Genomic DNA, 72,089 nt, shown 5'->3' on the forward strand with positions numbered 1-72,089 from the left:
CGTCCTGGACGTCCACTGCTGACTGTTCGTCGGCAGTTATGTCAGAGCGTCGGAACGACAACCTGTTTTTTTAAATTTTTTTATTCATTTAGTTCTATGTAGTAACATAGTCTAATATATATTTACAACACAATATTTACATCTATACTTATTCTAACATTATCACTATTATACACTTAATATCCTAATTTATAGGGATTTGGGAGGGCGTAAAGGAGTTGGCCGCCCATAGAGATACATAGCAGCTCTTTGGGGATACCATATGCTCCAACTAGGGAGCGGATATGGAATGATGATGATGATTGAAAACACTGTATTTTTTTTGTAATTTATATTGTAAAATCATTCCCTTTCGTATTGATACACAAATCGTATCGTATCTTGATATTTTTTTGTTACGTCAAGGTAAGATGACCACTATGACCAGTCTTACGCTTGAGGTGCCAGTCCAGGGACTATTATTTTATTTTTTATAAATAAATACACATATTTTACAAAAAAACAAGTAATAACGTAAGTATGAAATATTCTACCATAAAAACACCTTTTTAAATTAATATTTCATGTCAACCATGTCTGGAATCGAACCCAAAACCTCTTACATGGAAAGCTAATGCGCTGACCACTACACCACAGGCCGGCAATATATTGTATAGTGAAAAATATATAATATAATTCATATCAAGCGCCTTGAATCAGTTCAACATCGTTTTATAAGAAAAATTGCATGGAAGATGGGATTGGAAAGAGGAGACTATTCATATTCTGATATGGAGAGGTTTTTAAGCATATCAAGTCTTGAAAAACGCAGATGCATTGCAGATATAATCTGCATGTATAAAATTATGAACTGTCTCATTGATGCCCCTGAAATTTTGCAAAAGATTCTTTTTAACGTTCCCACCCGTAGACTAAGAAATAATGAAATGCTTTTCCTCGGTCACTACAGGACCAATTATGGTGCACAGTCGCCTTTGCCCAGAATGATCAGGCGGGTGAACGATCATCAAGATCTTGATTATTATGGTGTAAGGATGTCTTTCTTTACAAATCAGCTAAAGAATCTGTATAGTTAGCCTATGCTTTTTACTTAATCTAAAAAATCTATCATCTGTCTTTGCTGCTTATTTCTGTTCCTTATATTTTTTTATTCCTTTGTAAAAATTTCTTTTAATTGTAATGTTTATAATGGACTTTGTCCGTAAATAAATAAATAAATAAATAAACAAATAAATAAATAAATAAATAAATAAAACATTTTCTTATTAAAAACAAAACTAACTCGATATTGTAAGACGTCACTGCCTTTTATGTTCACAAGAATTGTTTTTTCTTCCACGTAATGGAAAACGTTTATAATAATATACTTGTACGTATTAAAGTAATATAAAAAAATAAATTTTCCTGTAATATAACATTATATTATATTTTTATATTTTTACTGTGGTTGTAATAAAATGATTATTTAAACTAGTTGGAAACGGGTAATAATTATTCTTAAAGTGACAAATCATAAGCCCTGTAAATGTAGACCTCCAAATTCCTTTATCTAAAATGTTCCCCATCTCTGTTATAATAAGCTAATCTTGATAACTTCCTAAAGGGTTTCGGCTACAAACATTTTAACAAACTCGAATTATTACAATTACACAAATGAAACGCCTAAACAATAAAGGAGTCAATTTTAGGACTTGGATTCACTGCTGCATTACGACGCAGATCTTTAATATAGTACGGAATTGTCTTTTAAGTTGGCGAGGGGTATAAACCTCAGCCCCTAATATTGACCCTCTTCGTCTGACTGGACTCAATAAGACGCAGTAGTTGACACTAAAGACGCCGAATCTTGTCTCAAACATTTGCACGTGCTGAAGGCTTACAGTGCAATCTAAGGCTGTGAAACTGTCTATAGACATGTGTAATAGACCCGGACCACTCGACTGAAAGCTCAGTTTTTTAATACCTCTTGACTAAAGCTTCCATTGCATTTTATTAGATTAATTTACTTGGTATTTCATTACAAAGGCTTTACATTAAATCTTTATCAATGGCGTAACAGACATCCAAGGTTATTTTTTTCGTTTTTTTTAAAGCTTTTTCAATTGGGTGCAATTTTATGAAAACTTTAATTAAATTTTAACGTGGGAACGCTTTTCTTATTCTTTTACTTTCAAATTATTAAGATTAAAATATTTATTTTTAAAACTATGAAACAAAGAATGTTTTTTTTTTTTATAACTAGCATGGATTTAATTTTCTTTTATCCAATATATTTCGTTTTTATAATCCAAGAAGAGTTATTATTTTTGTATTTAATGCTGTTCTTTTTCAAGAAAGAGGCTTATTTTACCTATCCGAGACATATGTACATTGAATTATCAATAGAATTTTTTTTTAATAGAAAACATAAAATATGGTAATTTTTCATTTTTCTTTTACAAATTGTCTAGTTATTATTTTTTAAGTGTTCGTATAATTTCTGGATTTGAATAATGAACTGTGTAATAATAATTATATTAAAATTTTTTAAAAAACATAAAATCCGAAAACCATAATTTAAATCGGGCGTTTTTTTTTACATATTAATGTCTTTGTTAAGACAATCTTAAAAGGTTAGAAATAAGTTACAATAAAAGCATACGTACCAAAAACTTCCAATAATAAATACTCAATTAAATTTAAAATGGAACTATTTTCTAAAAGAATTCCAGTTATGATTTATATCCAGAGTGATTCTAAATTCTAAGTTAACGTACGTCCTGACGATGTGGTGTGTAACCTAGAAACCGGTCGACGTAAGTAATAATTAAAGTGGTTTATACAAATGTATAAACAAATAAGTGGATAATGTTTTTGATATTAAAATGTATTTATTGTCTTTAAAATTACATTATTTTTGTTCCGTGGGACTCAACTCGTGAGAAATAAAAAAAATATCTTGGCGGTGATTAAAAACAATGTACAAAATTCTGTATTTCAACAAACGTATTTTGTTATGTTCATAAATATTTTAATTATATAACGTGCTATTGGGTTTCCGCCCACTAATTTGTTCGTTCAAAAGTAAGCAAATAATATCTTGTGAATATAATAAAATGAAATAACTTCGTATAAAATTAGAGAAATAACTTTGTTTTTTTATGAACCACTTTATTTTTTATAATTTAATAACCGACTGGTTTAGGCGAAAACACCATGCCTCTTCAGGGTTAATTACAAATATATACAATTTACAGTGGGGGTAGAATGGGTGTAGATAATATAAAAGAGGGGTGGTAGAAACTGGGGGTTTATATGTGCATTTAAGGAGAGGGGACATATTCAAAAAAGGACTCTTAAATTTATTTGATTTTTAATAATATTTCAATTGTTTTTTACAGGCATTTTAATGTCTAATATTTATATTTTATTAAGTGTACTTCAATACCATCTTCAAAGTTAAATGAGTGATTATTTAACAAATAACAACAGAGATGGATAACATTTTAGAGAAGGGAATATGAAAGTCTAGGCATTTACAGGGCATCTGACTTGTCGTCGGCTGGTTTCAGCGGCCACTTTACACACTGTGTAACATTCACAAACAAACACACTATGTCACAGTCTACAAACATTTGGACAAACTCAAAATATTGAATGATCATTTGTAAAAATATGTTATGCAAAATCTGAAAAATTTCATTTTTGCCGTGTCTTTTTGGTCATTAAAGTTCATCTAGAGATATATTTTACATGCCCCTTAATTTATTTAAAAATAAATTAAGACTCCTTATTTCTGGCTGCGATACGATCCCACTTACTATTTAATGATTCTCACACTTACACACACCTGAACACTTACTACTACACAATACACATAAACACACATCTACATTTACTCTCATACAAATACACATAAACACACCCATTTGTTGTAACACAATTTAATAATATGTATGATTCTTATTTGGAAACTTTGCTGGTCTGTCTTTAAACTGTATTTTTTACTGTTACCATATCATTGTCGACTGTTTGTTTCTTTAAAATAAATAAATAAATAAAAAATAAAGTGGTACATAAAAAAAAGTAGTTTCATTTAAACAAATGTAATAATAACGTTCCACAAAGTTAGTACTTCAAACATTAAAAATATGTTATTTCTGTTTTTATCTTAATTTTAATGATTATTAAGACAGCTTTATCCATCGCTAATTTATGAATAAATAATCATCAAGTTCTAGATTTTGTAAACATTAATTTGAGTCCTGTCTCAATTTCCGTTCCATCATAAAATACCATTTTGTTTATCACGATGTTCAAAATGTACAGACGTCATTTTGACGAAAAATGTCTGATAATTCAACCCTTATCATACACGGCTGAAGAGATACACTTTAAAACTTCATTATCGCGTCCAATACGATTCTCGTTAATGCCACAATAATCTCTATCTTCTCCCTTCTCCCCTTTCACCTCTCTACATCCTACTCCTTTCTACACATATTCTAGCATATTCCACACATTCACTTCATATCCTCTAAATTCACGAATTTAAAGCTACCTAGATTTTTTTTGTATAAGAGCGTTTGTTGAATTACATTACACAAAAAAAAACTTAATATTTTAACAATATACCTACCCTTTGCAGTAATCTATTGCTTGATTTTTACAATACAGAAAACATATTCATTTTGCAAGAGAGAACACACCCTTAGACTGTCAGGGTAAGCTGGTAACTTAAAATCCATTAAAAAAATACAACAGTTATACCAATCTCTTTGGCGTATCTATCTCTGAACTTTACATTTCATATTTTCTCGAAACGAGTAGAATTTTCCATTCGAAAATTTAAATGTAGTATATGTATATAAAATTCTATCGGCAAAACGATTGTTTTTTTCTATTTACTTTTGACTTAGACGAAAAAAAGATATTGAACGAAATAAAAGTTTACGGTTTACGGACATATTTACAAATTCACATACAAATGTAATTTTAAACTGAATGACATGAGAGAAAATTGTAACTGAAAACTATGCATATATTGCGACCCTTATTCTAAATTTGAAAAAAGTCTATCGGTAAATAAGAAGAGCACGAAAAAGCTTCCTTCTGCTGAATATTGTTAACATTTTTTTTCCTATGGATTACATATTTTGTATGTGTCCGGGCGGATGAAGAATACAGTTTTTTTTTTTGTTTTTTTTTTTTGTTTTTTTTTTTGTTTTTTTAAAAATATTTTTTTACATTTAAGAATTCAGACGAGGAAGTTTTTTTAACTTGATGGCCACTCTAAGGTAAAAATCCTGAAAAAAGAAATCGAGTATAGAAAAAGCCGCCTGATAGTATAGCGGTCTACGTACTCGCCAGTTAATGTGGTCAAAACTCAAAACGAATTTTACTTATCAAAATAATATAACCAATCTATCATTGCGCCTATATGTGAAACATTAAGCAATGATTTTAATGGTAATGATATTTTTAACACTCCATAGGTACAGATAAGAACTAACAAGCTTGATTCGGAATAACAGAGAATAGACGTTTTGTCTTTTTTAGCTCTTTATTTCTCGTCATCACATCAAATGCATTTTTCCAATCTTACTTTCCTTCATTCATCCTCCACTATTTCTCATCACTTTCCTTTTTTCGTTCTCTCTATCTCCTTGTTTTGTCCCTAATTCTTTCATTTGAATTAATATTAATAAAATTGTTGTACAATTTAAATTAAAAAAAATAACAGTCTCTAAGTATTTAACCTGTTACTGTTCTATCTATCCTGTATCTGTCTGGACTCTCATGTACCTAGGTGATATGGAGTTTGCACGAAGCGAGACATCCCCTAATATTAGAAAGGGTTAAAAAAATGCATAGTAGTTATCCGTGGCTTTATCCTACTGCATTCTTCTTGGACATGCTTAAGACCAACAGTTTGCAACTTAAAATGGATGGGTTTTCACCGACCCATCGAAAACTCAGCCATTTAAAAGAGCATCAATGTTTAAGTTTCTGGTGGTTATCTCCGACAGCTTCAGCACAGATAATTTTACCTTTCGGCTTCCAAAACCAACTTGACTATGCCTATTGAAAGAGCAGTCAAGCAGCTGAACATTATCACTTTGGAGATCGACATCTTTTACATTAGAGAGAGAGCAAATATGAAATAGATGACAAAATATGAAAAATATGACAAAATTCGAAAAAATTAAAGAGAGAGCAAAAATATATAGAGGCAAATTAATACTCTTGCTATTAAAGAGTACTATACCTTAAAAATGTCAAACCATTGCTCAGGGAATCCTTGTTTGATATGTTGTTCTAATATAACGTCTTAAGTATTTTGTTATTTGTTTTGTTATTTTATAATATAAATGAATTATTAGTTCAGTTCAATGCCGAAATAAATGCATACTTGCAATACTAAATAAAACAAAATAATTGTTTGACATGTAAAAATTGCAAGAAAATATTACTAGCAGCTTCATCTTCTCTTTCGTTCCTCAGTTCTGAGGACCGTGGTCATTAGTACTCTCTCCAGCCATTCCGTTGACAATGCGTCTCCACCCTTCACGGCTCTGCGCCCTCTCCACAGCTCCATATAGGGTCGCCCGTGACGTTGTTTTCACCTGGTCGATTCATCAAGTTGCAACTCTGCCTCTGCTTCTTCGTCCTGGCACACTACCCGAGATTATTATTCTCTCCTAATTTTCTGGGTCACGTCTAACTATGTGTCCGAAGAACTGCAGAATACATTGGCACTATATGGCCGATGTACGGAGACATTTCGGTAGTCAAATGGCAGAAGGGACCATCTGTATTTTTGTCTATGTTTAAGTTTTCAAAAGTTTAAATTAATATTTCAGTAAATACACGCAGAAAAAAAAACCAGCGTCATTTAGAATGGTAATTTATTATTGAAAAGCAACCCTAAAATATTTTAGTTTGTGGATTAAAGTCTTGAAATTGAGACGTATTTCAGCTCTCCTGAACATTTTTTTAAAATTACAGATGGTCCCTTCTGCCATCTGACTACCGATTTGTTCTTCTGGCTGTCCATAGTATCCTCAGCATTCGACGCCGACACCACATCTCAAAGGCATCTATTCTCTTGTTCGTACGTGTTTTAACTGTCCACGTTTCTGCGCCATTGAGAATATTAATATTTAAAGAAAGAATTGAAGGAATATAGATATTCAAATAAAGGCAGAATGGTGAATGTTACACGGTGGGTAAAGTGGCCATTTAAACCAGCCATTGACAGGTCATAAGCCCTGTAGATGCCTAGACTTCTATATTACCTTTTCTTAAATGTTCTTCATCTCTGTTGTAATATGTTAATATAAACAGCTCCCCAGGGAGTTGAATCCAGTCCTTGTCTACAAAAATTTGGACAAACTCAAAATATTGTTATTACATTGATGTTTTTTGAAGATATTTCTTGACAAAACTCCATAGTTAATGATTTAGATGAAATTATCTTGGACTTAATCCCAATTTTATTCAATAACTTTCCTATAAACGAACCATTTTGCGTGCAAGTTGTAATTATATTTATGTTGTCTGTCCCTTAGTAAAATACTTATGTGTAAAGTGGCCACTTAAACCAGCCAATGAAAGGTCATAAGCCCTATAAATGCCTAGACTTCCATATTCCCTTATTTAAGGTATTCTCCATCCCTGTTGTAATTTGTTAAACTTATGTGATCGTTTTTTATAAATTCAAACCTTGTATCAAATATTATAAAAGTTCAAAATGCTGTTTTTTCATTTCTTTTATTTTTTTTTGCACCACAACAGGCCAGGAGTCCCAATTAGAGTGGTGATTTACATTACAGAACAACCAGGCTTGAGAAAAAACACATTTTAATTTTTGTGTTCTCACCGGGAATCGAACCCGGAACCTTCCGTGCGTGAGTCAAGCGTCTTGACCACTACACCACGGAGGCCGCCACGTTAAAAATTTACTAGTCCTGAAGAGGCCTACTTTGGCAAAAACGCTCGTTGGTCAAATTAAATCAAAGTAAAACTATATATGTAGGTAAAAATGGTCAATGCACTATGTAGTTGCAAATCGTGTTAAAATGGTTGATTGTACAGCGCAGTGTTCAAAATTTGCGCAGTATAATTTATAAAACAAAATAATAATGAAAGTCGAACAACCACATAACCAAAATTCGTTTGAGACACCTACATACAAATTATAAAACAATTCAATTTTGCCGTTTATACTGTATTTGGTCTTTTTAATTAACAAAAAAATATGCCATTGAATAAAGTTGTTTTTTTGTTCCATTCCCTTACATTTATTTATTTTTAACTTTTACTCAAAATTTTAGCGGGTTTCTTGCTCTACAACTTTTTTCAAATTAAGTATAAACAATATAAAATTTAATGACAATTAAATTTAGATTTCAACTTAATCTATAATTAATATCATTATAATAGGGAAGGTATGTATGGAATCATGAAGCAGTAAAGAAGTTGTAAAGAGAAGCAGTTGGGTAATGAATTACGTGAAAAGTTATGTATTGGCTTGAGATATAATATATAAAGAGATGACACTCCATGCAAATCCGAGCTAAAAAGTCGTCCTCAAAGAAAAGGGTATGACATGCGGAGGGAACAAGTGCCGTCACATCATATCACTTCGACTATGGCAAGCAAAACACAATTTCGCGAGTTACTATTTATGAAAAACAACACAATCTTTTGCAATAAACAAATGCCGAAAATTTTCTTTTCATTCATCACAACTTACCATTGATAGATTTTAAGTATTAAACTAATATCTATATTATTAATATTTAAAGCATTTAACTATATGTAATTAAATATTTGTATATAACCACTCACCAATGTTTCTATGTCCACCGGTTTCGAGGCGTACCCGCGTCTTCGTCAGAACACCAATTAAACCAACATGCAAAACCCACTATACACCTTCACCATAGTCGTTGCACAAAAATATAAATCCAACACGACATGCATTTAAATAAGCGCATGCACTGATTAGGACAAACATGCACTGATTAGGTTACGAAAATATTTAATGTTGTGGGAGAAACAGTTGAAAAAAGAGAGAGAGTGAAAGAAGGAGTAAAAAGCATCGTCGTTTTTAACATTCTTTTTAATCACATTTATTATTGTTGTATCAATAATATTAACAATAAATATATTTTTCTAAATTTATTGTTGTAGGGTTGTGCCTTCTATTGGTCAAAATGTTTTTAAAAAAATAGGGTGACCGTTCCACGTCCGCGGGGGTTACCGGGCAGTACTTGAACTTAGACGTTATGTTAGCGGATGTTGTCTCAAGCGGAACAAGGGTTGTTTTGTAAAATGTTTTTGATTTTTTTTCTAAATTTGTTACAATTAACTATGCTTAAAAAGCGACGTGGCTTTCAAGAGCGCTAGAGGGCTCATACATTAAGACTAAAACTATAAAAATATGTCAAAAGAGCGCATATATGTACCCCATCAAAAGATTTTCTTATTTCTTCCAAAAAATAAGTACGCTATATTTTTTACATCTTAAACCCAGTTGCGGTTATTTTCTATTAAAATAAGCTTACATATTACACACATTATTTGAAGATTCTCCAGTTGGAAAACAGTATTTCGAACATTATTTCCTAAGGGCTATTTTTCTTTGAGATGTTACGATTGACATATTTGATCACCATTGATATCACAGGATTTATTGTGGCGCTCGACGTGGCCTTTTTCGTATCATAAATTTCTAGAACTTATCGGCAAGTCGTTATTTCAATTCAATGGTTATGGCAATATATCTAATGAATATTTAATTTTTATAAACTTTTCTATTAACGGTGTATTAAAATCAATGAAAATAAAGCCATATAGTACAACATATCGCGAAGTTAATAATGGTCGTCGTTGGAGTTTATTTCATAGGTGAGAGATATTGTTGTATCACACAGAACCACAAAAAACTCGATTGATTTATTATGTACTATGTAATAACAAATTTATGAATATTTTTTGTAGCCTAACTGTAAACTATAGTCCTTAAAATATAGCTTGATTTAAATGACAGCTGCTAAACTAATGTCACTAGTGATGGAAAATTACTGATCACTGATCATGTACCGATCAAATAGATTTAATCATTTTTTTATGCAAACATGAAACTCTGTTTCCGAAAATTGATATAAAAACGCAAAAACAAGCCTATTATAGTGTGTTTAAGATTATTATTTACTAGAAAAAGAGACATAAGGTACTTTTTTTCATGAATAACAACAAATGAATTCTTTTTTTATTCGATCGATTTACATTGATCAATTAGTTTATCTTTAATATTTTTGCAAAATAACGTAACATTGTAAAAACGTCATTAATAATTAGGTGTATTTTAGTTTTAAAGCTGATTTCCTATAATTATATTGATTTATATGTCAAGCATTGTATTAAAAAAATAGAATAACATGCCAGATACGAATGATTTTTCGTATGTTAATATAAATCACTCCTAAGACGTTACTTCAAAGTTATGTTGTCACTTTTGCTTACAACTGTAATTCTAATCAAGCTATATTTTAAGGGTTATAAAGTGCCCTTCGCCTATGCTATCCATTTTATCCAAATGGACTCCCCCTTACCTATATTAGAAGATCAGACCAAAATTTGCTACGATATTTCAGAAGATCTAGCGATCTGTGTTAATTCTTCATTGTAATTAGGCATTTTGATGCAGCAAACTTCCGTCATCATCACCAAAGTACTTTCGAAACGACCCAAATTTTTACCGGACACGGAGCTATGAGAAGTTATCTATATAGGTTTAAATTAAGGAATGATGACTATTGTCCATGCGATGATATTTCTTTACAGAGTATCTAACATCTGTTTTTTCAGTGCCCATTTTTCATTTTGCAACGCTATAATCTTGAAGCAGAATGCAGGAAAGATGGAACATCCTTAACAGATATCCACACTGTAGTTTAAAGTAGTTATCACGCGCCATTGTTCTTGAACTTTGCAACAATGGTGATTGGACTCATAAAGGTAATAAACCAAAATCAGTGATCGAACATACCATTTCCAAGACAAACAAAAACGGTTTTTTCTGAGTACCTAAGCCTTGTACATGACACATAAGGCTACCAAATACAGGGGTCCAAATATGTATTAAAAAAATATTAAAAAATTAGGCCTTTTAGACTGTTGTGTAGAAAATATATGTACGTAAACATGGTTAAAAATTAATCATCTATGTAAGAAACTGATTGACAACTGAATAAACGAGTTCCTCGTGTAACAATCAATTTCCACTAGCACTTAACCGTAAACTGTTACACTTCCTCATCTACCCTTACCTCTCCACTCCTTTCTAGCCTCCCCCTACAGATGCCTTGGGAGATTATTCCATCCCCAATTTCACGGCGATTCAGGATTGGATGGAAATAGCCTCTGCGACCACCAGACCGTAAGGCATATGAACAGGCCTAATAGCGGATTTAGTATTGTATACTGATCTGTTTATCAAGCTATTTGGTAGTATTTATTTTACGGATAATTAGTAAAAATGTACAAAAAAGATTTGTTGTAATAAAACTGTAATTCAATTTAATATTGAGCGCCATGATAGAATGACTTTTATTAACATCAAATACATAAATACAGTTTGTTATACAGTATTTTTTTTTAACGTCATCATTCAGATAAAGGAAATCTTGAAAATTCAAATTAAACATGGTATGTTTTTTAACGTTTCCCGTTACTTAAGAAGAAGAAAAAACTTATTTACAACAATCGGGAGTGACTTTTTACATGATTTCCTGTATATTTTCTATTAATAAATATTCCGAAAATAACAAATTAATAACATTATAAAATACAACGTTTCCTGTGAATGCCAAGAAAAAAACAATGATTAATATAATTTTCAACCTCTTTCTTTAATATTTAGTATTTCTAACTATTTTTTGCTCCATTTTTTATTTTATTATAGAAAAATATCCCTCTGTTATCCTGTTGCTGTTTTTATTTTAGAAATTACAATATGTATTATACTCGTATACACATATATTAAGCCAACGCAACGTGTAAAATTCCATTTGTTTTCAATTCTTCCATTTGCTGATTTTTGTGAAATTAAGAGAAACGAGGTCTGACTTTTCTTTGTACTAACCTATTCCCTTTCTTTCTCCTTGAATTATCGCACTAAAGCAGTGCTTTTTAACATACTATGGATATTTTTTTTTTTTTTTTTACCATTTTAACCATGAGCATTTCCCTGTTTTTTTTATCTATGGTTTATTATGGAACTAAAACCATTCAAAACCCTGAAAAGCAACCAGTTTGATAACTTTTAAAAACGCAAAAAGTACCCACACAGAAATTTCATTCTGAAACTGTTTCTAAAAAAAATTGTTCAGTTTGAAAGTGCAGAAAACGGGACAACGAATCATCGATTTAGTCAACTTTAGTGAAGCATCATCAATCCGACGAGCAGTTGTCTTTTCGGCACAATATCAGGGAGGCTTCTACAAGAGAGTGACCGATTGCAAATCTGGCGTCCATGCAGTAACTGACCGAAACTCAGTAAACCCTATTGTAATGGACATCAGATCAGATATCCAGAAGCTACGATGCAGACACCAGGACGTGTACATCGACTGGATTGGGGGACACTGCGGAATCTTTGGCAATGGAAAGGCAGACAAAAATGCTTGGGAGGCTATGCTCAAGTAAATAGCCCCTTCAATCAGGACCCTTCAACTCTGGAACGATCGTTATTTGAGTGAATCTAACCGACGTATCACTTAAATCTTTTACCCTACAATTTTGCATGTCCATGATTTCAGGAGAATACAGAAAGCTGGCTACGAGCTAACCCAGATTCTCACGGGTGGTGGTGGGTTCACGAGCTACCTGCATCGCTTCAAGCTCTCCAAAATCGACAGCTGCCCATGCAACGACGATGTCCCTTATCCGTTAATGCATTGTCCTTTTTTAGCTTCCATAGACAACAGCTGGAGGCAGGACGCAGAAACCTGAATAAAGATCTTTGCGACATCCCATCGGTGATAGGTAATAAAGAACTCATACGAGAGGTAGGATCATTTATGGTCAATATAGTGCAGGCAATTGGTAAAATAAACCAAAGTAGGAAACAAAATGCCGAACACTCTTTTAGTGGAACGGAAGGCCGGTTGACAACTGTCAACAGGCCAGCTTCTCTTGAAGAGGTTTAAGTGGTTTTCTCTCTACATGAGCAAATGCTGAGAAGTACCTGATTGGCCCACATTATAATATCTTTCCTGATTCCAACAGTTTGACTTAAGTAATGTAATATAATAGCAGAAAAATCATCTTTTTGAAATATGAACCTTGTATATTACATCAAAGGTAAAAAATCTCATATAAAAAAAATAAAAAAGAGAGCGACAGAAAATCTGTGTTCAAATACCTATTTCTCAAACTTCTGTTCCACCGCTTACCCTTTTAATGAGCTAAAAACCTTTATTGATACGGGTAAGACTGACTAAATTATTTCTACTACAACTCGTTAGCTACGCTTGCCTACTTTACAAGGCATCAAGTTCTCGACGCCCCGGACGTTTATTTGTTTATTTATTTTATTTAACACTATATATACATATTAGTGGACCCGTCAGACGTTGTCCTGCCCGAACGTTAGCTTCCCTGCTATTAGCTTGGAAAAATACTTTTCATTGATAAGTAGGTACCAGGGGCGTGCGGTGGGGTTTTTAATTAGGGAAGCAATTAATATATAAGTAATTGGTACATTATAATATACACTGCCCTTAAGAAATTAAAGACAAACTCATTATATATATGATTAGAAATAAAAACAATAATTTTACATATCTAGTAATAAATTGTAATGACAAACCAACCAACTTCACTTTATATACTATAATAAAAAACTGCGAAGTATTTTGTGGCATAATATTTTATCTGACTAAAATGCAGTGAAACCAAAATACACATTATCTTGTTAAAAAACATGACTTTTCAACGAAAAAGAATTGGTCTTTATTTGAACCCAAAAAATCAACGTATGTAGTAGATTATAAACTTTTTTCTTATAACAAATCAACATTATATTGATGTTATGTTTGAATTAAATTCTAGTTTTTACCTTGTATTTTTACTCTACCATAAAATAACAATTAAACTATTATGTCCAGCGCCAAAATACCAAAATTGCATCCCTGTGCTGCGCGGCGCGCTACACTACATGGAAAATAATGTATTGGTTTGATTCGAGTGCTTCCATTGCCTAGTGAGAAATGAAGTCTGCGCCTGCGCCTGGACTGCGCGTTCAGTACGGCGCTGGAACGGAATTTCGAATTTGCTTCCACCGCGATCGTTCTTCAAATCGATACCCAGCCACCCGGTAGCAAGTAGCAAGTACTCGTCGATCAGTCCGCGCATGACAGCACTGGTAAATGGATGTACGGGAGGTTACGTTGCTTTTTAACATATTTTTATAAGGCTATAGTAAAATTCCGTCACAATTTATCTCTATTATTAATCAAATTATTATTACATAATTTATTGATAGAAGTTTAAATGGTAGGTATTATAACTGATATTTAATTTATTAAATATGCTATTTTATAAACATTATTTGCTAAAATGTAGGGGAACTATTGGTTCCATGCGTTCTATGAACGGACCGCGCATGGTAGGTACCTAACTTCTTGTTTGTGATTAAATTCCAAAACTTAAAATTGATAATATGAAAATATTTTATTTACGTAGGTACCAAGGTACTTGTTTATGGTTGAATTCTTTGGAATTCATGTTTTGACATAAAATAAATGTTTTTCCAAATATGGCATTCTTTTTGCAAACGTCAAACTCCGGTCGTCTCACCAACAAAGGGGTGTACTTATGTATGAATACGGTTTATTTTAATGTATTGAATTTTATATTATTTTAGTGTAACCAAAAATCCAATAAAAAGAAACAAATGGGTAGAAACTTTAAGGAATTTAAGGAAATCTGATTGAGATCCACAAAAAACAAATGCTGTTTGTAAACATTCAAAAACAAACTTTTTTTATACACAAAACAACAACATCTTTCCATTTTTTGTTAATGCGTTCTCCTCGAATGCAACCCTGGTAGATCAATGAATAAAACATTTATGATCCTATATTCTTTTTTACATATTCGATTAAAAATTTTAATATCTGCGAACACGCACAGTGCAAAGATCTATGTTTTTCTGAAAACCGCACGTAAATCGGTTAAGCCGTTTAGGAGGAGTACGGTGACATCACACGTACAGAGGAATTATATATATATAAAGATAAGAGCGAGCATATTGCCTTATAGCAATTTCTTCCTATTGGCATATTGAATCTTATGATTTTATACAAAATTAAAAACTAAGACTATTTAAAAAAAAAAAAAAATTAACACTATTCTATAAAGAGAGGGAAGAAAATAGGAAAGAAAGAAGATGGATAAAGCAACAACTTAAATATTTAGAAAGCGACATTTCAATCTTGACTTAAATGTAAATGAAGAGCGGGCGTCTCTTACAATAGTGGGTAGATTATTCAACGGTTGAGCAGCTACTACTGTGAAAGAGGCAAGAAAATTAGAGCGATGAAAGGGTATTAAAAGGGTCCACTGCTGACTGTTTATCGGCAGTTCGTGTCAGAACTACGGGACGTGAACCTGACTTAGGAGGACGCACAGGAGCTGGCAGCCGACCGAGTTGCTTGGAGAATCTTCGTGGACACCTATGCTCCAACTATGGAGCGGATATGGAATGATGATGATGATGATAATTTTTCCTGCATACTAGGCAATCCATGAAAATAATTTAAGACTTTTATTATTCTTCTTAAACCAGCTTGTTTAATCAACGATGTTTTGAGTTCGTCCAAATGCTTGCAAACAGGGAATTGATTTCACCTCCTTAGGAGTTATCAAGTTTAACGTATTACATCAGAGATGGAAACCGTTTCAGAGAACGGAATATGATGTCTAGGCGTTTACGAGGCTGATGACCTATCAATGTTTGCTTTAAACAAGGCACTTATGCGTACATCCACCGCATCGCACCAATTTTTATGACACCAAATTGCGTTATTAGGTGCAAGGTGCTAGTGATGGACTATTGTATTTTTTGGCTAGAAAAAAATGACTTTTCTCCGAGAGATCCTTCAATAAAAACGGTTTTTGTTTGCGTCATTAGTGACCATACGGCACAGTAACAGATTGGGTACATGGGCATGTCAATAAATGAAATCGAATCGATTCATTTAAGGAGAATAGGGACAGGTTAGATAAACACAGTACGGGAGGATAAAACATTACGGAGCAATGTTGCCGTTTAAACTTTGTGACCACTCGTGACGTCACTGTCTGCGTTCCCGCAGGACCACGGTGACCACAATATATAAACTATTGGGACAAGTAAGAAATATTTTGTTTCCCATTAATAAAAAGGAATATTTTTATGTTTTATTAATATTTTTTATTTCCTTTTTTAATCACTACAACATAAAAATACCATATAATCTTTTACAGAATATTTTATTTTCTCTTTTTTATGAAACACAAAAATATTATAACTGTCTATTTATTATAGGAGCAAAAACTCATCAACATTTTCTTGTATACCCAATAACAGGCTGTGGGATTTTTTTGTGTACTAGTTTTACTTTTAATATGTATTTCATTGCTTTGTAATTATCCTTTATTTTTTTTTAATATTCTGTTTTACCTCTTAAGTATATTGTATAAAAATTTAAATAAAAATAAATAAATTAAAAAGTGTAATGTAAAAAACAAATTATACATGTTTAATGTGTATGGTTTATTTTGTATGCTATATTTAAGTTACTTTAAAACGTCCTAGAAATTGTATTTTATTATTTTAATTTGATTATTTTTCAAGTATTTTTTTAATTTGAAAATTTATTAACTTACCCTTATGGATTATTACGTGAATTTTACAAATATATGTTAATTTTTTTACACAAATTCTGTCGAGTCTTTTATTTAGTTTTATATTGTAGTTAATTGTATAATTTCAGTCTCAGATTTATTAGTCTCGGTTGTACTTGTCTCGTTTTGGAATGTTGTATGTGATATTGTTCTGATTTAATGTAACTACTTTTTTGATACTATATTTATTTTTTGTAACTTTATTTTGCACCGCCTAAAAAGCCATAATTAGTTAGTGAATGTAAAAACAAATCTTATTCGAAATATATATAAACATTTGATCACAGTCCGTTTAGCATAAATATTTTTCAAGAACATATTTTTTAATTGATCTATGAACTAATGTAAAGTAAAATAAAGTTAACCATCATCTGTTTGGTGTGATGCAGTATGAGCTCGATTAGTTCTGATATTTTGGCAACCGTTGCAGAGCCATCTTTAGAGTAAACTATGTTTTGTGTAGAAAGAAATATGTGTTTATGGGCTGGAATTTTGCGTGTCACAGTCGGAAGTAGGTACATCCGCCGTGAGTTTATTATAGGTGGCAAGTAGTGCCGGAAACCACTGAAAGTTATTATTTCAGAATTTAAAAAATCAGAAGGAAAACCTTAAGGTACAGAGCTAATTTAATAATTGTAAGAACCTAAACGTATTTAGTTTCAACACTATACAATTATAAAACTTATATTTAAAGCGCTAACTTTATCGTTATTTATTTTATTTAGCTCTGATCCGTGAGTGGCTAGTATCCACTTATCCGGTATCATTTTCTAATAGTGAGTTATTTAAAACTCTTTAAAAATGGCAACCAAAATTGAAATTTATTGGTAAATTATAAAAACGCTAATATTTCTTTTAAATAATAAAAAAATTGTCTGTTCTTTAAAATTTCAATATTATTTGTCAATTATAAAAAGGTTTTTTTTTCAGTACAAGTGTTGATAAATTGTCCCTCTAAATTGAAAAGCGTGCGTTCTCCAGCGGGGCGTATCTCCTCTAAATAGTTTTAAAACGTCTATTCAGGAATGCCAACCGAACCGTTCTATCCGTAGTCCTGATGCTGGGCAGGTATTTGGTCTGAGGGTACGTTTTAATTCAGGTCGCATAGTTGCCAACCCTGGCCACTGCAATACAGAGTGGAGGTGGGGGGGAATACACTGATACCAACTTCACATACTGCTCGACTCATTGACATATTAATACATAGACATACCCTAAGCCCTCAAAAATGATGGGAAACTCATGGCCAAACGCTCAGTCATGCCCAACGCTTAGTTATTCGTTCTTCGATCACCAGCTAGGCGTGACGTTTTAAATCAAAACAAAAATGCCTGCTTGTGTTATTAAAACGTGTAAAAATCTTTCGGATAAACATTTATTTATTTATTTAGGCTTTTACATATTTTTCCATACATATATACAAATAAAGACAGACATTTTTTTTTACAAAAAAGTAGCAAAAATATATAAATGATTTTTAGAAGAAAAAGAAAAATATCAAAAATATCATCTTTACATATTAGTATAAAAGTGGAAAGAACAGAAGTGCATTTTTAAATATGAAGACAGAAATGCATTTTACACAAAGAAAGGAGCAAAAAATAAAAATGAATTAAGAAGAGAAAGAAAAATAAAACTAAAATTAAAAAATCATTACATATTCGTAGAAAATAAATAAGGATACAGAATAATACATACATATATTGCAGTGGCAAACAGGAGTACATTTTTTCATGTAGGTTGTATTAAAATAATCTTAAAATTAGAAGAAGTTAGAAAAACACTTACTTAGAAAACATATATGAGTCAATAAACGGTAAACAATTGAAAGCAACATAGTATTATTTAGGTATTACAATTTGAAGATAGTAAATTGATATACTGCCTTTAAAAAATCAAAAGTGTTAAAATAAATATATCTAACAATGTTTGATTATGTCCAAATGCTTGCAGACTGGCTGGATTTCCCCCCTAGGGAGTTGTTCGTATTTAAATTTATTTCAACAGAGAGGGAAAAAGTTTTTGAGAAGGGAACATGGAAGTCTAGGCATTTACAGGGCTTATGACCTGTCATTTGTTTGAGAAATTAACGCATTGCTTTTTTTACCTTAAATTTGTGTTATAATTATATTTTTTCCCATCGTGCAACATTACGCAGCGGCATCACGAATGCGCGCGGCGAAAGTCGAGCATGGTGGGGGAATAATTGGACACAGTCCGATGTTTTCAAATATGATTCTACGTTTCTTCTGGATTTTTCTTATTCTATGAAGAAAGCATAGTATATAGAGTAGATAATTAAAAGGTCATTTACCAAGAGTAATTGAATGAATGATCTTTGAACTTTAAATTTATTTATTTATTTGATCATTCAAAATTACATTGGTTTAAATATTTATGAACTTATTAAGGCTTGTTAGGCTATGCCCGTGTCAAGCCACCGTAAATATCAATAAAAATACAAAGGTAAATTATTTAGATCAAAGTATAATGACATAGAATAACAATCCAGAAAAAAATGTAAATGTAATAAATAATCAAATTAAAAAGAATACAATGCAAAAAAATATACTCAGAAATATTTTTTTTAATATAAATGATACAAATTAAGAATCACACATAATCAAATATACAAAATAGTGGTATCATTAAAATCAACAAAATAATAGTAAAATATAGTAGTATAAAAAAAAAACAAAATAAGAGTATAATTTAAATCAACGGAAAAAGAATATATATATAAAAGCATCATTGAAATGATAATTGAGATATGTTTTCTAGAAACTCACTCAATGCTATAGTAAGAAATAGGAGCAATACATCATATGCTAAATAATAGTTGGTACTAAATTAAATTATACAAAAATATATAATGAAAAAAACATAAAAATTATCAATGTATATAAAAAGCAAATAAAAGTAAAAGTATGGAAGTATAAAAAATTATATTGCGTTCGCATAATGAGGATAAATATTGTTTCATAATAATAATTATAACTTTTACAATAGATACTAGTGCTAAAAGGTTATCAAGTGAGTAAGTGATTTTCATTTGATTCTACATTTTGGAGGTATCAATAATTGCCGAAATAGCTCAGTTGGGAGAGCGTTAGACTGAAGATCTAAAGGTCCCTGGTTCGATCCCTGGTTTCGGCAAACATTTTTTTTACATTTTGGACTTAAACTAAATAAAATGTACAGTTTTTAATATACACTTATAGATTTTAAGTTTCTGATTAACAATATAGTATATGTTCTTTATTTTCCTTTTCTTTTCCGATTTCCTACTGTTTTTTGTAGTATTTTCAGCTAACTGTGTAAGTTTAATAAATGGTGTTATTCAATGTATTAGAAAAAAAATTCATACTGAAATGGTTCTTGCAACATTTACATGTCAATCAAATAGTTTTGATACAAGTCTTTAAGAGGAAAGGAAGAAAGGATGTCGGCCTCGTGGTGTAATAGTTAGCGCGTTAACCTGCCATGCAAGAGGTCTCGGGTTCGATTCCCGACATGGTTGATGTAATATATTAATTAAAATAAGTGTTTTCACACTAGAATATTTCATAGTCCCTGGACTGGTACCTGAAGCGTAAGATTGATCATCGTATCTTCATGTAAAAAAAATATCAAATACGCTGCAATTGAAGTACTAATTCAGTGGCCTATGCACCATTAGGTGCGGAAAGGAAACGATGATGATGATGACGAAGAAAAGATGCAAAATGTAATAAAACTAAAACACAGTGAATTGAACAAAATTGCTGTAGAAACATCAAATCAAGGCATTCATTTATTTTTAACAACAAAATGTTATTTTTATTTGTTTTTAAATAAAAAAAACCTCAATTAAAAATGGGAAATATTTTTTTTTTAAATAATCATGAAAATCCAAATACTGTTTTTTGTTGGAATTAATATTTTCACTTCTTATGAGCCTTCTACTAATAACATTATGTAACGTAAAAATACGAATTGCTGCGTAATCTTGACAAATTTGGCGGTTGTGGATAACCGCAAATAATCGTTGAATTTATCATAAAATCGTTTGCTGTTATTTTTAAGCATTGAACTACTATATGATTTGGTAAGTTTGACGTTCGTGGTTATTTTTAAACATGGATTTACTTTAAAATATTAATAAATTTGACGTTTGCAGTTATATTTAAAATTGGATATACTATTTATAATATTAATAAAGTTGACATTTACAGTTATATTCGAACATGGACCTTGAAATTTTGAAGCAATTAGGCAGGGCTGAAAGTGAGTGAGGTGGTTTCTCGGCAATCCGGCGTATATCGGACCAGAGTACTGTCAGATTGCTGAAAATGAGGGATTACTGGAAATCACTAATAACGACGCATTTAAGCAGCAAGAGTGATGTTTTGTTAACACGTATGTATGTAATACTATATAATTCACTACAATAATACTTACACGCAACTTAAGAGTTAACTTAAACAGTTAAAATAAACGCCAAGTAGCTGCTTGTATAAAAACGCCTGATTACTGGCAGGGCCAGAGAAGTGAAGTAACGGATTATATAGAGAGTACTGTAATTTTTTGGATATTTGTAGCACTCACTTTGTGGTTAATGCAGATGCAGTTCTGTTAGCAAGCAGCAAGGCTAATTTGCAGCAAATAGTCTCTAGAATGTATGATGTATGCCTGGAGAGCGAATTAGCGATGAACGAAAGTAAGTCAAAAGTGATGGTATTTGAAAGGGATAGTGAAGTTACTGACTGCAATGTAAACAACAAATGTTTCGAGCTAGTAGAAGAATTTTTGTATCTGGGAACCATGTTTCTAAGAGATGGAATAGTAGAAAAAGATGTTGAAAGAAGAGTGAATGCGGGCAACAAAATGAACGGAGCACTAAGCACAGTAATTTCTAATAAAAATATGTCAATCGAAGCCCGGAATTAACTAGTGATATCAGCTTGAAAGTACCTCTTCGAAATACTCGGCAGCTAACGTTATTTTTTGAATCTCCTGGCAGTCACAATTATTATTACAATTCACCAATACCTAGACTACACCGGCTAGGTAACGAGTATGGTGAAGTTGATATATTTTGTCTGTCTTTATATAAATATAGGTTAAGTATTCAAAAGGTTATAAATTAATTTATGTAAAATTTCTTAATATTTTTCTTTATTTACTATTTCTTTTTCTCATGTATCTCTTTAATAATGTATAAACTTATATGTATGTATATGTATGCGTGTATGTTTTCATATGTAAATTTTTAAAATATTTTTCTATGTACCATATACCTATGTTGGTACATTTCCTGATTTTTACTTATTATTGTATCTTTTAGCTTTTCTTATGTTATCTTTAATTTTAACCAAATTTACATACTCATGTTTCACTGCTGCACTTAAATAAAATTTCTAAAATATGTAAGAGCCCATTAGGCGTGTAAATCAATAAATAAATAAACTGGCAGTGCACAACGGAGTTTTAGTCCCAACACTTATGTATGGAAACATGGAACTGGCAGAGGAAGGATGAAAGCCGAGTGAACGCGGTTGAAATGCGATCTCTCAAACGAATGTGTGGGAAATCAATGTATGACAGGGTTACGAATGATGAAATCAGGCGAGAGTGTAAATCTGAGTCAAGTATAATTGATAAGATTAAGAAAGGGTCTCTGAGATGGTTTGGTCACGTAGAACGAATGGACGACGAAAGAATGGTGAAACGAGTATTTATGGCGAAAATGAACGGCAACGTGAGACGAGGACGACCGAGGAAGACGTGGCATGATTAGATAAACCAAAATCTTAAGTCTGGGCATGTCAAAAGCAGACAGAACCGAAGGGCATGTATGACAAGATGTATGAATGTGGAAGAAGCTAGGATTGTATGCCAGGATAGACGTGTGTGGTGGTCCATTCTCTCTGCCTATATATGGCGTGATGGTAGTAGTAGTAGTAGTAGTAACTTTGTGGTTCATTTTTTTTTTTTTTCTTTTATTCAGGAAACAAAGAGTACGGTTATATAGTATTACATTTTACACAGTTAGGCTTAACTTTAATGGAGCAATGAAGTTTCCATATTATATTACAATTGTATCTAAGGTTATCAATGATCTATTTTTAATACAATAATAATAAATACAAAAAAGAGAAGGAAAAAAAACATATATGGAAGTTGTTTAAAAATTAAAATCAAAGTAATTTTTTTTTAAAGTTTGCAGTCAGTATTTACAAATGGAAATAATATTAAAAATGAAGAAACAAATTTAGTAAAAGTAATTAAAAGGTAGAAATTGAAATAAAGAATGAAAAACATGCTCAGATGTAAAAAAAAAACATTTTCAAAAAGGAAAAACATATAAATATTTTAAAGGACTCAAAAAAACGATAAAAAGAATCTTTAAATGAAATATAAGACAATAATTTTAAGTTAATTTAAAAAAACATCTTCAAAAGTAATGACACATTACAGTGAGAGCAGAAATATATTGATTTTATATACATATGCAATATAAGTTATTAATAGAAGTTTAAAAGTATAAAAACATGTAAATGCAGCAGAGAAAAAAAAAGGATAACAGGTTTAGAAATAAATCTTTATAATTTGAAAAATCAATATAAGGAGAAAATTTTAAACCAAAGGTAGTTGATAAAATTTCATTAAAGCGTTATATTTTAGAGGTGCGCTCAGCCACCGTACCGGCTGGGCGTGAATTATAGTTCCTTTCTCCAATCGTAGCTTTAAACTGGAAAATAAGTTGTTAACTGTTAAAAAAAACATTGTTTTAGTGTTTATAAGTGGTTGATGTGTAGACAAAAAGTAGAAAAAGAAGATTATTCGTTTTAAAGCATCATTTTGCACTTAATTCTTACTAAAATATGTGACAAGTAATGAATAACAGAAACTTTTAAACAACAGTGAGCCTGTTACTTTAAAACCATATACATCAGAATAGGTGAAATAATTCAATAATATGAATCTCAACCGCAACAGCAAAGGTTTCAGACTTCACAAACGTCAATAGATGGAAGAATCGAAGGAATAAAGATGTCCAAATATAGGCAGAATGGTAAATGTTACACAGTGTGTAATGTGGCCACTCAAACCAGCCAATGTCAGTCATTAAACCCTGTGGATGCTTAGACTTCTATATTCCCTTCTCTAAAAAGTTATTCATCTCTTTTGTAATATGTTAATATTAACAGCTCCCTAGACGGTTGAATCCAATTCTTGTCTTTAAAAATTCGAACAAACTCAAAACATTTTTGAACCATAGATAAAGCTAGAAATTTAAAAAAATAATTTTTCAAAAATACAAAATTTTCGTGTTAAAAAGTCAGTTATTTATTTAACTACGCATCTCTTCGACAATCCTTCTGAAAAAAATTAAGTCCACGTTTCGCTTCGTTGAGACGTGAAGGACACACAAACAAACAAACACACTTTCTTATTAACGATATTAGTACAGATATGTTAATTTTAGTTTCGGAAGTCTTAGACGGAAATAAACAATTATTCTGCGGAACAAAGGGGTAATTATTAAATCGGGGTGGCAAGGAAACTTTTCATGTCTACTTCTCCTTCTAGAATAGTTGACCCCGTCATACTTTTGAAATAAATTAATATTCAAATTAGATTATGGCGACTAGGTTGCATCCTGCATTTTCCTACCGAGTCTATTTTCCCCCCTCCATCAAAAGTAAATTAGTTTGCGAAAGTCGGATGGTAATAATACAATTTATAAGTTGAACAGACCCACAAACATAGGGCATGCACTTATTTTGTACGATCCATAGGAAGAAAAAACTGTTATGCTATAAACAAATAAACAAATAAAAGTGCTGGTAAACATTTTTATAAGGAACTAGTGGACCCGAGAGACATTGTCCTGTTAAAACGTTAGCTTGCCTGCTCGAAAAAATACGTTTCATTGATAAGTAGTTACCTAGGTGATTAAATTTCAAAACTAAAAATTATCAATATTCAAATATTGAATTTAAGTAGGTACCCGGGTACTTGTTTATGGATGAATTCCAAAACATACAATAAATATTTTTTTAAATATGACACTCTTTTTGCAAATGTCAAACTCCAGTCTTCATTCCAACAGAGGGGTGTACTTATGTAGGAATTCGATTTTTTTAATGTATTTTATTATTTTAATATTACCAAAAATCAAGTTAAATGAATGGGTAGAAATTATAAGGAATTTAAGAAAATAATCTCATTGAGATCCACAAAAAACAAATGCTGTTTGTAAACATTCAAAAACATTTTTTTTTATTCACAAAAAACAACATCTTTCCATTTTTTTGTAAATGCATGTAACCCTGGTAGATTGATAATAAAAACATTTACGCTCCTTACTTCTTTTTTACATATAAGATTGAACACGCGAACACGCACAGCGCAAAGATCTATATTTCTCTAAAAACCGCACTTAAATCGTTGTTTAGGAGGAGTTCAGTGACATCACACGTACAGAGGAATTATATATAAAGATGTGGAAGTCTAGGTATTAACAGAGCGTAAGACCTACATACTAACAGCTTCGTTCGTATTCCACCCTTAATATTATGGCATCGTGTCAAAAAGTTTCTAAAAAATTATGAAAAACTTGAGATTACTCGCAATTTTAAGTAAGTTTTTTACCAACAAATTTCCAATTACAGAGTTGGAGTACATTTTATTTGATTAATTGTTGCGCGGTATGGTCGATAATCCTGATTATGATGAACATTGGTCTTTATCTTCCATAAATGAATTATTAAACTCAATAAATGAAAACGAAAAACGGTTGGAGTATTTTTAGATCTTAGTAAGGGTTTCGATAATATTGACCACATGCAACTATTAAACGAACTAGAATGTAAAGGCAAACGTGGTATTGTGTAACAATAGTTCAAATCGTATTTACATAATAGAAAACAGAAAGTAATTATGGAAAAAATAAATTTCATGTCATGTATTCAAGAAACATTTGAATTTTATTGGAAAAGGGTGTACCACAAGGAAGTATTTTAGGGCCTCTACTGTTTATAGTTTATATAAATGAGCTACCCAATTTTTTTAAAATACGCTGTACTATTTTTGTGGATGAAACAATATTATTTTTTGACTTCACGGGGGGATTCAAACAATATTTTTATAGATATAAGTAAAGAATGTCAATGCCAATCAGTAGCAAATTGGTTTCCATGTATAAACTTATCTTTAAGTAAAGAGAAAACAAAAATTATTCACTTACGGCCAAACCAAACATCCCCATAAAATTTCAATATAACAATAATTTCTAAAACAATAAAAACCTTCTCACTTTTCTCTTTTAGGTATTAAATTAGACGGCCACTTAAATTGGAAAGATCACGTAAAGACTGTTGTCGTGAAAATAAGCAGTTATGTATGTGTATTAGACAAACTGAATAAAATAGCAAACAATGAATGTGTTATGTCCACTTATTATGCATAAACATGTATATTCAATTTTGAAATATGGTATTATTTTTTGAAGAAATTCTACTAATGTACAGGATATTTTTGAAATTCAATAAATACTCGTATGTGTTAGGAAAATTGTAAATGTTGATAACCTGGCTACAACTAGGTCAAATTTTATTAGATTAAATTTATTAACAGTGATTGGTATTTATATAATGAAAATATGTCTTTTTGTTAAATCAAGACCTGAATATTTTAGTACACAGGAAAAAATACACTTTCACAACACCAGGAATAAAAGAAGATTAAAAATTCCACTAACAAAACAATCACTTATACAAAGAGGGCCCGTATGCATGACAGTAAAAATATATAATAAACTAAAAATTAAGGAAATAAATTTTGTTAAAAAATTTACAGGTGTGTTAAAAGTGTTTCTAATCAATAAATGTTTCTATAAAACGAATTATCGTAATATTTTGAAGATGTAATAGAATAATGTAAAATGTATTGAATATAATTAATGAAAGCAATATACACAATAATCTTGTTTTTACTGTTTGTGTTTTTCTGAACTTTTTTTTTTTTTTTTCAAATTGATTTTAATTTAGTTTTGGTAAGACTGTAAGAAATTGTAAGCGGCAATAAGTCCGCCATCTAACTGTGTATACCTTTGTAATTATTTTAGTTTGTATGACATTATATATTACGGTTAATAAAGATTTATTATTATTATCATATTATTACGTTCCTGATAATTATCTAAGACAGCGTCAGCATAGATCGATTCATATTCCGATCGACAAGACCAACCTCCCAATGATTATGTCTGTTGGAGGGGCTACAGCTATGCTGAACAGCATCGCTCTGGATGTTGATCTGTTCCATGTATGCATGGGGTTTTCCGAAGCAGGGTTCTCCTACTACTTTGACAAGAGCCACTTTCCTGTATTTTTTTATTTTTATAACATATACGTCTTGATTTTTAGTTTGTTATGCATGTGTTATTTAAAATAAATTAATTGAATTTGGAAAAAGAAATATAAAAATGTTTTTTTTTCTTTTCTTTTCTTTTTTCCTTTTCCTATGCACCATTAGGTGCGGAAAGGGAATAAAGGTGATGATATCTGTACTTTAAAGAATAAACCACTAGAGTCACATTAAATATTAAATCACTTGTACAGTTTAAAGTAGGTTTGAGGTCTTATATTAGCATGGAAGGAGCAGATAGACACATTCTTTTTTAAAAAAAAAGTTGAAATTAATAATAAAAATAAATACACACTGCAAATATATCATATTTTCCTAATCTCAGAATATGTTATTTTGTTTTTTCTTTTATAATTCTTTTCTTTTATTTTTCTTTTCTTTTCTTTACATGGTCATGTCATGTCATATATGTATATATGTGCTTTAAATTATTTAATAATTAAAAAAAGGAATGGCCCACGCTCAGACGCTGTAGTCTTTGTGAGCATTTTTTCCAATTCATGTTATAGCTTGATTTTAAGATGTACTTTTTTAAAGTGTATTTTTGTAATTATATTTCTATGTAAATAATATATGTATGGAAAAATGAACAAATAAAAAAATAAAAAAAATAAATAAAAAAAATTGTTAAGATGTATTATTTATTCGCTTTATAGTTTATCAGGCAGACGCAAAGTGTACATTACTGCAAATATTTTAGATTTTTTTATTTTTCAAATCATACGAAAGTTTGAGGATCCCCGAAACAGTACACCGCTGAAGGGACGCTAATGGTAAAATTGAAAAAGTTCTACATACGCCCTAGTCCATTTAGCGTTCCTCTTTGCAAGAGCGATTTTCGTTTGGAAAAGAGTAACAGAAAACCACTTCTTAAACTTCTAAAACTTTTTACTTCATGAATCTTCGACCAATCAAAAAATTGTGTTGATCGTTTAGTCTACCTAGTTTAAATCGGGTTGTGGTCCTGTGGCTAGTGTCACATGGACCAAAGGTCTATGGTTCGAATCCCACTCTACCCCAACTTGATTCCATTTTCTAGTAGTGAGTTATTTACAACTCGTTGAAAATGGCCCTCAAAATTAAATATTTGGGTAAATCATAAGAACCCAAATATTTCTTGTCAAAAAAAAATAAATTAATGTTATGTACAAAAACATAATTTTTAACCTTTTTTTGTTTATTCAGAAAAACATATAAATACGTAGTATTACAACTAAATGGTGTTTTAATGTAAATTTAACACATTGCTGTTCAACATGTATTGATAACTGTATAAAAGAACTAAAAGGTTTAATGATGGGAGCAAAACTGGGTGATTTAACTGTCAATTGTCTTTTGTATGCTGATGATGCCTTGCTTCTAACTAACAACAAAGAGGAACTGCAATTTTGGTAAAAAAAGGTTTACGATGTATGAAAGGGGAGCGATTTGCTGATGAATGTCGATAAATCGAATGTGATGGATTTTGAAAGAAATGGAAGTATGACTTAATGTGAAATCAATGTGAATGGATTATTCCAAAACAAATAGAGGATTTTTTTGTATCTAGGCAGTATGTTTACTAGGGATGGAATGACTGAGAAATGTATTGAAAGGAATGTTAGTGCCGGGAACAGATTGAACGGTGCACTTAAATCAACCTTGACTAATAAATGTTTGTTACAAGAGGCAAAATTAGCTGTTCACAATGAAGTCCTGGTCCCGGCCCTGATTTATAAAAGGATGGACTTAGAAAACCAGGGATAAAAGTAGGCTGAGTGCTGTTGAAATGCGATCTCTTAGGTAAATGTGTGGTAAAACTATGTACGATAGATGCAGTAATGTTGAGATCCGTACATTATGTAAGTCTGAGAAAAGCATTATCGACAAAATCAAGAAATGAGCATTACGTGGTTTGGACATGTAAAGCGAATGTACAGCAAAAGAACGGCTAAAAAAAATTACAGTGCGAATGCTGGTGGATGCAGAAACAGAAGAAGACCAAGAAAAATATGGCTGGACCAAATCCAACAAATACTTGAAGATGGATATGTTAAAAGTCAGAATAATCGGCACGCGTGCATAAAAAGATGTATGAATGTAGAGAAAGCGAAATCTGAATGCAAAGATAGAGTGATGTGGCTTTTAATCATATCTGCTTACCCTTACGGAGAAACGGCTTAATGGTTCATTGTTGTTATTGTTTTATATTTACACTAACGTTTCCCATTACGTAAAAGAAAAAACAATTCTTGTGTACATAATGGGGAGTGGCGTCTTATAATAATGTGTTCATTTTATTTTTATTGGGTTGAGGAATAAGTTCGTGGCGTTTATGTCAAAAAGTTTTAATTGAACAAAAAAAAATATTATATCAATTATTAATTTTATCAATAATACATTCGCCGTTGCTGTTTATGACATGCTCCCACCTCTCGACCAATTGGTTGATGCCGTTCCGCCAAAAATCGCCTGACCTGGTGTCGAAGAAGTTGATGAGCCAGTTTTTGATGTTTTTCTTTCCCTCATTTGGCTCGACTTTGAACGGAACAGGTGGTAATCGCTTGGCGCCAGATCCGGAGAGTATGGCGGATGCTGAAGAATACTAGAGCTCTTGGAGTGCGGCTTTGACGACTTATGCAACATGGGGCCTGGCGTAGTCGTGAAGGAGAATGGTTTAACCTTTTTGATCGGGTCTCTACAGCTGAATAGGGAAATATCACATACTACGAATACTGATATGAATAAATGAAATGTACTTAGAATAATTTATTGTATTTTCAAAATGAATATGGATTTAATTTTTTAATATGGTAGTTGCAATTTTTTTCCTTGCTTATAATTGTATATACATATATTATAAGGTTAATTTTTAAAATATTTTTCTGCAATTAAATTACTTTAAACTTTAGCTAAGTTTTTGGGATCAGGAGGTATATTCTAGAATAGGCCAATCAGGAACTTCTCAGCATTTGCTCGCGTGGAAAGGAAACCACTTAAAACTCTTTAGGAGAAACTGGCCTGTTGACAAAAGTCAACAGGCCTTCCGTTCCACTAGAAGAGTGTTCGACATTTTGGTCCCTACTTTGGTTTTTTTTACCAATTGCCTGCCCAATTTTGGCTATGTATAATACTACCTCTCATGAGAGTTCTTTATTACCTATCACCGATGGGATGTCGTGTAGATTTTCACCCAGGCTTCTGAATCGCGCATCTAGTTGTTGTCTCTGAGAGCTGAAAAAGGGGCAATGCATCATTAGGTGAGAGACATCTTGAGGAGTTTCACCGTCGTATGAGCAGGTGTTGATCTCGGAGAGCTTGAAGCGATGCAGGTAGCTCATGAACCCACCTGTAAGCATTTGGGTGAGTTCGTAGCCAGCATTCTGCATTCTCTTGAAATCATAGGCATGGAAAATGGTAGAAAAAAACATTTTAGTTATACTTCCGGTAGTCTCACTGAAATAACGATCGTTCTAGAGTTAAAGTGTCCTACTTCTTAGTTTCCTTTTGGCAAAGCTGAACGGAAAATTAGTGAAATCAGGGGCTGTCTTCTTGAGCGTAGTCTCCCAAGCCTTTTCGTCAGCCTTATTTATTAAATATATATTGATATTATGGAGAAATGTTTTCATGTATAATTTTTTTTTAAACATTTTTTTTAAACATTTTTTTCAAAACGTCACTAGAAAATCGCGACATGTTTGGCCTTGATAGTTTGACGTCAAGATTTGTGACAATGTTTTTAACAAATTTTAATGATCAGGAAGAAATAAACATGAACCGTGACATATTAGGAGCGTGGCATGACCGTTTTCACAGGAATTCAAATTTAAAAAGTTTGTTACACATTTTTGAGACATAAGTCCCAACTCCCTCGGACTAAAAGTCCTGTGTTGAGTTAGGACGAGTAATTAGTTAACACAGACAAACGAGTATATCACCACAAATATTATATGGGATCAGAAATATGATAATAATTTTTAAACATAAATGTATCATCATCATCATTCCATGTCCGCTTCCTAGCTGGAGCATATGGTATCCACAAAGAGCCTCCATGAATCTGTGTCAGCCACCAACTCCTTTGCGTCTTCCCAAGTCAGGTTTTTGTTCCAAAGTTCTGACATAAACTGCCGGTGAACTGTCAGCAGTGAACGTCCAGGACGTCAAGAACCTGATGTGAAGACAAAGTGGGCAAGGCTCTCAGGAGGCATCCGCAGTATATGGCCTAGCCAACCGTATCGCCTCCGCTTGACGACAGTTGTCACCGGAGTTTTCTGCGTCCGTTCTCTTATTACATCATTCCTCACAAATCAGCGCACACCCAAGATTCTTCTGAGACACCTATTCTCCAAACTCAGAATTTTGCTATTTTGGGCCCTAGTGAGGTGTCACGATTCGCATCCGTAGAGGAAAATAGATGTTATGCAGACATTATAAAGACGGCATTTGGTTTTCGCTTAGTTAAAATTCGATATCCAGACAGCCTTTATATTGTTAAATGTGACGCCTGCGACCCTTTCGATGATTTAGTTTGACAGAGTCAGAGAATTTTGAGTATCAAGGCACGAAGTATTACCTTACTTATTAGATTTCCTTATACCAGGTTTATATTAAGAAATAACTATACCCGGTTTAACTATTTATAACCGATAAAAAAAAACTTACTCATAAAAATACTTATTAACACTGATAGTTGCGCGTGCGCAGTTACTTTTTTGACAACGCAAACAAACGTTAAAGTCAAATCGAAAATTTTGTCAGTGGAATCGAGAACATTGAAAAAACAACTGAATAGATTGTGACAAAACGGTTAGAAAAAAAAATCAAAATAAGGAAGAAGAGGAGTAGTTAAAAACGAATTCTATAGTTTATTCGTGTTTCTTTTTTTAATACAATTAATTAAAACACATACAAACATACATATAACATTTTGGATATTATTTAAACAAATAACTAAAAATCACTTGAATCGCATTGAGAAGGTCGCAGGACTTCGCAGGAAAACCGATAAACCATCCATTTTGATTACCGAAAAATATGTATTTTGACAGATCGCGTGCTTATTCCAGCGTTATACCACATAATGTGCAGGTATAAATTTATTTGGTCGCTATCCCAGATTTAAACCGAGTTTAACTCTATGCGAGGTTTATAAATAATACTTTTTGCTAAACCATCATTATTCTACCACTATTCTCAAGCTTAACTTTATACTCGATTTATAAGTAAGGCCCAAAACATAAGTGTTTGCAATATTAATACATAAATGTATGGCATATTAATATTGTTAACAGCACACTCAAACATTCGAAAAATCATCAAGGAGTTTCTTACTCAAATCCCTCTCATTTTGAGGGCATGGAATTATAATCTCATTTGGAGAATCCAATCCTTAACTCCTATCTTGAAAATATTTTTATTATTGTTATTAAAAATGTCTTTCCTTGTCAGACTCAAAATCTTTGATTTATCAATATTCATTTCCTTTTCTTAATTATTTTTCGGGTAGTAATTTAGTTTTATACGCTAAATTTGATAATATTTCCAAATAATAGTGGTCGCGGAAAAATAATATATCTACTGGAAAATAATTGCGCTTTGTGTTTTATCACTGTCATACAAAACACATTATATCAATACAAGGCAAAGTACACCATTTTAAAGGCGTAATTGAAACTACCGTAAGCAGTTTTTAAATGTTACTTTTTGAAGGACATTTTTTTATTATTATGCCAAATCAACCATGTCGGGAATCAAACCCCAGACCTCTTGCATAGCAGGCAAACGCGCTGACCACTACACCACTAAGCCTAATTTAATCATAAGAAACTAAAGTAAAGAGAGTTAACGGACTTAGATGAGCATAAATTGACAATAAAAGATTGTAAAATATCTGTGATTTGTTTTTTTTGCGGTTTAATTGTTTTTATTTATTTCAATTATTTTTTTAATAATTTCATAAATGATACATGTTTTTTTTTACTCTATACAAATCTACTTTTATACATCTATTAAATATTATAGCTGTAACTCTCCAATAAAAGAGAATAACTCTTGTTCTTAGAGAGTGACTTTACACTGTTATAGTTATTTATTTATTATAGTTTATATAAATTTAGTAATATATACGAGTACATGAGAAAAAAAAACATAGGATATATAAAGAAAAACAGAAAATAATACTTTATTCGTACTTATTCAAATTTAATGCTGTTTTTACACGTGTTCAAAAAAAATTGGTTAGATTTACTTTGAACGGATGTACTAATTGAATAGTTTTTAGTTCGTTGAGGAGATTATTGTAACTTTTGACACTTTTGAAGACGAAGCTATTTTGACCATGACTTCTGTGGAATTTGGGGATTTTTATATTATTTTGGTATCTAAGTGACTTATTCATCTCAAATTCTTATATTGTTTCTTGTTTATAAATTTGTACAATGGAATTTATTTTATAAATAGTGTCTACTGTATGAACTTTAAATAATTTATGTAGTCTTTCCACATTGAATGTTGAGAGTTTCTTTAAAATTACTTTAATAATTAATCTTTGTTCTATTTTAAGAGGATTTAATATATTATCATATGCATCCCCATCCAACAATACCATATTGTAACAAAGATTGTATGATTATGTAAAAAGTTATTTTTAAATTATTGATTTTTTAAATATTCCTTAATCTAATAAATATGTAAATACATTTGCTAATTCATTTAACTAGTTCACTAATATGGTATTTCTTTTTTAAGTTTTGGTCTATATATACAGCAAGATATTTAATTTTATCTGTTGTATCAAGTGCTGAACATATTAGATCGCAGTTAGGTTTGTTGCAATTGTTTTGGTGAATAATTATTTTTACTACTGAATCCAAATTTGTTATGTTAATAAAAAATGGAATTCTTTTTTTACGTATATAAAGATAGGAGTTATATGTTAACTTATGTTTGTTAAACCAAAATGTCAATTTATTTATAACGTCATTGGCTCCTAAATTTACCGAGTTCCAGTTAACTCCCTTAACTAAAACAACCTTGATTGTTATTTTTTCAATTTTTTTTTTTACATATTTATTACAGCAATTTACAAGTAATTATTTATACAACAAACTAATTAAGTAGTAAATGTAAACAAATGTATTTTTTTTATTTTTGCTGTTGGTTCATCTAAACTTCTTAACTAGGGATAGCTTTCCCGTTCTATCGCAGTAAATTTTGTATTTTATAATAATATTAAAAAGTAATTACAGTTTTATAATTATGTGTGCTTTTTCAGTCTTAAAAGTAAACAATAAATTTGGTAATGTATCCAAAATAAAACAAGTTTATTGGATTGTAATTCTACTTTATTTTTTATAAAATATACAAAGGGTATATTGTGACGCGTTTTGTCTTGTTAGGACATTTTCAAACCTTTTTTTTTGTTTGAAAATGTCCTCACAAGACGAAACGCGTCACAATATACCCTTTGTATATTTTATAAAAAATAAAGTAGAATTACAATCCAATAAACTTGTTTTATTTTGGATACATTACCAAATTAAATATGGAATTCTACCAATTATCTGCATACACAATAAATATCCAGAGAAAACATAAATAATACCAAAATCTCTATATCCTAAGTTCTAAGTAATTACTAGTAAAACAAGAAATCAGCTTACGTCCTTCTACATCGGACAACAATTTCTATTTATCAAACTATCGCAAAATTCGTTGTTAAAATTGATAGTGAATATGCAAATCGGGTTGTGATCCCGTGATCTTCCCTTACGTGATTCCCGTTTTCTAAGAATGAGTCATTTACAACTCGTTGAAAATTGCCCCAAAATTGAAAAATTCGAACCATATAAAAACGCAAATGTTTATTTAGGAAAGGCTCAAGTCTTTATAAGCAGTTTCGGGAAATGGTGGGCGCCTTCACTGTAGTCTTCCTACAAAATAAAATAACAAATAAATATGTTTTTCTGGCTACGTCGTTCTGGCGCTGGTTCGTATTTGCCAAACGCCCGGCGCCCGCATATATTATCATAAAAGTGCACCATATGCTTTGGTGGTTTTGCAGAATCGTTAGTTTTTGCGGATCACGTGTCGTGTGCAGTAACACAAATTGCAATCAAATTATGATTAACGATACTGTACTGTGAATTTGGTGACTACCTACCTGCATACTAACAGTTTCGTGCGTAATTCACCTTTGATATTATGGCAGCAAAACAGTTTTAAACACTTAAGAATATTCGCAATTAAAATTTACTTTTTACTGACAAATTAAAAGAGAGATAGATAATATTTTAGAAAAGAAAATACGGAAGTCTAGGCATTACAAGACTTATGACCTACGTTTGGCTTGTTTAAGTGGACACTTATCACACGTGACACGTGCAGAGAAACGCGCGTGGAAAACTGAAATGTAGCTTAAGCATGCTTTAAAAGCTAGAAATAAATAATTAAAACTAGCAACCTTTATGAAATCATTATCATTATTTTTATCCCTTATTTTTTTATTATTATTTATTTTATTTAGTTCTATGATTAACATAGTCTAATATATATTTACAACACAATATTTACATCTATACTTATTCTAACATTATTTATCACTATTATACACTCAATATCCTAATTTATAATATTCACTGTTTCATATGTACATTTTCATAAATCATATTCACTATTTACACTATATATTACCTAATATTTTTCACATATATACTTTTTACATTTAATTTTAAATATATTTACATTTATTTCATTTTTTATGCTTTCTAGCATTTCCTCAAATAATTGTATTCCCTTGTACATAAGGCAGTTCTGGGACATTGCTTTTGATTTTTTTTCCAGTCGAATATTTTAGTATCCTCTTGTTGCATGAATCTCTAATCGCATCGCACTCACTATGCAATAAATGTAATCATTTCAAGTATTACGCAGTCATATAATCACCGTTTTAATAACAAAGACTTGATGAATTTAAAAAAAAAAAAGTATATTTTGAGTTTGTCAAAATGTTAGTAGACAAAATACTGGATTTCACCTCGTAGGGAGTCATTAAGATCAACAAATTACAACAGAGATGGAGACCATTTGAGCGAAAAAAAATACTGTAATAAAACCAACTGGTCCAAGAAGAAGTTTAAAAATTGGAAAATTGTTTTCAGACATTGCCTAGTATGTGAATTATTCAGTCAGATGAATCTCTTTACACCAATAAAGGTTTCAGCTCTTTAACTTCACTTAAATTAACAAATGGAAGAATTGAAGAAATATGGATGTTCAAACATATGCAAAATAGTTAATGTTACACAGTGTGTAAAGTAGCCACTTAAACCAGCCAATGACAAGTCATAATTCCTGTAATGTCTAGACTTCCATATTCCCTTTCTAAGGTATTCTCCATCCCTGTTGTAATTTGTTAATCTTAATGACTCCCGAGGGGGTGAAATCCAGTCTTTTGTCTACAAACATTTGGACAAACTTAAATATTGTAATGAAACCAACTGGTGCAAGAACCGGTTTAAAAATTGGAAAATTGTTTTCAGGCGCTGCCTAGTATGCGAAATTATTCAGTCAGATGAATCTTTTCACAACAATAAAGGTTTCAGGTCTTTGACTTCACTAAAATAAACAAATGGAAGAAATGAAGAAATGTAGATGTTCAAACATAGGCAAAATGGTGAATGTTACACAGTGTGTAAAGTGGCCACTTAAACCAGCCATGATCATGATTGTCTACAATTGGTGTACCCATGCAGTGCCCAATGCACCATTAGGTGCGGAAAGGGAATAAAGGTGATGATATCTGTACTGGAATAAACGAAGAATAAACCACTGGGGTCACATTAAACATTAAATCACTGGTACAGTTTAAAGTAGGTGTGAGGTCTTGGATTAGCATGGAAGGAGCAGATAGACACATTCTTAAAAAAAATAAAAAAAAGTTAATATTAAAAATAAAAATAAATACACACTGCAAATAAATCATATTATCCTTATCTCAGAATATGTTAATTTGGTTTTTCTTTTATAATTCTTTTCTTTTATTTTTCTTTTCTTTTTTTTTCATGGTCATGCCATATATGTGCTATAAACTATTTTATAATTAAAAAAGGAATGGCCCACGCTCAGACGCTGTAGTCTTTGTGGGCATTTTTTCCAATTCGTGTTATAGCTTAATTTTAAGATGTATTTTTCTCAAGTGTATTTTTGTAATTATAATTCTATGTAAATAATATATGTTTGGAAAAATAAACAAATAAAAAAAAATAAAAAAAACGAAATGCCAAGAAAACAAGATTTTGAGTTTTTGCATTTCCAAAACATGATAACTTTTGAACCGAATACGATAACTTCAATATAAATAACTTTCAATACTGATTATTTTAGCGTATCTTGGACTGTTAATTTTTTTTGGCATTAAAACAAAATGTCAGACTCTATTTTCAACTTAAAAAAATATTTTTATAACGAATTTTCAATTTTTTGATCTTTTGATGTTTGTGAAGTCAAAGAAGGAATATAGATGTTCGAATGTGGGCAGAATGGTGAATGTTACACAGTGTGTAAAGTGGCAACTTAAACCAGCCATTGACAGGTCATAAACCCTGTAGATGCCTAGACTTCTATATTACCTTTTCTTAAATGTTCTTCATCTCTGTTGTAAAATGTTAATATAAACATCTCCCCAAGGAGTTAAATCCAGTCCTTGTCTTTAAAAATTTTGACAAACTCGAAATATTGCATTTAAAATAGCTTTTTGCGATAATTTCTACACTTTTAACTTCAAAACGGCTAACAGTGGACTCCCGTGTTTTATCCTTTAAGTTCACATAGAATATAACGAAATTCAGAGTAGTAACTGAATATTTGGTCAGTTTACAACAGAGAAATTCATCGCCTACATATTTGAGAAACACCTTTAAATTCTTCTCTCTACGTTCCAGGTAGGTGTGTTCTGAGTCGGTACTACCTTTGAAGGTTCCCGCCAAAAATATGTCCACTTCCTGTTAACACTGCCGTCTCCTGGAATACTTCCGGTAATCAAATGAAAGACCCGTTTCAAAGTCACTTTTGGAGATAGTAAAGCGTGAAGATATTTGACTTTCACGACCGTTCTCTAATGTTGTTAGTTTGTCATACTTGGGACTTGGAGCTTCAATCATTTGTACTTAGCGAAGTTGTTCTGTTCGGACAGTTTATGGACATCTGAATATTTAAAAAACAACCCTTAAGGCCAAGGTTGAATATTTATTTCAATAATGATTTATTGGAATATAAATCAAATACGTATTTAAAACGTTCATTTCCATACCTTTATTTGCATTGGGCACTGCATTTGGTGAAATGATGATGACTTAAAATATTTTAATTTATTTTATTTTTATTTTATTAACATAAACGGCAAATCTGCTTTTTACAAAAATTTATAAAACTAACATATTTGTGAACAATATTTTGAGTTTTCCCAAATTTTTGTAAACAAGGACTGGATTCAGCTCCCTGGGGAGCTGTTTATATTAACATATTACAACAGAGATGAAGAACTCTTTAACTTCACAAACATCAACAAATGAAAGAATTGAAGGAATATAGATGTTCAAATATGGGCAGAATGGTGAATGTAATACAGTGTGTAAAGTGGCCACTTAAACCAGCCATTGACATGTCATAAGCTCTATGTTCTTCATCTGTGTTGTAATATGTTAACTAACATATTTTGCTTAATATATATTTTTTTTAAACTATAAATTTCCTTATACCCAAGATTTATAAAATTATACAGGATTTATATTTAAAAAAATTAACCTAAAAATTATACAGCATATTCAGTAGAAAGTTTAAACAATTCAAGAATAAATGTATAAAAACAAAATTAAATAATAAAACATTCTAAAGTAATACAACAACAAAATCATAAGTACGGTTTCATAAAGCTGGGCAAAATGAACAAAAAACTGTATATATTATGAAATGCATGAATAAATAAATATAATTACCTGTCACCATCTTTGAAAAAGTTCAAAAGGTTTGTCATATAGGAACAATTTCCTACACTAAATATATCAGATACGTGGGAATAACTATTGCCGATTTCGTGAAGTCTGTTTAATACGGAATTACAAGTATACACTGTCCGTGAATTGTTGCTACAAAGCGGTGGCACCTGTCTAGTCATTCTTCCAGGCACCCTGAAGTTTATGAGAGATAATAGTTCAGGGCAGTCCCATTTTGAATTTACAATTTTGAAAAAATTTAAAAGGTCTATAATTTTTCTTTTATCGTTAAGTTTTAACAAATTTAATGTTTTTAGTAAAAAATCGTAATTTAAAAATTCATGACTGATTCTAAGTTTAAAATTTATAAACCGTTAGAATTTTTTTTGGACTCTTTCAAGAGAATGTTGCTAAAAAATCAAATCTCTATGGTATTGACAGTTTTTTATGTCAATTTTAAACTTTTCAGTACATTAGTGTTCATTAGGTGTCAACATAGGATGCGTCCAATTTTTTTAAATTTAAAAATGAGCAACTAAAGTAAAACACAGTGCTAAAGGTTATATATCATTCAAAAAAAAAATTCTGCGCTACTAGGTTTTGTATTTGCTTTTACGTTGCATATTCATTTATTAACGGACATTGTCCATTTATACAATTTTTAGTGTTTAAATATTACAATAAAAGAATAGTTTAAAACATTTTTTTTTAAAAAGAAAAGAAGCATTGACAAATATTAGAGACATCAAGACAAGATCTAGACTATTTATTTAGGGCTAGTTTAAATTGCTGTAAACTTAAACCAAAAAAGTCCAGATCTTGTCTTGAGTCAACCGTACGACAAAGACGGATCATTGGAGAATTAGGGCAATAGTTTTTTCTATGCTGATCGATAAACAGTACTTTATTGTTTCTCAACCTTCGAGTCGGAATATGAAATTTTATTTGTCCCAGTACAGATGGAACATCGATTATACCATTTAGTATGCCGAACCATTATTAGTTCTACGTTTTTGTAGACTAGAAATATTGAACATAGACTCTATTTCAGCATAAAAATAATAACCTCTCTCTAGTCCAAGCATCCACGCTACTTTTCGAAGCAAGCGATGTTGGACTGATTCAATGTGATTTCTGCGATTCACATAGAATGGAGACCAGACCACGGAAGCATATTCTAAAAGAAGGCGAACAATTGAGCAATAAAGAGTTTTGATTGTACGGACATTAGTAAAATCAGAGGATATTCTGTTAATGAAGCCAAGTAATTTCAGTGGTTTATTTATTGGATTCTCCATATCTTTTCTCGTTGTAGGTCAGTTTATAGTCCAAAACAACTCCTTAATCTAAATCAATTTTAGAGTTTTCTATTAGGTACTCGAAAGAAAACGGTTATTTTCTTCTATGAAATGATATAATTTTGCTTTTTTAATATGTATTTCTAATTTATTGACTTTACACTATTGGTTAAAAGAGTGTATGTCTGATTGAAGAAGAAAACAGTTTTGTAAGGTTTGAATTATTTTGAGGATTTTGTTGTCATCCGCCAAGATTATATTCACATATTATTTTATTTAATAAGAAGCATTCAAAATGATATGTCAAGTAGATAAAAGAGAGCATTTTTGATACCTTCTTCTGCTCGCGTTCAATCGAGGGAATAAAACTGCCAAAGCTGCTCGCGGTATTTGCGCAGTGTACGGTGAAGATCTTATGAATTATTGACTACTTTGTTATAAATATTTTATTTCATTTTATTATGTAAACAAACATTGTCATTTTTTTGTATTATTACTGCAGGACACACATATTTACACATTTCATTTCACAAAATTCAAATGTTTTTCTTATTATTATGAATACTATACATGCCATCTTAATAAAATTTGTTCGTTTTTTAGAATTAAAATAGCTATTTTTTATTTTTTATTTTTTTATTTTCTTTTATTCAGGCAACATACAGTACAGTTACAAAGTTTAATATTTTACACAATTAGACTTAATTCTAATGGACCAGTGAAGTTTCCATATTATAAAGCAATTATATGTAAGGTTAATTATAAAAGTATATAAAAGAGAAGGAAAAAGAAAAACATAAATGAAAGTTGTTTAAAAATTAAAATTTAAATGAAAAAAAGATATTTTAAAGTTTGTAGTTTGTAGTGAGTATTTACAAATGGAAATAATATTAAAGATGAAGAAAATTTGTAAGAGTAATTAAAAATTAAGAATTGAAATAAAGAATGAAAAACATGCTCAGATGTAAAAAATAAAATAAAATAGTAATAACATTTTTTTAAAAAAAGGAAAAACATAAATATGTATAAGGACCTTCAATCAATTTAATCTTCACATTCGTTTAAAAATGCCCTAACGAGGCGAAACAATTGTCTCATAAATGTTTACTACTACTATTACTACCATTACGCTATTTCCACGTAGGGGTAGGCAGAGAGAATGGACCGCCACACACGTCTATTCTGGCATACATTCCTAGCTTCTTCCACATTCAAACATCTTGTCATACATGCCCTTCGGTTCTGTCTGCTTTTGACATGACCAGACTTAAGATTGTGGTTTATCTAATCACGCCACGTCTTCCTTAGTCGTCCTCGTCTCACGTTACCGTTCATTTTCGCCATATATACTTGTTTTACCATTCTTTCGTCATCCATTCGTTCTTCGTGACCAAACCATCTCAGAGACCCTTTCTTAATCTTATCAATTATACTTGACTCAGTTCCATGTTTTACTTCCATACATAAGTGTTGGGACTAAAACTCCGTTGTGCACTGCCAGTTTAGCTTCGATCGACATATTCTTATCAGCAATTACCGCGCTTAGTGCTTCGTTCATTAATGTTTGTTTTTATATGGTCAAAATAAAATTAAGAGTTCACTAGACTCAAATCAAAACTTAAACCTGAGGATGTAAGGGAGCTCACACTCACCTAATAGCCTGAAACTTTACGGATTTGGGCTTGGAGGGGGAGATTTAACAAAACGTAAACTCTCGCCTTCCACACGGTAGCCAGGTTCTTCATAGACCTGGGCTTGGAGGGTGAGAACTCTTCACGGGGACCCGTCACAATAGATCTTCACAGGTCGCAGTGACGTCAAGAGCTTGCACACCACTGACCCCCACCACTAAGAATAAGACTCAAATCAGTGATTGATTTTTTTTATATTATAATAATTAATTAAATATGTGCTTCTCTCAATATTTCTATGACTTTTTCCATTTTATTTTATAAATTTACGTTCAATGTAATGAAAAATATCAATCTCGGTAAATTTATAGTTTTAATTCTAGCGTATTGTAGATTATTTTTAAAAATAAAAAGACGCGTTATCTGTGTAAAACTGAATTAAGGAGAATACATATTATTATTGACTAATTTGCCGTATTTTTTTTTGTTGTCTTTTCTTGTTCCCTTCATTTGGAATAAAACGGACACTGTGTGTTAACACTCAACATATTGGGCCTTACTTGTACACCCGATACAAAGTTACACCTAGGCCTTATTCTTTCACTATAATAATAATGTTATTCCTATCCGTATTTTGCCACTGTGCCAAGGCGTAACTTTATCCTAATTTTATGAGTAAGGCCCAGTGTGTTCTTAGCCATTACGTCTGGCTTTCATTTTGATTTCAAAATTCATAAGAAATTATCTGCATTTGAATTTGTAAGTACGTTAAAATATCGTATTTAGTTTCCTTTACAATTATGAAAGAGAAATATGTTCCCTTGGTCTCATACTCGGGTATTGCTGCAATCAGCTTTCTGCTCGGTGTAAATTTTCTCGAATAATTTCCATATTTTAGTCGGGGAAAATGACGAATGAACAACGTTGTTTCTGCTAATTCCTGCACCCATTCATAACTTCTCATGTGTACATATATATATTACTTATGTGAGCATATATTATTTTATAATATTTTCAAATTCTCAAAATTTTCAATTCAGTGTAAAACTCGTAACAAAACTTCTGTACTTAATTAGTATTTATTTATCTCTCCCATCTCTTCATTTATTTCTTATGCTCTTTCTTTTTTAATCCGAGAGTACATTCCTCCACATACCTGAAATGTTTTCAAGACCGTGAGTCTTTCTATTTATTTCATTTATACAAAAAGACAATGTTTTAAAATAATGGCAACAATGTTTTTTTGTCGACAAACGAGCTCTTTGAAAATGTTGAATTTCACATATCGTAAGTTTAATTGAATTCAACTATACTACTTTCACTGTCCCTTTCACAGGGAGTTTGGCAAATTATATGGACGCCTTTTCCGGATATTGTTATTCATCTTCATGACCATATTGCAAAAACTGTATTTACTTATATTACAATAGCCTATGTACATTTTTGTAATTTTATAAATTATAAAACATTTCACATATTAAAACAGATATGAAGAACGTTTAAGAGAAGGTAATATAGAAGTCTAAGCATCTACAGGGCTTATGACCTGTCAATGGCTGGTTTAAGTGGCCACTTTACACACTGTGTAACATTCACTTGCTAGCTGACAGGCGTCTCACGCTTAGATCAGCTACGTCTACGGCGAGAGGAAAAGTTATTATACCTCTACGCAAACAGCGCACTAAATTTAGTGAACGCGCATTTGCGGTCGCAGGCCCTATGGCATGGAATGCTCTCCCAGCAATGGTGCGAGGCTGTGAAAGTGAAGTGTTGTTTCGGAAAAAACTTAAAACACACTTAATCTCTAAATCATTTGAATAAATCTGTAGCACGTGACAACAAAATAAATTGTTTTAATTAAATTACAAATATAAAAGCTTCAATTAAATTAATTTAACAATAGAATCACCATGCAAAGCGCCCTTGAGGTATTTTATTACGAAAATGGCGCTATATAAGTTATCCATAATAATAAAAATAATAATAATTCACCATTCTGCCCATATTCGAACATTTATATTCCTTCAATTCTTTCATCTGTTGATGTTTGTGAAGTTAAAGAGCTGAAACCTTTTTTTATGCATGTATGAAACCTTTATTCATATCTGTTGTAATATGTAAATATAAACAGCTCCCCAGGGAGTTGAATCCAGTCCATGTCTACAAAAATTTAGACAAACTCAAAACATTGTTAATAATGAGTTACATACTTAGATAAGGTTGAAAGACGGACCAGCGAAGTTTCAAATTATAATCATGAATGTTCATCATGATACATGATTAATTGCTTAAACGTAAGTGAGTGCTGTGCTTAATCCAAAATTGGGAGTGATTCAAAACGAGTAATAATAAAAATAATAATAATAATCATAGTTCATTAACAAAAATAACAATTACTTTAACTACTACATAAACACTTAGGTAATAGGTAATACGAGATCTGGGTGTTATTCTTGATAGCAAACTTACAATTTGGACAAACTCAAAATATTGTTTATAAAACATTGCTTTACACCGACGCACTTCGCACAAGTCACCAAAAAATAAATCCCACAATAATGCACGCAGTGCTGTTTATTTAATCAAATCACAGTGAAAGAATTGGTAGTAGGTAGGTACTACGTTTGACGATTTCAACACCTAGAGTTAGCAACCACTGGCGGCTCCTAACCGAAAACATTGGCAGTGCATTTCTTTACATTTTTTCAACATATATATTAAGTTTTATATAATATGAAAGGTCTGACGCGATAAACGAGCAAAAGTATGGTAGCCCGCGCATCGGAACCCAAAATGCGAAATGCGCCCAACATAATACGCACGTTATAGGTAACTAAATTCGTACTAATATTATGTCACTACGCATGTTCAAAGTGACATTACAAACGAACTTCAAAATTCAAAACTGCGCGTGCGTTGGCAATGCCCGGGATATGTATATTATCTTCTCCCTTTAACGCACAATTCATCGGTATGAAGCGTTGTCTGTCTCGCTCAAATGACGATTTTGGGAGATTTGGTATATATCTTATAAATTCAGGGTAAAGCTAGGGTTTCCTAGGAAAGCGGCACCCGTATCTTAACGGCCGTAGTGAAAGAAGATGAGGTAGACAGCCGTCGTAACGGTGACTAGAGAGTGGTTTCCTATAAAAATGGTGTTGATAACACCGTTAAAAAATAAAACCACTCTCTAGTCACCACTACGACGGCTGTCCACCGCATTACCGTTCACTGCGGCCGTTAAGATACGGGCACCGCTGTCCTAGGAAACCCTAGCTTAAAGGATTGTGCAAAACAGAATATGCACGGGGACGATTGCGCATGCGTAGACAAGATGAGAAAATCGTCCGCTAGAGTCGATTTCGCTAGATCTTTTGGCGCTAGTATAGAATATTATGATGTTTACGAGTAAAATATTGCAACGAATCCCGGTTTCTTTATAACTTTAACATAGTTTAAATTTTTAATTTTATTTATTGGGGATATCAACAGTAATACATGTAACAAAAATACAACAAATAAAATATACAGAGAATAAAACCAATGACAGATATCCACAGAAATACATTAAATACACGTACAATACATACTAGTGTGTTTGTGTGAGTGTAAGTGAGTGAGAGGGTGGGTGTTATATTGGAATGAGGGTGGACATGTGTGTAAATATTGCACAAGTGTCAAGTGTCGAAAATACAAATATATTTAAAATATTCAGAATCAGAGATAAAATATAATAAAATGAAATAAAATAAGATAAGATAAAATAAGACTTTATTATTGAAACTAAGTGTAAGACAAAAAAGTATGTTTTAAGACGCGCATTTTAAATGTTATTTTTTTACAATCAAATGGATCAATAAGGGGAAAGTTCAAATTATATTCACTAACAAAACGTATAAGTGGAGAGTTCTGGGCATAGTTCGTACGAACTGCTGGCAGATGAAATAGAGAGCTCGACGTGTGACGGGTGCGGTATCCGGGGACATTTAATGATAACTCCGACACAAGAGCCGGACTATCAAGGCGTCCACTAAGTATGTCACGAAGCACCCCCATGTCCAACAGTAGACGGCGATCTTCTAAAGTAAGCAAGTGGTGTTTTTTGCAGGAAGACATATAATTGAGATCGGTATACCTGCATCTCCAGTTAAGATGTCTAAGAAATGTCCATTGAATTTTCTCGAACTTTTCTTTATGTGTGACATATTGTGGAGACCAAACAGAAGAGGCATACTCGAGCAAACTGCGAACATGAGCAAAGTAGACCATTTTTATACACGCGATATCTTTAAATACCTGACATGTACGAAGTACAAAATCAAGGTTTCTATGTGCACGGGTCAGTATGTCATCGAAGTGATTCTCAAATGTAAGTTTGCTATCAAGAATAACACCCAGATCGCGTACGGTATCAACTCTCTGAACAGGTTGGTTTTCTAATATATGGGATGGGATGGGATGTCGACCTCGCGAAAAAGAAATAAGCAAACACTTTGATACATTGACGAATACTATCAAAAAAATTACTAATTTACTTACACAAAATTTTGCTTGGCAGTGCACTGCACTTATACACATACTAAGATGCAGCCTCTGCTTTCCTTTGATAGGAAAGGATGGAACAAACTTTAAGTTCAGTTCATACTCAGAGACATTGGATAATAGATAAAACTTAATTTTAATTTACCAACTATTCTGCACATTCTTTCAAATACGAAAATTTCACAAATATTTGTCACTATATTCATGAAGCACCCCTAAGAAACTTGCTAAGTGTTTTGTAAAATAATGTTGAATTTATCATTAAGGAATTCATATGATTTTATTATTTAAAAACGCAGTTCTTTTTATATTTTACCATCAAAAATTAAAGGAAATAAACACTACATAAATGAAAAAATTTCGACAATGTTTGAGTATGTCCAAATGCTTGCCAATGACAGGTCATAATAAGCCTTGTAAATGCCTAGACTTCCATATTCCCTTCTCAAAAATGTTTTTCCTCTCTGTTGATATAAATTCAAATATGAATAACTCTCTGGGGAGGAAATCAGGCCAGTTTGCAAGCATTTGGACATACTCAAACATTGTTGAATTACTACCAGGTAAAAGAAGAAGTATCCAAATTGGAAAACTGTTTTCAGGCGTTGCCTAGTAGGTGATTTGGATCAGCCGGATGAATCTTACCCACGCGATAAAGGTTTTAGCTCTTTTACTTCACAAAAGCCAACAGATGGATGAGTTGAGGAAATGAGGATGTTCAAATATGGGCGCAATGGTGAATGTTACACAGTGTGTAAAGTGACCACTTAAACCAGCCAATGACAGGTTATAAGCCCTTTAAATGCCTAGACTTCCATATTCCCTTCTCAAAAATGTTTTCCTTCTCTGTTGAAATTAATTTAAATAAGAAAAATCTCGAGTCCACAAAATCGTAAAAATAACATTAACTCATTGTTCATGTTTAATTTACTTAATGGCTTAACTGATGTACCATCGTTACTGGAACAAGTGGCATTCAATGTTCCCATCCACCAGTTGCGAAATAATAATGTTCTGTTCGTTGATCAGCACAGCGAACTATGGCTTGCGCGCACCAACGTCCCGATTGTGTCGCATTGTAAACTCAAGGCAGGATCTGGACTTTGTAGATGTAAGTCTTTCTAGAATTAAGCAATCACTAAAATAGACCAGGTATTGTCTTGAGGTAGTTATTACTATTTTTTATAAATGATTCAATTTTCTTTAGCTGTATTTTATTTCAATGGTACCGTTATATAAAAAAAACGTGTATTAACCGCTGTTAAATGGACTGATTTAGTTCGTAAATAACTTTTTTTAAAACAGTTATTTTTTATGTGTTTTTGAGGAAAAATTAAAAACTTATTGAACTAAAATATTTTAACTTTTTGACCAGTACAGTAGATTACGCCTCAAATTTAAAATAACATTCTGCTGTTACTTATATAAATAGCAAGTAATTTAGTAAAATGGATTCAAATAATTTAGAGAAAATGAATTGAACGGAAAGTTATTTTTTTAAAAGGGGATTTTTACAATAAAATACAAGCATTTTAAATCACACAAATTTCTTGAAATATTTTTTACGTTCTAGGTTAAATTATTATGCTTCAATAATCGTTTAAAAAAACATTTAAAAGATTTTATTTCAAATCCCTTTTAATGAAATTATTTTTTTTGCTTTATTTAAGTATGATCTTTTAGTTGTAAATATTTCATTTCCACAGCATGTTTTTTAGATTTTTTTATTTTATGCCGTCGAGTGACAGATATGAATATATATATATATATATAGCTGTTTCGTTGAGTTCCATATTACAAAATGATCCTGATACGCTGCTTATTATTTGTTTTAAAAATTGTATCTGTTTATGAAACGATTATTTGAATTTAGTAACAAATAAAAAATGATAATTCAATTTCGGTCGGCGCGGAACCTCCTCATTGCAAATAATCCATCCACCCCAACGACCTTCATTCCAATTTACTAAGACTTTTTAAGGGCTAGTCGTTAGTCAGCATAGTCACACATGGTGCTTGCTTCCACCACCTTCCAGAAGGCTGTATCAGCCGCCAGTAACAGGTGGGGAAGGCTTCGCTTCCTGGCATTTCCGCCTCGAGATGTTTCGACTCCCACGCGCTTCCGGTCCCTAGCGGAAACGGCCCCAACTAACAGACGTCAAACTTGATTGATGGATCACTTCTCCCTTAGTGGTTTTCAGCTAAATTCTACGTAATACTACACAATGTAAATGCTGAAAGTATGTTTTTGATATTTTTAATCATGTTATCTGTTGAAATAAGTGACTACCCAGCTGTTAATGTATTCAATGAGCAAGGAAAAAAGATTTTTTTGCATCCTAACTACATCCATCAAAATTTTCTTATGAAAATATTCTTACAAAAAATGATTTATGTGTAGATTCTCCTACATTATTTTATAAAATTACTAGCGGACCCGACAGACGTTGTCCTACCCGAGCATTGGCTTGCCTGCTATTTATTACCTTGGAAAAAGACTTTTCATTGATAAGTACGTACCAAGGTACTTGTTTATGATTTAATTCCAAAACTAAAAATTGTTGATATTCTAATATTGAATTTAAGTAGGTACCTAGGTACTTGTTATGGTCGAATTCCAAAGCATGTCATTAATATTTTTACAAATATGGCATTCTTTTTCAAACATCAAACTCCGGTCTTCTCACCAACAGAGGGTTGTACTTATATAGAAATACGATAACATTTTTATGAATGTATTGAATTTAATATTATTTAAGTGTTACCAAAAACCCAGTCAAAAGAAATAAATATGTAGAAATTAGAAGGAATTTAAGGAAAGAATCTGATTGAGATCCACAAAAAACAAATGTTCTTTGTAAACATTCAAAAACAAAAAACAACATTTTTAATTTTTTTTGTACGTGCATTCTCCTCGAATGCAACTCTGTTAGATCGATGAATAAAACATATAAGCTACCCTATTTTTTTTTGCGTATTAGATTTAAAATTTTAATATCTACGAACACGAACAGCGCAAAGATTTATATTTCTTTGAAAACCGTATGTAAATCGGTTAAGCCATTTAGAAGAAGTTCAGTGACATCAAACGTACAGAGGAATTATATGTATATTTAAAGATGAGCAGAAAAACGTTATTTATTCAACCATATTTTGAGTTTGCCAAATTTTTCGTAAACCATAACTGGATTAAACCCCTTGGGAGTATTTAATATAAATATATTTATTTATTTTATTATTATTAGTCGGCCTCGTGGTGTAATTGCTAGCCCATTTGCATACCATGCTTGACCTTGAGTTCGATTCCCGACATGGTTGATATGAAATATTATTTAAAAAGGTGTTTTTACACTAGAATATTTCATTGTCCCTAGAATTGTACCTGAAGCGTGAGACTGATCATCTTACCTTTATTTGATAGAAATGATCAAAATACGCTGCTATTGGTGTACCAGTGCCTTATGCACCATTATATGTGGAAAGGGGATGATGATGATGATTATTACTATTTTATGAATTAACTTTATAGTAAAACGTTTTCCAAAATGTTATTAAATATTTGTGTACAACCAAATTCCGACTTTTCTATGTCTACCGGTTTCGAGACGTCCCGTCTCTTCATCGGGACACCAATTAAATCAACATGCATAACCCACTATACCCTTTCCCAATAGTTGCACAAAAATATAAAACCGACACGATATGCATCATGATAACCAATCTTTAAATTCACTGATAAGGTTATGAAAATATTTTATTTGGCGAGAGAAATAATTGAAAAAAGGAAAAGGATGAAGAGAGGGGCGTGAGTTTAATAGGTACTGGTTGACCATCACAATGAAACATCGTATAATAAGCTATATTGAAAGATTTTTTGGTCAAGAAATGTTGATATTTGTTTCATGTTTCTTGTCGTATTTAAAATTTTTAACTCACTCTTTTAAGTACCTGAACTACTGAGCTCAGTAAAATTAAAAATCCCAACTAGAAACCTCACACAAAACTTACTCTTTCCTACCGATAACCATAGAACTAACTATGGTTTTCATTCCCCTATGCCCAGAATTCTTAGGTCTGCCAACAAACATACCAGTCTTGATTTTTCGATAACAAGTTGTCTTCTTTCATACGATCACTGAATCAAATTCAATTATAAACACCTCTCTCCCGCTTCCACTCCCATCAAGTCTACTAGATACCATTTTGTCTTTCTACTTAATAATTTTCTATATATAAATATGTCCCTAAAAATGCCCCTTGAGCATATAACTAACTAACTAACTAACCATCATGCCATTTCCCCAGAGGGGTAGGCAGAGAGGATAGAACGCCACACCACTCCGTCCTGGCACACTTCCTTTGCTTCCTTCACATTCATACATCTTCTCATGCACGCACGTCGATTATTCCGACTTTTCACATGACCACTTTCAAGAATTTGTTGTACTTGATCATGCCATGTCTTTCTCGGCCTTCCTCGACTTCTACAACCAGACACATTCGCATCATAAATCTTTCTAGCCGTTCTTTCATCATTCATTCGCTCCACATGACCGAACTATCGCAAAAGACCTTTCTTAATTTTGTCGATAATGCTTAACTCAGCCTTGCATTCTGCTCTAATTTCGACATTAGGGCACCTATCATACATTGTTTTTCCGCACATTCGCCTGAGGGATCGCATTTCAACAGCATTCAGTCTGCTTTCGTCCCTTTTTTTCCAACTCCATGCTTCGCTTCCATACATTAGGGGTAAATAAATAAAGAACATATTTATGAGGCGCCTTCACAATAACAATTTTTCTGAACTCAAATCACCTAATCAATTTTAATCATGATTTTAATCAAGATACAAAACTTAAAATCTTATATACAATTAAATGAAGGGTTTATAGTTAATAATATGGAAATATCTCACATAAGGAAAATTTAAAAAAATAATGTTCCTTTGATCAATAATCAAACCACTCTTCAATATAGCCCGTTAAACGATGTTCTATTGTAATGGTCACCCTATACCTATAAAACCTACGTCCCTCCCTTAATTTTTTTTTTTTTGTAAATTTATTGCAAATAAATTGTATACATACTTAATAACAGGGAATGTATATAAAACTAATTAATGTAAAATGAAAACGTAGTATTCTTTGTTTACGATAAACTCCATCTAACATGGCTCAGCCTGTTCTAAGATGGAGTTTTTTTGTCTTTAGAGCATAAGTAGTCTTATACTCATAAAACAATAACATAAAAAAACTAAAATTACTTCATTATAAATGCCTAGCTAATCAAATGTAAGAAATTAAAAATGTTTTTTATACAAATATAAAGTATATATATGTGCTAAGAATACATGTTACTTACACATAAATAATATAATAAAATATATAATAATTAACAATATAAAGCAATGAAATACTTAAAAAATAATATGTGTACCAATTATATAAAGTACTACGTGTTTTGATTTACATATATTTTTCAAAAAAATCTCTCGCTACACTATTTATAAGTGCAGATATTTTTATTTTAAAATTTGTTATACATTTTGAGTCTTTTATAATTGGCAATAAATCATTTAATATTTTTGAGCAATTACATTATATTGCTTTTTACCAAAGGCGGTTGATACAAATGGGACAATACAGTTAATTTGTGTTGCTGAACGAGTGTTTATATTCTGTTGGGTTCTTTTGACCTCACTTAATTTATCATAAAATTTAAGTAATTCATCTCCTCCCTCTTCTGCCAACTTTTTAACCACAACGTAAAATATTTTCATAACAATGTTTACAATGTTCATATTTTAAAGTTAGAAAGAGTACAACGTAAATTCCTTAGATTCATCAATTACAAACTTAATTTACCCACTGAAAATATTGATTACGATAATTTATTGTGTACACTAAATGTGTCAACTCTTTGTAAAAGAAGAATTATAAATGATTTATTAAATTTATACAAAATAGCAAATGGCGTATTGGATGTCCCGGAATTAACTTGTGTTATCAGCTTAAAAGTACCTACCTGTTCGAAACACTCGGCAGCTAACGTTATTTTTTTAATCTCCTGGCAGTCACAATTATTATTACAACTCACCAATACCTAGACTACACCGGCTAGGTAACGAGTACGGTGAAGTTGATATATTTCGTCTGTCTTTATATAAATATAGGTTATGTATTCAAAAGGTTATAAATTAATTTGTAAAAAATTTCTTAATATTGTTCTTTATTTACTATTTTGTTTCTCATGTATCTCTATAATAATGTTTAAACTTATATGTAAATTTATTAAATATTTTTCTATGTACCCTATACCTACGTTGGTACATTTCCTGATTTTTGCTTATTATTGTATCTTTTTGCTTTTCTTATGTTATCTTTAATTTTAACTTAATTTTACATACTTATGTTTCACTGCTGCACTTGAATGTAATATATGTAAAAGCCCGTAGGGCGTGTATATTAATAAATAAATAAATGAATAACCTAATCAGTGCATGTAAGGGTTACTTATTGAAATGCTATCGTGTTGGTTTTATCTATTTGTGCAACAACTATGGTGAAGGTGTATAGTGGGTTTTGCATGTTAGTTTAATTGGTGTCTTGACGATGTGACGGATACATTTTAAACCCGGTATACAGAGAAAAGTCGGTAAGTGGTTATATACCAATATTTAATAACATTAAGTGCCTCTTTAATAATTAAAGTTGTTATCATACAGGTAACTTTCAATATTATATCAAAATATCAGACTTCACAATACCTAACCTGAATTTTTAAAATACACGTTTATTTACTTGTTTTATGTTTTATTTTTGCTACAAACCCTACATCTGTAAAAAAAAAACAATAACACGAAGTTCTCGACGTTTGGTGAGCGCTTGGAACATTTTCAACAATACAAACATAGAAAAACATTTAAAAGCATCTGCATCCTTTACTCTCAGTACTTAGAGAGCCGTCAGAGAGTATATTTTCATGAAAAGTTTCGACGTTGAATTTATCGACGCTGCTTCCTGCGCCGTTCGGCGTCGGGGCGCCTCGCCGCCCGTAGCACCATGGACTTAATCTCTCTTCTACAATATCTGACATTAGGCACTAGTAAACCAAAGCCTTTCATGTGTTTTCTATTCGAGCTGTTTATTTTTTAATATTAATTTATTTAAACAAATTACAACATAAATGGAGAACATTTTTTAAAAATTTATTTATTGGGGATATCAACAGTAATACATGTAACAAAAATAAAACAAATAAAATATACAGAGAATAAAACCAAAAACAGATATCCACAGAAATACATTAAATACACGTACAATACATACTAGTGTGTTTGTGTGAGTGTAAGTGAGTGAGAGGGTGGGTCAGTGGGTGTTTTATTGAAATGAGGGTGGACATGTGCGTAAATATTGCACAAGTGTCAAGTGTCGAAAATATAAATATAAATAAAATATTAAGAATTAGAGATAAAATATAATTAAATAAAATAAAATAACAGAAAATAAGACTTTATTTTAGAAAAGGGAATATGGAAGTCTTGACATTTACATGGCTTATGACCTGTATTTTTATTGGCTGGATAGCCAGATAGCTAAGGGGTAAAATCCAGTATTTTGTCTACAAACATTTGGACAAACTCAAAATATTGTAATCAATGAATCTGTTTGCATTTTACAAATAAAAATAAAGCAAATACAAAAACGGATACTTTATAAATGAAATACAACCGTAATACCAAAAATTATAATATTTATATTACCATAGAAATAAAATCATTAAAAAAACCGTCGTTTTGAAGTTTACAAAAATCTGGGACCAGGAAAACTATTAACATTCATGGTCAATATTGTATTGAAAATGTCTTTTAGTTGAAAAAGTATTTGTTTTTTGCTTTTATTTAAATGAATTATTTGATTTTATGCATCTGTTTCAGGTTTAAACTTAGATCTAATATTGATGTAATAATAAATTAATTACTAACTTTAATTTAACTTAAGATCTAATATTGATGTAATAATAAATTTACTATTGAAGGTGTTAATAAAACAATGAATTATGAAACCTACGTGCGATTTTTAGTTTAACACATTTTTAACGACATTATTATTGTCCTTTTTCTGCACCCAGCGGTACATAAGGCACTGCATTAGTCAACCGAATGTAGCGTATTTTAATCATCTGTTACGTGAAGGTAAGATGACTAGTCTTAAGCTTCAGGTGCTAGTCCAGGAACAATGAAGTCATGTTGATCAAAAAATCTTAAAAATAATCGTTTCACGTTCACCCTGCCAGGAAACCAACCCAGAACGTCAAGAATGGTTGACGAACGCGCCGACTATTTCATGATCCGAGCGGTGAATTTAGACGTAGTGCTTTAAAGCCATTTCTGTTTCATAAAAACAAAATATTGGGTTGATGCAAAAGTTATGACCGTTTTTTATGATCCTAGATCCTAGTAAAAACAATTTTTTTTCTTTTCAGAAATGATAAATAGTATCTTCTTTTAAACGATTCCATTGTATAAAGGATGCTTTCTCTCGACTTTCAATTCAGATTTGCCCTGGCCAGAGTACAGTAAGGAGCCCTTGTATTTTTTCAAAATGTCGGTCGATGAAGAGTATTTATGTCATTGTTTACTTTATGGATTCCGTAAAGACAAAACCACGAGTGTGGCAACAAAAAAAAATTGCGAAGTGTATGGAGCAGATGACGTCAACGTTCGAGAGGTACGAAGATGGTTTACAAAATTCCGATCTGGGGAGTTTTCACTAATTGATTAACCACGTACCGGGCGGCCATTGAAGTCTGATGACGACAAATTAAAAGTCATAATTGACACCAATCCACGTCAAACCACCAGGGAGATCACGCCGATGATGGGAGTCAATCAAACAACCGTATTAAGTCACTTGAAGCGTGTGGGGATGGTTTCGCGGTACGACGTTTGGATACCTCATCAATTGTCGACTGCCAATTTATTGGATCGTGTTTCAATGTGCGTTGCTTTAAGTGCGAGACAAAAACATGAACCTTTTTGGCATCGTTTGGTCACGAGAAATGAGAAGTGGGTTGTATACAACAACGTGACAAGAAAAAGACATTGGGCTTTACCTGGACAAGCCCCATTAACAACTTCGAAGGCCAATATCCATAAAAAAAAGTTATGCTTTGTGTTTGGTGAGATTTTGAGGGTATTGTGTATTTTGAACTCTTGGAACGCAATCAGGCAATTACAGCAAAACAATATTGTCAGCAATTATCCAAATTGAACCTCTCCCTTCAAAAGGACAGACCAGAATTGGTAAACAGAAAAGAGGTAGTGTTTCATCACGAAAACGCGCGACCACATGTGGCTATGATACCCAACACAAGCTAAATGAGTTGAATTGGGATGTTATCAAGCATCTACCGTATTTTTCAGATCTTGTTCCTTCCGATTTTCATTCATTCCGATCACTGCGAAAAATTTTAAATGATAAAAAATTTGACACAATAGAGCAGGTGAAAACATCCCTTACTACATTTTTCGCATCAAAATCCACGGAATTTTACACTAATGGTATTAATAAGTTGATAGAAAAAACTTAATTGATTAAAAAAATAATACAAATCATCAAAAAAAAATATTTGCATATGTAAAAAACGGTGATAACTTTTGCATCAACCTAATATATGCGTTTTTGTAGGCTTAACTTTAAAAGGTAATCAGTACCCTTGGGGGTAAGGAAGATATGTGTATTCAAGTCTGGCTCGGTACAATGAACTATCATCCGCATTAGGAAGCACCTTGTTCGGTACAAATCTCCAAAGTTTTCAAGCCTTAATGGAACCTATTTCAAACGACCAGGGGAATATAAATAGACGCGCGGTTTACCATGAAAAGCCAGAAGAGATGCCCATTTGTTTCTGTAAAGGTCCTTACTATACAGAGGCTGAAAACATTTGCACCAAACACAGCTAATAATCTACCCCTGATGATTATTTCCATTGCTATTACTTTTTATTTAAATCATTAAATGATAATAAATAAATATATTAGTTTTTATATAATTCAAATACATTTAATTTAAATTTTAATACATATTAAATGATAATATATATATTTTTTGTTTTTAATTCTGTTCCTTTCTAAAAAAAGACAAGTTTGTGTGCTTGGTGAGAGAATTACACTGAATTATTATTAATATGAGTTTCATTGGATTTTTTTTTTTTTTTTTTGTCATCAGAATAATTGTTTTTTTCTTTTTACATTTTCTGCGCTAGGAATTTGTTTTTTTTTTTTTGTTTTTATAGAGTCTTTATTCAATAAAATATTCATATTATTACAATATTAATACATTATAAAGAAAACAAAGTATTAAGATATATTTTGTCCCGATAAACTATTCAATAATAGTTTGTCATCGGGTGCTCAGACATTAGTTTTAATTAATAATCAAATAAGAAGAGTACAGACATAAAACTGTATACGTATAAAATAATAAACATAAAAATAGTTTAAAGATATTTTTTTTAAGTAAGAAAATAGAGTAAAATAATACAATTAAAATTAAAGAATAGTAATTTACTTAAATATAATTTAAATATAAGAAAATAAAAATAATAGACACATATATAAATAGTGTGTGCTCATAAATGTTATCAAAACAAGATAAAAAAATAAATAAAACAAAGTAAAGTAAATCGAGAATTTCAATTCATATCTACAGAAAAAAAAATTAGTAAGAAAATTAAAAGTACATATTAAAATTAAGATCTAAAAAATGTAAATGAAATATGAAAGTAAGAAAGTAATAAAAGAAAAGAAAAGGTTAACCCAAGAAAATAACAAAAATGTATTCAATGAGGGATAAAAAAATAAAAAAATAAATATTTTTTTTTAAATATATAAATGTAAAAAAATAATAATAAATAAAAAATATAAGAAATGTATTACATAAATATTACAGAAATAATAAATTAATAAAGGAATGTAATGAGTATAGTTTTTTCAGTGAGTAGTTTATATATTTTATAAAGTTTTACTTTAAGAATTGTTTTCTTGAACGTACGAGTAATATTAAGGAAATATTTTGAGTTTGTCCAAATTTTTGTAGACAAGGCCTAGATTTAACTCCCTGGGGAGATGTTAATATTAACATATTACAACAGAGACGAAGAACATTGAAGAAAAGGTAATATAGACGCCTAGGCATCTACAGGGCTTATGACGTGTCATTGGCTGCTTTAAGTGGCCACTTTACACACTGTGTTACATTCACCATTCTGCCCATATTTGAACATCCATATTCCTTAAATTCTTTCATCTGTTGATGTTTGTGAAGTTAAAGAGCTGAAACCTTTATTTATGCGGGTGAGATTCATCTAATTGAATTATTTCAAGTTTTCAAGTTGGCTTGGTAATAAAATAAATAAAACAACTGTTTTTAATCACTATTTTTTTATTATTACTTTTTTTCCACCGACCTGTTTCAAAGCAAACAAGCTTCTTCATCAAGGTTTACGTAACTAATGAATTGATTCCTTTTTCATGTTTATCATGTTCACTAAATACTACGCGATTTATTTTATTATAACGAATAACCACAAAGTTAGTGCTTCAAAGATAAACTTTATATGGCTTAGTAATGTTTAGTATAAAAAAAGTTATTTCGTTACAAACTTTGAACTTCAATTATCTGAGAATTAGTAATTTTGACTTAGTGCATTTTCGCAGAATACTCACGACCTATCAACCAATATATTACTCACGGTATAAAAACACATTCCCTACATACGAGGACAGTATCCTTAATAACACACCACGGCGGCGAAGGAGCAGCCCAGCCCGACCCCCGGCCGATACACGCCTACCAGACCTACTCGTTAGTGTATTAGTAGATAAACCCCCTTCCCTTTTACCGCAATAGATAATACATTTATTTATTTACAAACATGTAGTTTATTACACATTACTTGAGTTCGGTCTTGTATTGCCGCCTTGAATATAATCCGATCACTTTGCATGCTCTAACATTTACTATTCAGCCTAATATTTGCGATTTACACAGTTTTCAAAGCTTATGAAGTGTGTCAAGTGATCACTTGAACCAGCCAATCAATGGTCAGAAGTCCTGTTAATGCCAAACCTTCCACGTTTCTCAATAATTCCGTCGTAAACGATTCAAATTCGTTTATTAATCTTAAAACATTTGGGCAGCCTTAAAATGTTCTATTTAATCGACTTTATATTCTTTATTACTATAATTTAAAAAAAGTTATATTATGATTGTATGATTTTAACCACTCCTACATAAATGAGATAAAAAAGATCTGTGAAATTGAAATTAAAGTTTAAACTGTTTGCCCAGATGCTCAGCGAGTTCAAGGTATTTTGTAATTAATTTTGCTATTCAAACCTATATTCCGAACGTTTTAATTACTTTTTTGACAGACTGAACGTAATACTAAAGAAACGTGGTTTTCTCGAGTTTATATTTACATTTGTTAAAATGTCTATTCATTGTTATTTTTCATTTCGTTTAAGATTTAAATACATACATACATACCATGCGCGATCCGTCCATATATTGGATGGAACAATTGCTTCCTTAAAAAAATGAGCTGTAAACAATCAATATGAATTATTTTTGTCCATGTCGGTTGCACCAACGCATGGCATCAACTTTTAGCTAATAGTCTTTACAAACTGTTGAATTCATCGTTTTTCTCTTCATCTTATTGTTGATAATGTACCTTTTATGAAGGAATGTCTCATTCAAATATAAAAAAAAGACTTTAAATGCTCTTCTTAATGCTTGGCAATCGCGATGGGAATCTTCCCCTTCGGAGAGGGTCACCTTTCTTTTTTTTCCTTCAATCCGTCAGCGCTTAGAATCTTCTTAAGTTATCTCCGATCACCGGACTACGCAGTTTTTATCGGGTCATGGTAAATTTAATCAAAAATTATTTGTTTTTAATATTGTTGACTCCCCTTCGTGCTGCTGCGGATATCCTAACCAATCTTCTGAACACATCCTGTGGTCTTGTCCCTTTCCCCTACTCTATGATTACCGAATGGAGCTTCTCGTTACTATCCGTGGCCCTGTTATAGGTCCTGTCGGATATACAGATCTGGTGGCTTCTAAAAAAAAAATTCAAGGCTTTTAAAAAGTTTTGTAATCATTTCGGCGAATTGATCATGTCTAATCAATTTAATCCCAGTCAGTGAATAATTCACTTCCCTCTCTTTTAGATCCAATGAAGTACATATTATGAACTTCTGGATTACTTTCTTTTATCACAAACATGCTAAGACTACCAGATTTCAAAGAGCTCCTTCGGGCAGCTTTTCTCGTTCGACAACGAGCAAATTTTCCGTGTATGTGGGCACCGCCAAGGAGACTTATGTCCTCAGATGCGGTGTGCGGTATGTGGTGGGCAAGCTTTGTACCTTTTATTTTTTAACATGCTGCTTAGAAATAAAGAAATCAGGCTAAAGAAAAGGCGGTTTTTAAATCCCGCTTTGTATAAGCCAGAAAAGGAATTAAAAACACATGACAACATTTGAATCTGCAGTTCAGCGGTTCCGGTAAATGTTAAAATGTCGCTTTTGTCTCTCTCTCTCTCTTTAATGTCTGCATCTTATTCATTTGTTTCTTCTGAATAACTTTTGTAGCGCCATTTTCGTAAAAATCACTTCAAGGGCTGTACAATAAACATCCCAACACGTCTGGCAGCTACAGAGCGCCTAGGCGGTCGGGATTCAGTTCTCCGTTTCCAATTATATACAACTTTAGTTACATAAATAAGCTAGATTGCAACACGCCTTGAAGCTACAGTGCGACTGTTAAAAATCTAGCTCCTATTTAGATTTTACAAATAACGTAACTGATTTATTTTAAACAAAATTACAGATAGATTCTAGATTACGACATATTCTGCAACCACAGAGCGCATGGACAGTTAGAAATCTAGACCCTTTTTTATAAATTATTTTATTTATTTATTTACGGTTCCATGAACCTTTTACATAATAACAATAAAACCACTGAAAACAAATTCAACAAAAAATAGCATAATCTTAAAAAGGATCCAAAACATCGAGAAAAATATGCAAAAATAAAAGTAAACAGTATATAAATGTGGTGGTGCAAAAGAAAAAATATGCGTTGTCACAAAAGGTAAACAGTAGAAAAAACTAAACAATAAAAGCATTCCTTAACATAATTTATGGCCAGAAATACAACAAAAGCAATGATCAATAACAGTGACTGTTGTATTTATTTATTTATGCTTTATTCAGTTAGTTCATAACATCTTAAGAACTAATATAAACCTTAAATAATATTACTTTTTTTTTTGTCAAAATTTCTCAAAACTATTTTTTCAAATTAATTTTAAATATTTCGATTTTTTCTATTTCCTTTATTTCTTCAGGTAACTCATTGTACAGCTTCAATCTCTTGTACAATAGGTTTTGAGATTCTGTTTTTCTCCTAATTGGTTGTCTTATATTTTTTTTACCCCTTGATGGTCAAACTTTATTATTGTTTTTATTTTATTCATATATTGTCTTTATTTATTTGTATGTTTCAAGTATCACCAAGGAATATCTGGTCTCAATTTGGCGACCAAATGATGGAGCTAAATTCCAATCGACTTCTTACATAGGAATTATACAATCTTACTATTTTTCGTCATATAAAACATCCGAAACGTTAAATTTCTATCACGACCGTTTATTTTCCGACTGTTTTCCTTAATTAAAATTCCAGTATCCACAATCTCGGTGTTAGCGATAATAATTACTTGCGTTTTATTTATTTTAGAGATGTATTTGAGATTCCTCTGAATTCTGGAATGTACAATAATACCATGTTTAGAGAACTATTTCTTCCGTTCCTTCTGCATCTCAGGTTACGCTCAACTTGCTGCACAATTCTTACATTTGAGCGGTGGAGCAAAACTCATAAACATTACGCCATTTTGCGCAGACACCGCGTTGGAGACAAAAACAATTGGCAAAAGCAATTGGCAAACAAAAACAATTGGCCGCTCGTCAATTAATAAATGCGTCTGTAGTGTCTAGAGTCGATTATTGTAATGGTATCTACGCAGGTCTACCAATGAATAAAATGACTCGCCTACAGGCTGTATTAAATGTCACAGCGAGACTTATTTTTGGAATCGCTAAATTCAGTCATATCACTCCACGACTTCGGGAATTCCACTGGCTACGTTTTCCACAGAGGGTGGAATACAAACTCTGTTGGCTTATGTATAAGTCACTGCACAACTCTGCTCCAGAATATCTAAGGGAACTCTGCATTCCAGATGAACTAGCTGACAGACGTCTAACGCTTAGATCAGCTACATCTACGTCGAAAGGAAAAATTATTATACCTCTACGCAAACAGCGCACTAAATTCGGCGAACGTGCATTTGCGGTCGCAGGCCCTACGGCATGGAATGCTCTCCCAGCAGAAATCCGAAACTGTGAGAGTGAAGTGATGTTTCGGAACAAACTTCAAACCCACTTGTTCTCTAAATAATTTGAATAAATTCTTAGCATGTGGTGGAAAAGTAATATGAAAAAGTATATTATTTTTCTTAAATTAAAAAGTTAAAATTAATTTTATATCTTTATATAATCACTTTGTAAAGCGCCCTTGAGGTATTATATTACGAAAATGGCGCAATATAAGTTATCCATAATTATTATTATTATAACTACATCATCATCAAATCCTTAGCCGCACCTGATAAGAAAGTAAGGTAATCCATCCACCGTGAAATGTTTAACTGAAAAATCACCTCATGAACAAACATTTCGGGTTAACGCTCCCAGAAATCAAACACAAGCGAACACGGCAACAATCTCATTTTTCAACCATGTTTTTCACATGTCGAAATGTTGGTAAAAAGGCTGAATTTCCTCCCTTGGGAGTTATTTAGATGTTCATTTTTTGCAACAGAGAAGGAAAACATTTTTGATAAGGAAATATGGAAGTCTAGGCATTCACAGGGATTATGATCTGTAATTGCCAGGTTTGTGAAAACCCTCAAATGACCATCATTCATACGGTTCAGCCGGGTGAACCTCACCCACACGACAAGGTAGTTAGAGTGTCATCGGAAAGCGTCTGGATTTTATATCAATGTTTTTTTTAAAAATTATTTTTGTACATATATTGTTTATTAGTTAAGGTATAACTATATTTTCAAATTTATTTAGACAACTATCTAAAATACATTACATTTGAAAATACCTTTTACTGCATCCAAAAAATCGTTTTTTGGTACCTGTTATCTCTTTAATTCAAATGTTTATTCCATTCATTATATTTTTCTAATTTGTTATGTATTTTTCGTAACCATTTTTATACTTTTTCATTGCTATTTTTTATCTAAAACATTTAATTTGTCGTTTTTTGAAAGCATTTTACTAGCAACATTAAAAAATATTGAAATATGAGCTTGTGTAAAATCACTGAAATAAATCTAATGTGCCTACTGGTTTAAAACACAAATGTTTCAAAGTTTATTTTTCATTCTACTATTCTACTATAAATTCTATATAAATTATTTAAAATTCATGTAGTAGACACTATTTATAAAATAAATTCCACTTTACAAATTTATAAAGAAGAAAAAATAAAAGAATTTTAGATGAATAAGTCACTCAGATACCAAAATAATATTTGAATCCCTAAATTCCACCCAAGTCATGGTCAAAATAGCTTCGTCTTCAAGGGTGTCAAAAATTACAATAATCTCCCCAATGAACTAAAAACTATTAAAACTAATGTAGAAGACCAATGACCCGCCTTTGTCGTATTGTTAACTCAAGACAGGATCTGGACTTTTTTGGTTTAAGTTTACAACGATTTAAACGAGCACTAAATAAATAGTCCAGATCTTGTCTCGATGTCCCTTGTCAATGCTTCTTTCTTTTTTCTTTAAATGTTTTAAACTACTCTTTTATTGTAATATTTAAACCTTATAAATTGTATACATGGACAATGTCCGTTAATAAATAAATAAATAAGACAAGTGCCCCTGGCGCAGTTGGTTAGATGGACAACTGTGAAACTGGCGTCGCGGGTTCGATTCCCGCCAGTTGCAAGAAAAAAATCCAAGAAAGACTTTTTCTCAATTGGTTTGGGTGTTTTGGTGAATTTTTCATAACCTTATTCTCTGTCCCTTCTTTTCCACCTACTAACAAGCCTCGAAATAGAGAGTTTAGCGAGTTATTCCTTTTTTAAAAAAAGTTCATAAATAATTTTTTCAAACAAGTGTTAAAACTGCATTCATTTTTAAAAAGGGTGAATGTATTTTTAGTTTCTGTTATTCTTTTATATCCTTTAAGTTTTTTTTTGCATGTACTTGTATATTCAAGATTATACAAATTCTAATAAATAAAGAACTATAACAGTGTAAATCTCTCTCCAAGCACAAGAGTAAGTCTCTTTTTTGGAGAGTTACAGTTACAACATTTACTAGATGCATAAAAGTAGATTTGTATAGAATAAAAAAACAAGTACCATTTCTGAAATATATTCATAAAAAAATAATAATTAAAAAAAGCCTTGGCAAAAGAACAGTCGTGTACGAAAAACTGTTAAGCAGGTTCAATTTATTTTTGTGAGTTAAAACTGATAACATATTTTTATTATTTAAAATACATGCGTGTTTTTTATAGACATCCCATCATTTTGGTAGTATCTTATATCTAACTGTAGCAATTGCATTAGAGCTCTCTAGTAAGGATGTTACTAAAGCTGTAATATTACCCCGTTGCTGTATTCATCGACCTGCTAATGAGACAATGTACCGTGTGAAATATGATATAGTATTATGCTATGTGGTTCATTTCTATGATATAAATCTTACATTTATACCACTGACCTTAAATAAATTGCCGGGTACGTACTTGTTGCATAGCAGATTCGGAAAATCGCTAAATTCAGAAAACAAGTTTAAAATGCAGTTATGTCCTATTATCCTCTAAATCAAGTGTTCTCAAGCTTATTTGGTCCACTGTCCCCGAGTCGCCCAAAATTTTAAGCTTATCACAAAGCAAATTGAGTATTATTGCCGGGAGAGGGTACCTTTACAAATACCTTTTAATAGCCTTTTTTCAATCAGTCATTGCCCCCCTAGACTGCCTCGACAGCCCTTAATTTTCTCTGGGCCTTCTAATGCCCCCCTGAAGGCCTTCAGCGCCCACAAGGGAGAGTTATCGCCCACTTTAAGGAAGACTGCTCTAAATCCTTCAAAGTTAAGCTTCGAAGTTAGCATGTATAAAAACCCACTGAAAGTACTATTTTTTATGTTTTCTGGTGAAAACCAATAATCCTGTTTACCAGATATATATTTTTTTAAGTCACATACATTTAAATAATTTTATGGAACTAAGATCGATTCGTGAGTATGTATCATGGCAAACATTTGAATTGATTTTTCTTAATGTAGACTACTAGCTTTTACCCGCGGCTTCACTCAATAATATTAGGGAGAAATTAGTTACGCATTTTATTAGTTCTGTCGTTCAGCAATAAAAAAAACCCCGACGGAAAAATACGTGTCATCGAGACAGAAAGTAGCTTGTATCAATTGCCGGTCTTTGCTATGAAAAAAATACTACGATCCGTTTGTCTATGGCGACGTCGGCGTCGCATCGTTAGTCTGTTCACAAAACAAAAATGAAAAGCGAACCAAACTAGCCATAGATGAAGCAAACCAATTACAGAAACTTAAATAATTAATTTCAAATTGTTTACTTTTGACATCCCACCTTACCGCCTACTCATTTTCAAATAATTTTACTCATTGTTGAAATATATATTTTTCATAGTACTTTTTTTTCGGGTGAAAAATAAGTATCCTGTTTTACTTCGTACCTCTACGGCTATCCTTATGCAAAAAATATGTCAATTGGTTGCTCCGTTCAAACGTGAAGAAAACACAAACACACTTTCACATTTATAATAATTTTAGTATCAATGATGCATTTAGAGAGGTTTATCATTATACCGACAAAATACAAAAAACATATTATGTTAGATCTACTTATTTAGACGTGCTTACTGCTTCTTTTTTTCCAATACTTCTGTTTCTCTCCTATTTTCTTTCCACAACAAAGTTTTAGGAATTACAGTTCTGTGTCTATGCTGATGAAGAATACTGTTATTTATTTATTTATACGACCAATGGGCATTTTTAAGGACATATTTATACATAGAAAATTATTATAAAGGAAAGTAAAAAGACACAATGGTATTCAGTAGACTTGGTGGAAGTGGAAGCGGGAGAGAGGTGTTTATAATTGAATTCGATTTATTGATCGTTTGACAGAAGACAACTTGTTATCAAAGAAATCAAGAATGGTATGTTTGTTTGCAGAGCTGAGAATTCTGGGCATAGGGGAATAAAAACCATAGTTTGTTCTATGGCTATCGGTATGAAAAAGTAAGTTTTGTCTGAGGTTTGTTGGTATGTTTAATTTTATTGAGCTTAGTAGTTCAGTCGCATCAAAGAGTGAGTTGAGAATTTTAAATAGGACTAGAAGGTCGGATTTATTTCGACGGTCTTTAAGAGAATAAATGTTTTGTTTATGTTTGTGAAATTGAACAAGAACCCTAGACAGTGTTTTCGCCAAGATGGCTGATTCCAGGTAACAATCCTGAATCAAGTAATCGACTAGAGATAGTGGTGTATTGGTTGACAAGTATCATTTTTGAGGTCCTGGGTTCGATTTCTAACAGAGTGGATATGAAATATTGTTTTCAAAGATAGTTGTAATTATAATATTGGATTTTTCCTGGTCTGACACCTAAAGTGTGATACTGATCACCTTACATTTATGTAACAGATGATCTCAATACTTTGTATTTGGTTTAATAATGCAGTGCCCTATTCCCCTCTGAGTGCGAAAAGGAAAGGATGACGATTCCAGGTAGTCACAATTTTGTTTTGATTATATTATTGTTTACGTACAGGAAATGCATGATTCTCTTTTTACGCCTTGTTTCAGTAGGTCAGGTGCTCTGAACATTGGTTTCCGAGTGAGTCCCATAGACGAAATAACTTTTTAAAATCTAAATGACATGATGTACCAGCGCTGTACTAATCTACCGAATTCGATTAAAATTCCACCGATTATTACATCTCATATATTATTGAAATGCTTTTATCTATGAAGTTTTGAGCAATTGTTAATTTATGAGTGGACAATAAATTTGGTTGGCAAATAGAGGTTGGCAACTCTAACCACCCCCCCCCCCCCCCCGTACTTAGGGGCTTTTAGGGGGGATAATGAATCTAACGATTATTGCTTGATAGAGGTTGGCATCGATGTGGCTAACTAATATTTATATAAAGAAAAAAAATGATCCAAATAAAATACAGTAATTACTTATTTACCTGATCAAAGCCTTATACCTCGTAAATCTACCTTGACCATTGCAGGGTTGAAATTCCCAATTAAGTATGAAAAAACATATACTGAATCATTAAATAATACTATAATCGCTTGAGTACATTGGACCCTGTTTAACCCTCCACGACATTGCTTAATTCTATCGGCCATAGCATTTAATGCCCGCGGTTTTAGTATGGGTACAATAGTACTTTAGAGTACGGGGAGTATGTACCCCACATACGCTGTTAGGGCGTACAATGCCTTTTATTATAATGGCGAAGCTTTTCTAATACGCCATTACGCTGAATACCGTCTCGTTGCTTGAATACTGCGAAATGGATAAGTGGTGGGAATTTTTTTACCCCTCATTGTCGTTTATGGGTTAGACAACACCACAATGCTTCTAAATATTCTTTAAGTTTTCATTTGTTTCAATGATATCTAGTGTCGCAGAGTTTTATTTATTTATTTTAATAAAAAATATTCGAACCAATTAGAGATTATTCATTCGAATTAAAATAATCGAATGCATTCGATTACTCGAATAAATTTCCGAATTAATTAATAATTGGATTGTAGGATTAGGTTGTGAGGGTTGGGGCTCCTACCCCAGTTTTTTTTTTTTTATTGCAAATTATTTGTACCTTGCTTTTGTTATTTATTTATTTATTTCATTTATTTAAACGCCTTGAAGGCTTTTACATGTTTTTACATACATATTTACAAATAAAGACAGACATGTATTTTACAAAGAAGTAGCAAAAAATATATAAATGATTTTTAGAAGAAAAAGAAAAATATCCTAAATATCATCTTTACATATTAGTATAAAAGTGGAAAGAACTGAAGTGCATTTTTTAATTTGAAAACAGGAATGCATTTTACACAAAGAAAGGAGCAAAAAATAAAAACGAATTAATAAGAGAAAGAAGAATAAAAAAATAAAATAATAAAAAATAAAAAATAAAAATCATTTCATATTAGTAGAAAATATATGAGGATACATAATAATACATACATTTATTGCAGTGGAGAACAGGAGTACATATTTTCGTATAGGGTTTTATATGTGCAAGGTTTTATATCATATATTTATTTTAGAGTTATATTCAATTGACTTTAACTTTTTTCACCGTAGATAACAATAATAAAAATAAAAACAGAATCAGAATATGTAAAATAACAATTGAAATATCAAATTAACAAATAACAACTGAAATATCAAATTAAAATCGGATTGTGGACCAAAGGTCCGTGGTTCGAATCCTACTCTACCCCAACTTGATTCCCATTTTCTAATAGTGAGTTATTTACAACTCGTTGAAAATGGCCCTCAAAACAAAATATTTGGGTAAATCATAAGAACGCAATATTTTTTTTTTAATAAAATCATTAAAATAATACCTATAGTCATAAAAGTATGACAAAAAAAACAAAATGAGCTTAATACCACAATTAAAAAGCTTAGCCTTCTCGATCGTCCCTGTAATGAATCAAACAGTCTCTCTTCGTGTATCATTACAGTTCAAAAGCTCAGCTATGTTATTTGTCGCAGCAATCCGAGTGTTTTATTTGCATTCAAGCTCCCATCTCGGCCTATCGAACACTGGGCAGTATATTAAAATATGTTTTTCAGTCTGCTCAGTGATGCCATCATATGGGCAGCAACTATCGTCTCGCAGCCCAAAGCGATCAATAATTCCCTCATGCATCCATGCCCCGAGAGAGTTTGAGTTAGTTCATATTTAGGCGTTTCATGCTTCCATAATGTTTTGGCTTCATCTGTGCTTCTCAAAAGTCGCTTGATCCACTTACTGGCAGTTTTTTATTCATATATTTTCCTCCACTCATTGGATTTATCGTTTGAAAGGGACTAACATGGCTTATTGGGACATCATCAAAGTTCGGCCTCACTTTTTTGACCGTAGTAGCCTTGGCTAGCCTATCTGCCCTCTCATTTCCAATTTCCCCAACATTATTTTAACCCAACAGAATCGAACATATATGCCTCGTGTACTTAGAGCACAGTGAAGTTTTTGAATGTTGCTGTTGATGGCATTTGTGGAGTAAAAAGATTTGAGTGCAAGGAGTCCAGATATGCTATCGCTGTGAATTGTGACTATTGCGAGACTTGTTATTTTTCTATGTGTCCATAAAATTGCATTCTAACTAGTTCTGCCTGGAAGACTAAACACTCACCTACTCCAGTTAGAGATTGACAGAAGACGAGGTTGCTGTTTAATGCGTATTTATTACATGGCGAATAAATATTGTATTGTGTTCCGCGAGAGTTACGGCGATGAGGAGTTGAACTAGCTCCACTTGAACTACATGCTGTTCGGCTACTTGTTTGAGCTAACTGGTTAGGTTGGCTGGGCTGACCGGGCGTTACTGCGCCCTGTGACCTATTTATAGGATACGTTCCTTTGTTCATGGCTCTATGGCGTGAATGTAGTGTACGACATCGCTCATATTTTTATATATAAATATATTTTATTTTTATTTATTTATTGAAATCTACAGCCTACTGAAATCTACTAGACTGAAAACTATCTCAAACTTATAATTATCAATGTACGAAAAATGAAAAAAATATATATATAACACAAGAATAGAATTTGGAAAACTATAAATAAAATGTTTGTTCCTACATATTTAAAATTGTAAATTTAAGATAAAATGATAAAATAACATTTTATTTTCTCATCACTACTCATCCACGGTGACAATGCCTGCACGCTGTCGCTGATTTCCCTTTTGAATTTATTATTATTCAAATTGAATATATCACTCGCATTGGCTCCAATAATATTATTCTATAAGTTGCATATTCTATAAATGCACGAATTTTTTCTGCATTAGTGTTTATACCGGTGCAGTAAAATAACTTGGTGGGACGGGTGCGTTTTACTTAGTAAATTAGAGCAGTCAGTAATGCCATTTAAAAGCTTAAATAGAAACATCAAGTCAGCAATTATCCAAATAGTTTATTTTGAAATGTACTCTCGGTTCATTATAATTATTAAATTGGTAATTATTTCTTTCAGAATACAATGTATTGTATTCAATATAAAACGATTACTTGCTTCATCGGTCGTCGCTCTATTTCAGATGAAATGATTTAGCGCATGTGTGTGTGTGTCAACAATCATGGACTATCAACCCCACAGAATAAACGATTTGATATAATTTATTACGCTACCTCCCGCTAATGTAATGTCATCATGGTTGTTTAATCTATACATGGACAACTGCATGAAAGAGATAGAATGTATGGGTATTGGAGCAAAAATGGATAATTTTTCAGTAAGCTGCTTGTTATATACTGACGATGCAGTTTTGTTAGCAAGCAGCAAGGCTGATTTGCAGCAAATAGTCTCTAGAATGTATGATGTATGCCTGGAGAGCGAATTAGCGATGAACGAAAGTAAGTCAAAAGTGATGGTATTTGAAAGGGATAGCGAGGTTACTGACTGCATAATAAATGTAAACAATGAATGTCTCGAGCAAGTAGAAGAATTATTGTATCTGGGAAGCATGTTTTCAAGAGATGGAAGAGTAGAAAAAGATGTTGAAAGAAGAGTGAATGCGGGCAATAAAATGAACGGAGCACTAAGCACAGTAATTTCTAATAAAAATATGTCAATCGAAGCTAAACTGGCAGTGCACAACGGAGTTTTAGTCCCAACACTTATGTATGGAAGTGAAACATGGAACTGGCAGAGGAAGGATGAAAGCCGAGAGAACGCGGTTGAAATGCGATCTCTTGGACGAATGTGCGGGAAATCAATGTATGACAGGGTTACGAATGATGAAATCCGGCGAAAGTGTAAATCTGAGTCAAGTATAATTGATAAGATTAAGAAAGGGTCTCTGCGATGGTTTGGTCTGGTCTGGTTTGGTTTGAATGGACGACGAAAGAATGGTAAAACAAGTATATATGGCGAAAATGAACGGCAACATGAGACGAGGACGACCAAGGAAGACGAGGCATGATCAGATAAACCGAAATCTTAAGTCTGATCATGTCAAAAGCAGACAGAACCGAAGGGCATGTATGTCAAGATGTATGAATGTGGAAGAGGCTAGGATTGTATGCCAGGATAGACGTGTGTGGCGGTCTATTCTCTCTGCCTACCCCTACGGGGAAATGGCGTGATGGTAGTAGTAGGAGTAGTACCTCCCGCTCCCCCGTGACTAACTAAGGCCAACTTTTCTCCAAATTACGTGTGATCATCGGCACAATAGCCGAAACAAACGATTTACCAGAAATGAACGATATACCCAATTACTTCATTTGATTATTTTCATGTCTAAAACCAGCCATCACGCCGTTTCCCCGTAGTGATGGGCATAGAGGATAGGACGCTATATCACTCTGCCTTTGCATACGAACCTCGCTTCTTCTACATTCATACATCATCTCGTGCACGCGCACTGATTTTTCCGATTAGGTATTTGTTGAATTTATGCCATGTCTTACTTATTCCTCGTTTTCTGCATCCATCAACATTCGCATCGTATTTTTTTTCAGCCATTCTTTCGCCGTTCTCATATCGGCTCCACATGTTCAAACCAACGCCGAACTCCTTTCTATGTCCTCAATGTTTATAGGTATCAATCAGCCCTACATTATGCACGGATCTCGACATTTGTGCACCTAACACACATAGTTTTACCGCACACCGCCTGAGAGACTGCATTTTGACAGCAATCAGCCTACTTTTATAATTGTTTTTCCAATTTCATTCCATTTGGGTTGGCACCCGAACTCCACCGCGAACTGCTAATTTCTCCTCCTGCGACTAAAAAATATTTGCAAAGGTTGATTTTATTTCCCCATTTTATTCTGTTTCTGAAAATGACCCTCCTTTCATTA

General features: G+C 31.9%; 1 non-coding gene across 1 annotated transcript; it reads left to right on the forward strand.

Moving 5' to 3' along the window:
- The first annotated feature begins 20,024 nt into the window (after positions 1-20,024).
- On the forward strand, positions 20,025-20,097 carry TRNAF-GAA (transfer RNA phenylalanine (anticodon GAA)). Its single transcript has one exon. It is a non-coding gene; the product is annotated as a tRNA-Phe (tRNA).
- Positions 20,098-72,089: the final 51,992 nt, after the last annotated feature.

The sequence above is a fragment of the Micrasema longulum genome, unplaced genomic scaffold, assembly GCF_059751315.1.
Source record: "Micrasema longulum isolate JH-2025_06_02 unplaced genomic scaffold, ASM5975131v1 h1tg001118l, whole genome shotgun sequence".
In the NCBI taxonomy this organism is placed as follows: Eukaryota; Metazoa; Arthropoda; class Insecta; order Trichoptera; family Brachycentridae; genus Micrasema; species Micrasema longulum.